Source organism: Bos indicus x Bos taurus, chromosome 21 (genome assembly GCF_003369695.1).
Source record: "Bos indicus x Bos taurus breed Angus x Brahman F1 hybrid chromosome 21, Bos_hybrid_MaternalHap_v2.0, whole genome shotgun sequence".
Lineage (NCBI taxonomy): Eukaryota > Metazoa > Chordata > Mammalia > Artiodactyla > Bovidae > Bos > Bos indicus x Bos taurus.
This window is the reverse complement of record NC_040096.1, coordinates 27,687,345-27,758,484: the sequence shown is the minus strand read 5'-3', so window position 1 is coordinate 27,758,484 and position 71,140 is coordinate 27,687,345. Positions and strand designations below refer to the sequence as shown.

General features: G+C 53.1%; 1 protein-coding gene across 1 annotated transcript; it reads right to left on the bottom strand.

The window, feature by feature from the left end:
• Positions 1 to 17,346: 17,346 nt before the first annotated feature.
• KLF13 (Kruppel like factor 13) lies at positions 17,347 to 60,417 on the bottom strand. The gene is made up of 2 exons (XM_027520696.1): positions 59,356 to 60,417; positions 17,347 to 23,114 (listed from the first exon to the last, which is right to left on the bottom strand). The coding sequence occupies exons 1-2, from the start codon at positions 59,954 to 59,956 to the stop codon at positions 22,825 to 22,827; spliced, it is 891 nt and encodes a 296-aa protein (XP_027376497.1). The 5' UTR covers positions 59,957 to 60,417; the 3' UTR covers positions 17,347 to 22,824.
• Positions 60,418 to 71,140: the final 10,723 nt, after the last annotated feature.

Below are 71,140 nucleotides of genomic sequence, written 5' to 3'. Positions count from 1 at the left end.
TTTCTAGATTCCACATATATGGGTTAAATATACACTATTTCTTTTTCTCTTTCTGACTTAACTTCCCTCCGTATGATAGTCTCTAGGTCCATCCACAGAAACTAAGTCACAAATCTCTATAAATGACCCAGTTTTGATCCTTTTTTATGGTTAAGTAATAGTCCATTGTATGTATGCACCACATCTTAAACTGGAAAATTCTGAAAGAGATGGGAATACCAGACCATCTGACCTGTCTCTTGAGAAACCTGTATGCAGGTCAGGAAGCAACAGTTAGAACTGGACATGGAAAAACAGACTGGTTCCAAATAGGAAAAGGAGTACATCAAGGCTGTATATTGTCACCCTGATTGTTTAACTTATGTGCAGAGTACATCATGAGAAACTCTGGGCTGAAAGAACCACAAGCTGGAATCAAGCTTGCTGGGAGAAATATCAATAACCTCAGATATGCAGATGACACCACCCTTATGGCAGAAAGTGAAGAGGAACTAAAAAGCTTCTTGATGAAAGTGAAAGAGGAGAGTGAAAAAGTTGGCTTAAAGCTCAACATTCAGAAAACTAAGATCATGGCATCTGGTCCCATCACTTCATGGCAAATAGATGGGGAAACAGTGGAAACAGTGACAGACTTTATTTTGGGGGGCTCCAAAATCACTGCAGATGGTGACTGCAGCCATGAAATTAAAAGACGCTTACTCCTTGGAAGGAAAGTTATGACCAACCTAGATAGCATATTCAAAAGCAGAGACATTACTTTGCCAACAAAGGTCCGTCTAGTCAAGGCTATGGTTTTTCCAGTGGTCATGTATGGATGTGAGAGTTGGACTGTGAAGAAGGCTGAGCGCCAAAGAATTGATGCTTTTGAACTGTGGTGTTGGAGAAGACTCTTGAGAGTCCCTTGGACTGCAAGGAGATCCAACCAGTCCATTCTAAAGGAGATCAGTCCTGGGTGTTCATTGAAGGACTGATGCTGAAGCTGAAACTCCAGTCCTTTGGCCACCTCATGCAAAGAGTTGACTCATTGGAAAAGACTTTGATGCTGGGAGGGATTGGGGGCATGAGGAGAAGGGGCGACAGAGGATGAGATGGCTGGATGGCATCATCGACTCGATGGACATGAGTTTGAGTGAACTCCAGGAGTTGGTGATGGACAGGGAAGCCTGGCATGCTGCGATTCGTGGGGTTGCAAAGAGTCGGACACAACTGAACGACTGAACTGAACTGAACTGAATCCTAAGACCAGATACATTTCTTCTTAGCCCATGGGCCTCATCACCCTCTGCCCTCCTCTCACCAGCCTCATCAACCTCTGCAGCTTGCCTTGCCCTTCTCTATTTGGAAACTCTGCCCAGGTATCTGCTAGGCTCCTTAGCTCACCTGGTCCAGGTCCTTATTTAAACATCACCTGTTGAGGGAGGCCTTCCTGATCAACCCCTTTATGGCTGTTGAGCACCCCCCACTCAGGTCCCCTTCTCTTCATTATTGTTTTCTTTTCATCCTAATCACCACCTCACATGCGGGCTTAGAGGTTTACTGCCCCTTCCCCAATTAAAATACAAACATGAAAGTGGAGGTGGGGGACTTTCCCAGTGGTCTAATGGTTAAGACTTTTTACCTTCCAAGGCAGGGGGTGGGGTTTCAATCCCTGGAGGGAGCTAAGATCCTACATGCCTTGTGACCAAAAAATTAAAAAAAACCCATAAAACAGAAGCAATACTGTAATGAATTCAATAAAACCTTTAAAAATGGTTCATATTTTTTTATATCTTAAAATTTAAAAAAAGTAATGGGAGCAATTAAAAAAAAAAAGTGAAGGTGGCCCTCACTCCAGCGATGCTGGGAGAGAATGACTGTGAAGACATCCCTTTCCCACTGAGAAACCCCAGGCAGAGGGAGGGGAGGGTGGCCTAGGAATAGGACCACCCCTGGTAAGTACTGAGAACCACTTGAGTGGCCTGTAGGTCCAGGCCACACTGATGATGCTCGGTGGTCTGAACCACCCTCTCCACGGTAGCACAGTAGAACAAAGGGATCATGAAAGCTGCGAAGGTCATTCAGGAAAAGGCCCCTTGAGAGAACCAGGCAAGGAGGTATGGGGCTCAGAGCCAGGCTCTCAGCTCCTCCCTGCCTGGTGTGCCAGGACAGGCCAGGCCTGAGGCCCAACGATTGCCTGGGCCACAGGACCCTCCCTTCCAGTGGCCAGCGCCCCTGGGGCATACAGCAGGCACACCCCGCACATGCACACAGGCGAGCCACTCTGACTCAGCCCACCCCTGTCTGGCACCCAGCCCATGGATGGCAGTTAGTCTTCAGCACCTTGGGCCAGGTCTGGGTATAAAGGCAGCAGGCCTGGGCCTGGACCCGGAGCAGCGAGTGTCCAGGACCTTCTGGGGCCAGCCCGGCACCTGCGTGGGCCCGTTTCTCTGATGGTTTGGCACATGGACTCTAGAAAATGCAGGGAGCAGATACCTAGCCTGGTGAGCTTTCCTTCTCAGAAGGGGCTGGGCTAAGGGACCCCTTCCATTTCCAAAGGGAGCCCTGCTCTGTCGGAGGGGGATTGGGTAAACCAGGCAGCGGGGGTGGGGGTGGGGGGTTTGGCGCCACCTCCTCCGGAAGGCTGGGAAGGGGAGCGAGCAGGGCTCTGCCCAGGACACACAAGATGCTCAGGGTAGGACTGGGGGTGGGGCTGTCTCCCTCAGCACCGTCTCCATGGAAACCTCTTTGCTGATGCAGGCCCGCCCAGTGGGGCGGATCAAAGAGCCCAGTGAGTGAGCATTTTGTAGGCATCTGGGCTGGCCCTGTGCTTCCCAGGCCTGGCTACAGGGCCCTTCTGCCCACGGGGGCATATGTGGCTGCCCTGGGCAGGCTTGGAGATGGGCGTCATGGTGAGGTCTCTACCTCCTGACTCGTGGCTTCTAAAACTTGGGCTTTCTGCTTGGTCTCTCCAGTGTCTGGAGACTTTGGGCCACTTACCTGACACTGTGACCCCAGGACAAAGGTGGCTCAGAGGGTCCTGGGTGGGCCCTGGGGATGTGAGCAGCCCCCAGAGGCACTGGCCACTTGCTGCACAGCCCAAGGGCACTGGCCACTTCCTCCAAGGCCATTCCTGCTGGCTGAAGGGCTGGCCCCCACACCGGGCAGCTCCCCACTATCCAGCCAACCTCCCCACCTGAGCAGACCAGAGCCAGAAGCTGGCTCCGCGTTAGGGGGGCGGTTTCTCCCCTCCGATTGTCATAGGTCCTCGCAGCCCGGTGCCCTGAAGCTTATTCCCTAGTGGAAATGGCCCTGCCCCTGGGGCTGGGTTCTCACACGAGTGGGGGCGGGAAGCCTGAAAAATAACATCATTACCGCCCCGCCCGAACCTGGCCTGGTTAGTGGTGGGACCTGTCCAGGCAAAGGCCTTAGTCGAGCGGTCTGGCAAATTACCGGGTAGCTGTCGGAGCGGAGCCCAAGCGCAGACGTGCGTGCAGCAGGCTCCTTATTAGGCTAATTACGGCTCTGCGGCCCCATACGGCATGAAACAAAGACAATCTCAGCGCTAGCCAGGATGGCAGATCTAAGGTGGTGTTAGCCTTGGGAGGAGTCTTGCCAAAGGCAGGAGGGAGACAGACGGAAGAGGGGGTGGGGACCCCAGGAAGGGTCTGCAGACCCCACACTGGTCCCCAAATTCTGCCCCCCCTTCCTCATCTGTCAAGTTCATCCCTCTGCGTGTATGAGGTGCCAAGAACCGGGTTTGGTCCCTAATAATGTTATTAAGAAAACTGGCTTCCAGCTGTACACAGATCAGTTCATTTAATCCTGGCAACGAACCCATAAAGATGAGGAGTCCGAGGCCTGGCGAGGTCGAGTGACTGCCTAGCTAGCTGTCAGAGCCGGGAACCCAGAAGCAGCGCCTGCCGGGAAGGGGAGCCAGGCCCAAGAATCTGCCAGAACCAGAACAGACAAGCCAGTGGGATGTGGGATGTGGCCTCAGAGCCTCCCCAGTGCCCCTCCCTGGAGGGCCGGGCCCCCAGGCTTCCGGCCTGCTGGACTTCTCAGCCCCGAAGCCAACGCGGCGTCCCGCGGGGAGCGGAGGCGCCGCGCCCCAGGCCTTGCTCATCGGATCCCCGTGGGCGCGGTCCAGCAGCAAGCTTGGCTCCTGTCTGGTAATTACGGTAATTAGGTAATTACGCCGGGCGTGGCCTGGGCCCAGAGCCAGGTGACCTACCTGTCAGCCAAGCACACCACTGCCCTAACCTGACCTCCAGGCCCTGGCCTCCCTCAACACCCTCCCCCACCCCCAGGCAACTTCTCAATTTCGACTCCGTGGGAAATGACCCCGGGCTGTCTGGGCGGCAGAGTCAAAGGCAAGACATGGACTGGAGGAAGGAGGAGGCCCAGTGGATTCACAAGGTAGGGGTGGGGGTTGGGGAGAGGATGACACTGGCCAAGTGAGCTCAGGAGCTTGTTTTCTCACCTGCCAAGCGATGCTTCCGACACGGTCCTTTATTCATACGTGCACTCGGTGAACTTGGGTGAATTAGTATTAGACACTTACTCCCACAGTATCAGCAAACTCTGGGAGATAGTGGAGGACAGGGAAGCCTGGCGTTCTGCAATCCATGGAGTTGCAAAGAGTCAGACTCGACTTGGCGATTGAGCAACAATAACAACAACTTATTCCTGTATCAGACGCTGCCCCAGGCACCCAGAAGCCATCTGCAGACAATCGGCAGGAGGCTGGGCTGCGCTTAGTCACTCCATCTTGTCTTTGAGGCCCCATGGACTGTAGCACACCAGGCTCCTCTGTCCATGGGGGGTTTCCAGGCAAGAATACTGGAGTGGGTTGCCATGCCCTCCTCCAGGGGATATTCCCAACCCAGAGATCACACCCAAGTCTCCTAGATTGTGGGAGGATTCTTTACTGTCTGAGCCTGAGGGAAGCCCAAGAATACTGGAGTGGGTAGCCTATCCCTTCTCCAGGGGATCTTCCCGACCCATGAACCGAACCAGGGTCTCCTGAATTGCAGGCGGATATTTTACCATCTGAGCTACCAGGGAAGCCCAGTGGGGGGAGGCAGGGAACATCAAAGAGAGAAAAGAGAAGGGCGATGGCAGTGAGGAGAGAAGGAAAAGTAGATGCAGGGGGCACCTTCAGACTGGATGAAAATGATCTAACCTTGTAGTGATGGTTGCATGTGTCTGGCAATATACTAAAATCCAGTGAACTGTGTACATCAAGTAGGTGAATTGTATGATATATAGATTATATCTCAATAAAGTTGTTATAGGAAAAAAAGTACGCCTAGAGAAATCTTGCTACCACTCGAATCCCCTCTGCCCACAGCCACATGACTTCTTTTTGCAAAAACTGATATACAAAAAAATTTTTAATATCCTCTACTTTCTTACACAAGTGGTAGTATCTTATAGGTACTATTTGACATTTTACCTTAAAAAACACACACACACACAAAACTTAGACCCTCTAATGCTGGCTGTTCCCATCTGTGCCCTGCTTTTTTTTTTTTTAATTGTTTATTTTTTTGGCCACACCGCAAGGCATATGGGATCTTAGTTCCCTGACCAGGGATTGAACCTTCACCCCTCTGCATTGGAAGGCAGCGTCTTAACCACTGGACCACTGGGCGAGTCCCTGTGCCCTGCTTTTTGATGAGTGCACATACTCCCTGGTGGGGGTGAACACCCAGGCTTGCCTGTGGTTTGATTCCCCAGGGAAGGTGCCCTGATCTGAGAGTGCACTCTCCCCACTGTGGCCATGGAACAGGCTTGCTCTCCTTTCAGCCACGCAGATGGTGTTTGACTGTCCAAAGACAACTCTATCTTCTCATCTGTAAACCGGCTATTGTGGGAATCAAGCTTGTTGGCACAGGTCAGGGGTGTAGAACAGTGTCTGGGACATAATGAACATGATTTGAGTGGGATTCCAGAGGGTAAAAGTAAAATGTTGGCTGCAAAGGAGCAAGAATCACAGTGGGACCAGACTTCCCATCAAAAGCACTGGGTGTAAGAAGATAGTAAGTATTTTGAACCCAGTTTTCCATAAAGGCAGACCTCGGAAAGACTGTTCAGACCCAACCACCACAGTAAGTACTGCAATAAAGCGAGTCACATGAATTTGGGGATTTCCCAGTGTATATAAAATTTATGTTATACTTTAGGAAGTGTGCAGTAGCATTGTCTAACATTGTATACACATGATTAAAAATTGTTTGTTGTTTAGTTGCTCAATTGTGTCCAACTCTGTGCAACCCTATGGACAGACTCTAGCCTGCCAGGATCCTCTGTCCATGGGATTTTCCTAGTAAGAATACTGCAGTGGGTTGACATTTCTTCTTCCATAATTAAAAATACGTTATTGCTAAAAAAAAAAATGCTGTCATCTGACAATGCAGCATTGCCACAGACCTTCAATTTGTGAAAATCAAAATATGTTTGAGACGCAATAAAACGAGGTCTGCTTGCTTACCAGACATGCATGCGGCAGAACGTCAGTATTGTCACACCTTCGAGGATTCAAAAACATACAAGCCTCCCACACATCCTTTATTGGACAGTTACTACAGGATGTTTTTCAGCAAAGTGATAAATAAAGCAGAAAAACATGGTATTTGGACTCCAAAATTACTGTTCTAGGGCAGGAAAGAAAGTCCCGGAGTTGACAGCTCAGCAAAGCCAGGTAGGGGCGAGAGTAGGGAAAGGGCTGGGGAGGAGGTCTTAAAACAGAGAAACTGAGAGGCTCAGGCCGAGGCACCTTATTAGTTTGCTAACAAGAAGGAAGAAAGGCATTAAACACTACAGACAGGGACTACCCTGGTGGTCCAGTGGTTAAGAATCTGCCTGCCAATGCAGGGGATACGGGTTTGATCCCTGGTTCAGGAAGATTCCACAAGCCACAGAGCAACTAAGCCTGTGCACCATAACTACTGAGCCCACGCTCTAGAGTCTGAGCTCTGCCACAAACAGTAGCTCTCACTCTCAGAGAGTGAGACTGCATGAACAACAAAGACCCAGCACAGCCAAAAATTAAGTAAATAAGTTAATTAAAAAAAAAAAAAACTACAGAGAAAAACAGGTATACTACAAAATTAAGTTCCAGATACAAGGCAAACTAAAATGAGATATGATTTTTAACTACTGTTGGTGCCTAAAATGTGCTCACCCAATTTGCCCTGGATGCTAAAAATATCTTCCTGGAATGGTCCAAGATGAGGATGACTGGAGGTTCACAGAGAAGACTCTGCCTTCATATCAGGAGGCCCATTAATCACAAAACCCGAGGACAGATAAGTGTTCCCCTGAGGCTTTAGGGAATAACCAAAAAGATATTTAAAAATAGAAATGATATAAAAGGCTTATCCCTGGAGTGGTGGAACTTTCCAGGGGAGGGTCAGGGGTGAGTGGGGAAGAGAGAAACATTTTATCACTACGTTTTGGGAGGGTATTCTTTGGTTGTTTAGGTGGCTTAGTGGTAAAGAATCTGCCTGCCAATGCAGGAGACACAGGAGATGTTAGATCTGATTGGTTGAGAAGATCCCTTGGAAAAGGGAATGGCAACCCACTCCAGCATTCTTGCCTGGGGGATCACATGGACAGAGGAACCTGAAGGGGTAGAGTCCATGGGCTCACAAAGTGTCAGACATGACAGCGTGCATGCACACGCGCGCGCGCACACACACGCACATTTGGTTGTTTAATCTTGTTCATATGTATTACTTTGATTAAAATTCATAACTGTTAAACAGGAAAGATATGATCACATGACTCCCAAAGTTCACCATGCCATGATCCACAGAGTAAATACAGTTTGCTGTTTTACTTTGTAAAGCATTTTCACTGACACTTTCACAATTAGTTTTACAGCCCATGTGTGAGGAATATGCATCCTGTATACCCTATTGTATACGAGAAGGGGAAAAAAGACCAGTTTCAAATATTTACCTAACGGCACAGTGCCAGAGGGGCTGGGGGTGGGGTGGGTGAAGAAGAATTATGATAAGTATAACAGCTCCCCTCATCCCCCAGGTGGATACTTCAAGGTACCAGAGCAGGTAACGGGACCCCTTCCTGACCTCAGGGCCGCATCCTCCATAGTTTCATATCAATGAATCTTTCTCTTGTTTCTGAGGATCCCAGTGCCTGCCTCCTCTTCTCACAGTTCTATTTTTATTTTTGGTCACTGCATATGGCTTGTGTCCCAGCCAGTGGCTGTGCTCTGAGTGCCAGACCCCCTGGTAGCACCCGTATTTCAGGAGCAGAGCTCATCCTGGAACAGGCACAGCCTGCTGACCTGCTGGAGTAGCCCAAATGACACACATGGGCCCCATCCGTGGGCAATGTAAAATTGTCCAACATTTCACACCTGAAGCAAATATGGAGAAGGAGACAGCCCCAGAGATCCCACCTCCTAAATAAATACTGTGTTGAAGGTACCTGTGAAAGCCCTTGGGCCCTTCTAAGCCACCTGAGCCTGCCCTCCCCATGTCCTCTGGACTCCAGGATATGGGTACCAATGTTGATGCTCAAGGAACATGGTCATGGCTTCAGGTGCTTTCCAGACTTAACAAGCTGGCCGCTACAGCAGTCTTACTGTTTGCAGCTCACCTTCTTTGTGCAGCAGTGTTTTTGGATATCGTAAGGTTAATGTCCTCGATTCTGCATTGGTCACTGCACAGTTGCGCAGACAGCCAGTGGACGTGTCCCTCCTTATGTGGATGCGTGAGGAGGCCTTTGGGTACGTCCAGGTTTTGCTCTCCTGGAAGGCACTGCTATGAAAGCTGGTGGACATCTCCTGGAGGTGGGGTAGGTGTCCCCAAGTTCGCTTGGGCAAGTTTTTAGCCTCACAAAACTGCTATTGAAATATTTTTAATTATGGTTTTAATTGGAGGATAATTGTGTTATAAGGCAATGGCACCCCACTCCAGTACTCTTGCCTGGAAAATCCCATGGATGGAGGAGCCTGGTAGGCTGTAGTCCATGGGGTCGCTAAGAGTTGGACATGACTGAGCGACTTCACTTTCACTTTTCACTTTCATGCATTGGAGAAGGAAATGGCAACCCACTCCAGTGTTCTTGCCTGGAGAATCCCAGGGACGGTGGAGCCTGATGGGCTGCCGTCTATGGGGTCCCACAGAGTCGGACACGACTGAAGCAACTTAGCAGCAGCAGCATCCTGTTAGTTTCTGCCATACATCAACACGAATCAGCCATCAGTATTTATATGTCTTACACTCCAAACATTATAAGTTCAGTTCAGTTCAGTCGCTCAGTCGTGTCCGACTCTTTGAGACCCCATGAATCGCAGCATGCCAGGCCTCCCTGTCCATCACTAACTCCTGGAGTCTACCCAAACCATGTCCATCGAGTCAGTAATGCCATCCAGCCATCTCATCCTCTGTCGTCCCCTTCTCCTCCTGCCCCCAATCCCTCCAAGCATCAAAGTTTTTCCAATGAGTCAACTTTTCACATAGGGGGCCAAAGTACTGGAGTTTCAGCTTCATCATCAGTCCTTCCAATGAACACCCAGGACTGATCTCCTTTAGAATGGACTGGTTGGATCTCCTTGCAGTCCAAGGGACTCTCAAGAGTCTTCTCCAACACCACAGTTCAAAAGCATCAATTCTTCAGCGCACAGCTTTCTTCACAGTCCAACTCTCACATCCATACATGACCACTGGAAAAACCATAGCCTTGACTAGACGGACCTTTGTTGGCAAAGTAATGTCTCTGCTTTTGAATATGCTATCTAGGTTGGTCATAACTTTCCTTCCAAGGAGTAAGCGTCTTTTAATTTCATGGCTGCAGTCACCATCTGCAGTGATTTTGGAGCCCCCCAAAATAAAGTCTGTCACTGTTTCCACTGTTTCCCCATCTATTTGCCATGAAGTGATGGGACCAGATGCCATGATCTTAGTTTTCTGAATGTTGAGCTTTAAGCCAACTTTTTCACTCTCCTCTTTCACTTTCATCAAGAAGCTTTTTAGTTCCTCTTCACTTTCTGCCATAAGGGTGGTGTCATCTGCATATCTGAGGTTATTGATATTTCTCCCGGCAAGCTTGATTCCAGCTTGTGGTTCTTTCAGCCCAGAGTTTCTCATGATGTACTCTGCACATAAGTTAAATAAGCAGGGTGACAATATACAGCCTTGATGTACTCTTTTTCCTATTTGGAACCAGTCTGTTTTTCCATGTCCAGTTCTAACTGTTGCTTCCTGACCTGCATACAGGTTTCTCAAGAGACAGGTCAGATGGTCTGGTATTCCCATCTCTTTCAGAATTTTCCACAGTTTCTTGTGATCCACACAGTCAAAGGCTTTGGCATAGTCAATAAAGCAGAAATAGATGTTTTTCTGGAACTCTCCTGCTTTTCGATGATCCAGCGGATGTTGGCAATTTGATCTCTGGTTCCTCTGCCTTTTCTAAAACCAGCTTGAACATCAGGAAGTTCACGGTTCATGTACTGCTGAAACCTGGCTTGGAGAATTTTGAGCATTACTTTACTAGCGTGTGAGATGAGTGCAGTTGTGCGGTAGTTTGAGCATTCTTTGGCATTGCCTTTCTTTGGGATTGGAATGAAAACTGACCTTTTCCAGTCCTGTGGCCACTGGTGAGTTTTCCAAATGTGCTGGCATATTGAGTGCAGCACTTTCACAGCATCATCTTTCAGGATTTGAAATAGCTCAACTGGAATTCCATCACCTCCACTAGCTTTGTTCATAGTAATGCTTTCTAAGGCCCACTTGACTTCACATTCCAGGATGTCTGGCTCCAGGTGAGTGATCACACCATCGTGATTATCTGGGTCGTGAAGATCTTTTTTGTACAAGTTCTTCTGTGTATTCTTGCCAACTCTTCTTAATATCTTCTGCTTCTGTTAGGTCCATACCATTTCTATCCTTTATTGAGCCAATCTTTGCATGAAATGTTCCCTTGGTATCTCTAATTTTCTGACAGAATGTGGTCCACTGGAGAAGGGGATGGCAAACCACTTCAGTATTCTTGCCTTGAGAACCCCATGAACAGTATGAAAAGGCAAAAAGATAGGACATGGAAAGATGAACTCCCCAGGTCAGTAGCCCAATATACTACTGGAGATCAGTGGAGAAATAACTCCAGAAAGAATGAAGGGATGGAGCCAAAGCAAAAACAATACCCAGTTGTGGATGTGACTGGTGATAGAAGCAAGGTCCAATGCTGTAAAGAGCAATATTGCATAGGAACCTAGAATGTTAAGAACCTGGAATGTTAGGTCCATGAATCAAGGCAAATTGGAAGTGGTCAAACGAGATGGCAAGAGTGAACGTCAACATTCTAGGAATCAGCGAACTAAGATGGACTGGAATGGGTGAATTTAACTCAATGACCATTATATCTACTCCTGTGGGCAGGAATCCCTTAGAAGAAATGGAGTAGCCATCATGGTCAACAAAAGAGTCCGAAATGCAGTACTTGGATGCAATCTCAAAAACAACAGAATGATCTCTGTTCGTTTCCAAGGCAAACCATTCAATATTAGGGTAATCCAAGCCTATGCCCCAACCAGTAATGCTGAAGAAGCTGAAGTTGAACGGTTCTATGAAGACCTACAAGACCTTTTAGAACTAACACCTAAAAAAGATGTCCTTTTCATTATAGGGGACTGGAATGCAAAAGTAGGTAGTCAGGAAACACCTGGAGTAACAGGCAAATTTGGCCTTGGAACACAGAATGAAGCAGGGCAAAGGCTAATAGAGTTTTACCAAGAGAACGCATTGGTCATAGCAAACACCCTCTTCCAACAACACAAGAGAAGACTCTATACATGGACATCACCAGATGGTCAACACCGAAATCAGATTGATTATATTCTTTGCAGCCAAAGATGGAGAAGCTCTATACAGTCAGCAAAAATAAGACCAGGAGCTGACTGTGGCTCAGATCATGAACTCCTTATTGCCAAATTCAGACTTGAATTGAAGAAAGTAGGGAAAACCACTAGACCATTCAGGTATGACCTAAATCAAATCCCTTATGATTATACAGTGGAAGTGAGAAATAGATTCAAGGGACTAGATCTGATAGACAGAGTGCCTGATGAACTATGGACTGAGGTTCGTGACATTGTATAGGAGACAGGGATTAAGACCATCCCCATGGAAAAGAAATGCAAAAAAGCAAAATGGCTGTCTGAGGAGGCCTTACAAATAGCTGTGAAAAGAAGAGAAAGGAAAAGCAAAGGAGAAAAGGAAAGATATTTCCATCTGAATGCAGAATTCCAAAGAATAGCAAGGAGCAATTAAAAAGCCTTCCTCAGCGATCAATGCAAAGAAATAGAGGAAAACAACAGAATCAGACAGACTAGAGATCCCTCCAAACATTATACCTGAGTAGTTTTGAAATTTAGAGAATTAGCCAAAATAAGTAAGCAAAAGTAACCTATGCTTTCCACTACTTAAAGATAGCAAATGCTTGAGCTTTTTCTTTTACCAGTATTTTTTTCTGTGATTATAAATATGTAATCACAATTACATAGCTATGGAGAACATTTTTAAAAAGTAAAATGTGGGGACCTCCCTGGTGGTCCAGTAGCTAAGACTCTACTTTCCCTGCTGGGGTCGAGGTTCAGTCCCTCGTTGGGGAACTAAGATCCCACAAGCTACATGGCGTGGCCAAAAAGAAAAATGTGATTATAGTTTGCATGTTACTTTATAACCTGCCTTTTCACTTAATAATATAGTGGATATGGAACATACTGGATGTTACATGGTTTGTTTAACTACTCCCTATTCCTATTTATGCTATTTAAAACATTTTGGTAATGTTAACACATAACTTTAACTTTTTTATTATTTAACATTTGCTGCATTCACAGGAGTATGTGTAGTAGAGGGGACTTTCCTGGCAGTCCAGTAGTTAAGAATCTGCCCACCAATGCAGGGGATATCGGTTTGATCCCTAGTCTGGGAAGATCCCACACGTCTTGGAGCAACTAAACTTGTGCACCACGACTACTGAGCCTGTGCTCTAGAGCCCGTCCTCCACAACAAGAGAAGAGAAGCCACGGCAATGAGAAGCCTGAGCGCCACAGCTAGAGAGTAGCTCCTGCTCACCACAACTAGAGAAAGCCCATGTAGCAATGAAGATTTATCACAGCCAAAAAAAAAAAAAAGGAATATATATATATATAGTGGAAGTTTCGACCCCCTACCCCAGCGAGATCTCATCTCTGACACTTGCTGTGTGCGCCTCCCTACCCCGTGTCCCCCGCCACAGAGGATTTGGGGTATGCGCTTCCACTGCAGTCAAAGTGGAACACTAGCAGCTGTGTTCCCGAATGGAAAGTTCACAGAAGAAATCCCCCAGACCGTGGCTGGGAGACAGCGGCGGAGTCCTGGATGAGCTACCCTCCCAGCTCTGGGTCCAGGTAGTTAACCCTCTGGAATGTGCTTACGGTTGCAAAGAGCAGGAGATGAATGGCCAGCATAAAAAATCTACAAATAATAAATGCTGGAGGCTGTGTGGAGGAAAGGGAACCCTCCTACACTGTTGGTGGGAATGTAAATTGGTATAGCCACTATGTAGAGAAGTATGGAGGCTCCTCAAAAAACTAGAAATAGAGCCCATATGTCCCAGGAATCCCACTCGTGGGTATATAACTGGAGAAAACCATAATTCAAAAAGATACACATACCCCAGAGTTTATTGCAGCACTGTCTACAATAGCCCAGGACATGGAAGCAACCTAAATGTCCATCAACAGAGGAATGGATAAAGAAGATGTGGTACATATGCAATGGACTATTACTCAGCCATAAAAAATAATTAAATAATGCCATTGCAGCATCATGGATGGACCTAGAGATTCTCATCAAATGTTAAGTAAGTCAGACAGAGAAAGACAAATATATGCTATCATTTGTATGTAGAATCTTAAAACGTAGATCAAATGAACTTATTTATAAAATAGAAATAGAGTCACAGATGTAAAAAACAAACATGGTTATCAAAGCGGGGAGGGATAAATTAGGAGCTGGGATTGACATATATACAGTACTATACATAAGATGCGGCTTCCCAGGTGGTTCAGCAGGTAAAGAATATGCCTACCAATGCAGAAGATGCAGGACACTCGGGTTTGATCCCTGGGTCGGGAAGATCCCCTGGAATAGGAAATGACAACCCACTCCACTATTCTTGTCTGGAGAATTCCATGGACAGAAGAGCCTGGAGGGCTACAGTCCATGGGGTTGCAGAGTCGGACATGACTGAGGACCCACACATTATATATAAAACAGATAACCAACAAGGACACACTGCATAGCACAGGGAACTATACTCAATACTCTGTAATGACCTATATGGAAAAGAATCTAAAAAACAGTGGATATATTTATAACTGAATCACTTTGCTGTATAGCAGAAACTAACAACGTTGTAAAATAACTATACACCAATAAAAAATTAATAAAAAGGAAAAAAAGGAAGAGCAGGAGACAGAGAGGGGAGTAGCTTATATTCATCAGGGCCAGAGTTTGATACTCATTTTCCCAGAGCAATAATGAATCACCAAGCAGAAGCCCTTGTGTGTCTGGTGTGTGTGCTGATGACTCTTCCTGGGAGGTCCAAGGAGAAGCCTATTGACTGTGTAAACTATATTGATAATTATTGCTGGTACTCACGCAGGACTCCTGTGGAATTCAAGATAGCTCGTTGCCCTGTTGTATTAATAGGTGCTGGGAATGGAAGACACCCTGACGGGGGCAGGGGTAGAGGACTCACCCAAGGGGCCACTCACTCCTGTGGAGCTGGGTTCCTAAATGAGGGTTACCACGATGTGAAACTACAATGGTCCCCATGCTTCTCGGTCAACACCTGCTGTTCCGGGGGCCGCTACTGCAGGATCTCCAATCCTGGCTGTCACCAGGTCAATATGCTTTCCTCCTGGAAGGCCCGAGGAGTGGTGCTAATGGCAGAAAGTTCCCCAGAGGACAGAAGAGGCTTGACTGGAGGGCTGCTTGAGCCACCCATGTGCCTGGAATAAATTGCACAGTCTAGCCTGCACCTCAAGGCCTGCTGCCTTGAGCCCAACTCAGCAAAGGCCAGTCCACATCCCATCAGGATTGCCAAGGGCACGAGGAGATAGTTTTGGATTTTCTCTGAAACACACTGTGTCCTAATTTTGCCTCCCGACCAGCCTCCCCTGCAGAATGCAGATCCCTACCAGGCAGTCCTGGCATGCTCTGCCTGTGCTGGGAACCCCTCCCCCTGACAGTGGGCCACTGGCAGGCCAGTGCCAGAAGATGGGAAATGCTTGGCCAGCCTCTGTCCTCCCAGTCAACACTCCCTCCACCAGACACACCCCCGCCTCCACCCACTCAAAGACAGCTCTCTGGTCAACCCCTGCACCAGAGATCTGCTGCAGGCCAGGCTGGCCAGGCCGTGTCCTCCCAGTATTTGGTTGGGTAAGATGGGTCTGTCCCAGTCCGGAGTGCACATGCTGGTGGCTCAGCTGTGGTCACATTCTCGCTGACATTCTGTTGGCCTGCTGGTGCTAGAACTCTCACTCTGGTAACCAAGCCATTGCCCAGTGCACACCTATGTGCACACTTACCCCACACCCTCAGCACTGCACCTGACTGCCTTCAGTTTGATCTTTTCACCTGATAAAAATGCAGAGGAAGCGGGACCCAGTGCTGAGGTCCCATTTGTACAGCCCCTCCCTCCATGGTTGATGTGCTGTGTTTGTGGACACAGGCTAGTACGTTTGCTTTTCAAGCAATTGGGAAAACCTATTGGTTTTATTTCCGCCCCCTTCTTCACCACTGGAGACCTCTTGGGGGTCTCCGGGGATCCCAGGTTCCTGAGATGGGGGCTATCTGAATGCCAGGCCCTGCTTGGAAAGGACCGATGTCACAATCTATGGCTGCTTTTTTCCCATTGATATTTTTGAAGCTTTCAGGCTTTTAGCACACAATTATTTATGGAAGTGGCTCCATCTTGCTTGCTGCTGTCTGGGGAGTTGTGAGCAACCAGGAACTATCTCTGTAAGGCACAACAACCACAGTCGTCTAGGGAACATGTTCCCTCCCACCGAGACTGGGCTCCAGAAAGAAAGACTTTTGTTTGAAAACGGTGTGCATGTTTTCCTGACAGTTCAGTGTATGCAGGGGGCTTCCCTCCCCACCCCTACTCCTCCTCTATGACACAGAAAACAAGCTCTCATCAGGAAATGCCTGGCGAGTGTGGATGGAGCTTTAGGAAAAGGCATCTTTGGTCACCTGCAAGGCCTTCCTTTGTTATTGCTAGTTTACGTTTGTTCACGGTTTGCATGTAGCCTATGGAGAACAAGAGGTGATCACGGAAAAACCCCAGTTCTGGGTCTGCACCTGGTGGGCTGTGACCGTGGGTTGGAAGCACAACTGCAGTCCAGGACCCTCCCCCACCCCTGCCTGGCGTGGACCAGCCTTGCTGCAGGGAGCAGCTGGGCAGTTCATGACTGCAGATTCAAGTGGGCTCTGGCATCAACTGGACATCAGGGCTTCCCTGATAGCTCAGTTAGTAAAGAACTCACCTACAATGCAGGAGACCCTGGTTCAATTCCTGGGTCAGGAAGATCCCCTGGAGAAGGGATAGGCTACCCTCTCCAGTATACTGGCATGGAGAATTCCATGGGGTTGCCAAGTCGGACACGACTAAGCGACTTTCACTGGCATCAACAGACATCACCCTGCACCCCATATTCCGGAATCCCTGTCCCTGTCCCCATGGTCCTAGGCTGGCCCCCTCGGTGTACTTCAGGGTCGGCTTCCAGGCTGACCTACGGGCCGAGCTGGCTGCATACAGAGCATTTTCTGGAACAAGCACTGCACCCTGCATGGGAACCTGCCTTCTCAGAGCTCCTGGGGACTGGATTGGTGAGGCTGAGCTTTCTGGGGTGTGGGGAAGCTGATGAGCCAAAGGCACCAGGGTAGTGGGCCACCATGTTGTTCAGTCACTGTCATGTCTGACCGTGACGCCATGGATTGCAGCACACCAGGCTTCCCTGTCTTTGACCACCTCCCAGAGTTTGCTCAAATTAATGTCCATTGAGTTGGTGATGCCATCCAACCATCTCATCCTCTGTTGCCCCCTTCTCCTCTTGGCTTCAATCCTTCCCAGCGTTAGAGTCTTTCCCAATGAGTCAGCTCTTGGCATCAGGTAGCCAAACTACTTGTCCCCTGCAAAGCCTTCTCCCCCTCCCCCATGTAAGGCCTGCCAGTTCTGAGCTGTCTACCCCTTGGGCCAGTTATATCCAACTTCTTAAACTGGGCCATTTTGGTTCCCTCCCCTTCCAGGGCCTTGCCCATCAGAGAAACAGTTCTGGCAAATAATGAATCATAAATTTTATTTCAAAATGTAAACGTCACTAAACATGCATACACGTGAAAACAATAAAATTTACAGTTTCGTTAATTTTTTTTTCTTTTTGCATAGGACATCATTACAATATAGAATCTATGCCTTACAAAATACATACAAAGTTTTATCCGAGCAAGCCAAGGCCAGATTGGGAACTGTACAACTGTAATACTTCACTGTAGTGATCTGGGAAAGACGAGACGTGGCCTTCGGAAGCATGGTGTGGTGCTGGTTAAAAAAAACAAAACAAAACCAAAAGTTCCTACAGAAAAGTGTGCTCGATGGAAATGGTCTTGGACCCTTGGAGTCTACCATGGGGTTTGGCAAACAATCCCAGAGAAGCTCCATCAATGGCTTTGGGACGAGGAGGGGTCGTCTGTTAAGTCTAGGGTTGCTGAGACCCCTAGTGCACCCAGCACACAGAGATTCCCGGGTGGATTCCTGGCCTGTGGGAGCCATAAAGGCTCTACCCCCAACAATGCACAGCTGCTCAGCTACCCTCTAGCCCTCAGGGTCCTCGGTGCTTGGCACAGGGACTCTCCAAGGTAAGCCTCCTGCCCACACGCCCAGAGACAGGCACCCTGACCCAGGAATGGATCCTGGGAGGTGGCCCCCTGCTCCAGGGATGGCAAGCTGGCCTGGGACAGGTGCTCCTGGGCTGAGTAGGGGAGACAGCCTTCACCCAGACCTCTGGTTGCCTGGCAGGTATTTGGCTTGGTTTCCAAACAAATATGTGCAGCAGCCTGTCATCATATCACCAGGAAGACATCCTGGAGCCCTGGGAGAAGGCTGCTCATGCACCCCTCCCCAACCCCCCATGTCTCCTGTGTCCCCCACAGGGAATGCAAGGTGTTCAGGGTAGGGGAAGCAACTTGCTCTCATCCGTCCTTCTTTAAATAAAAGTAGTAAGGTTTTAAAGCTGCATGAGAAGGGGAGAGGCTGGGCGGGGCCAGGGGGCACTGCAAGTCCCATATGGCAAGAAGAGTTCAGTAGAAACCAAGTACAGCCCTGGGCTCCTGCCTCCCACCACATCCAACTCTTCTAACTGATGAGACAGAGTAGTGGGCAGGAGGAAGGGCTTCTCCCTGAACGGTGTTCAGGCATTTATCAGTAGTAAGCTGGACGGTGCGTCTGAGTTCTGCTACAAAATTCTCTGGAATGTGTCTGGGACAAACCTTTGAAGCTCAAGTCTTGGAGTCAGGAAAATCAGTTACAGGACCTGGCTTTCCCCAGGGCAATCCTGAATTCAAGAAAAGTCTCGGCCCACACCCTTGGTTTTAGCTTTGGAAGATATACGGTCACCAGAATTGAATGTGGGATCTTTGGACAGCAAAGGTGTGGGTGACCTGCAGAGCATTTCTTACTGGTTGCAGTGTGACCAACCCATCAATCTTCAAACCCTTCATCACTGAGTCTTTGAATGACTTTGTAAAAGGGTTAAGAAAATTAAAAAAAAAAAAAAAAAAAGTGACAGCTGTTAGAAGTAAAAAAAAATCAGGTAGCCTTGTAAACACAGCCGAAACCAGGAGCTGAGCATCAAGGGGACGCTATTGCTCAGGTCATGCTTCCCTGCTGGGTGGTCCTTCGCTCGCTGAACTCAAGGAGCAAGTCCCTTGGGGCGCTCTGACCTGGCAGCCACCTTAGCCCTGCTTCTGGCAAGAAAAGCGGCCGGATCTTCTGGGGACAGTGGGCTGGGGGGCAGGAGACTTGCATGGAGACCCCACTTCTGCCGCACTTCACTTGGACCCCAGAAAGCCACCAGCCCTGTCCGTATGTCCCAACAAATAGGCTAGGGGCCACTGATGGCCCGCTGTCTGTCCCTGCCTCTAAGTTGCCTCCCACCCCGCCCTAAGCTGTGACCAAGAGCATGGGGAGGTCTGGGGACTCCAGTGCTGCTGCTGAAGTGTGCACCTGGAGGCCGCACCCTGGCGAATCCTGCACCTGCCCGGATGCCTAGCCTCAGACTAAAGGGGTCGCCCTGCACCTCAAGTGCGGTGCATGGGCTGCAGCAGGGTGCAAGGCAGGCACCTGCAGGATCACATTCCCATTAAGGGCACCACTGCCCATCCCCACACAGCACCCCATGGCCCACTGTGGAAGGGGCTCATCTTTCCTCATGGCTACAGAACAGGGTAGGCGTTTGGGGTGCTGACAACCCTAATATGGCTGACGCTGAGGGCTTCCTTGTTTGGGACAAGGGCCAAACACCAGCCCCTAGGTTGAGCCCAGGGTCGCTTGTAGGCCTTCTTGGAGGGGAACCTCGGCAACCTTCATTTTGAGATCTCTGCCCCCTTGGCCTACAAGAACTAGAGTCAGCACGCAAAGGTTGGAGTTTTCACTACTGTTTCTAGTTGTCACACTGAAGCCAGCAAGCATGGCCATAAACCAGAAAAATGAAAGACCCTGAAACAGACCTGGGCCGGGAAGACATTCTACTTCTTAGAAAAAAAATGCAGGCTGTTCAGCAGTGTCCTCCACCCACCCCCACCACCGTGCAACCACTTCCCACGGGGGTCTGAGGGAGGGAGGCCCTGCACTCCCTCCTTCCACATGTGATGATGAGATGCTAGCAAAAGCCCATTCGAACCTAGCCTGAGATGCATGGATTTTCCCCACCCTTCAAGTGAGATGAATTTTAGCCTCAGATGAGCCAGGATGGCCTGCTGGCTGGAGCTCTAGGCCAAGAGCTCCAGGTGCCAGCCAGTTCTCTCCAGATGCCCAAAGGCAGAGAAGCAGCAGCCCGTGTCCTGAGCCAGGCCCACTTCGGAAGGTCCGCACCCTGCCATTAGACCAAAACTGCTTTGGGAACGAGGACACACTCATCTGCCAAAAATAGCCCGCGCCTGCATATTTCTGTTTTAAGGCAATGTTACCCTTCCATCTAGCAGACGGAACAGCCCTGGGTCACTTAGAGGAAAAATTAAATTAAGTGCTCTCTTTGGGAACAGCAAACGCCCGCTTTCCCTCCCTCCCCCACCCCCCTCCCCCCTCCAAAACAAACCAGCTCTTCTTTTATTCCAAGATGACTGGGTTTAGAGTCCTTTCCCCTCTTCCTATGTGCAGAGAGACATGGGCTCTGAAACCCTCTTTCCTCGGCAATGCCACAGCCAGGTCGCGAGGAGACACCAAGCTCCCGCAGGGCATGTGGCCCCCCTCCCTGACTTTGGGGACCGCGTGTGGGCAGTGAGCGCACCAAAGGACTTTGGAATAAAATTCCTGAACCTGGAATGTGAGTTCCTGAGACATGAAATGTATTCGGAGTGTGGCTTTCTCAGCCCCACACAGAAACGGCTTTGGGAGGGAACTCCAAGGGCCCTGCCGGCCTCACTTGGGGACTGGGCGTGAAAAGCTCTCACCCCCGGTGCTCAGGGCACTGCTCTGTCCAGGTGTCCAGCACATTCTGTTCTCTGTCCTGGACCAAATGCGAGCAGGGCTATCACCCAGCCCCAACAGAGGCCAGGGTGAGGCCTCACCCCCATGCCACTTCTGCCTGGTTCCCAAGCACAGCAAGAACGATACACCTGCCCACCTCGTACCTGCCATGCTCTTAGAAGCCCCCATCACACCACTGGCTGACCCCACCTGACACAGCAGAGTTAGAAATGGGCACCTGGAGCGCAGAGGAGGGCAGTTGCTAACGACATGGGGGCACCCATGTGCTCTGGAGCCGCCCAGGGCCCATGAGCACCAGCTGGGGCTGGGTCTCCGGGGCTCCTCCGTGCTGTACCCCTCATTGTGATCGGGTGGGGGCAGAAGCAAGATGGCCACAACCAAGGCACTCTGGGCTCAGGGAAGCCCTGCTACGGCCCTCTGAGGTCCCAAGGGTCATTCCTCCTCATCGAAATGAGCAGAGGTCTCTGCAAGATACCCCAAGTCCTTCCCAAACCCACACCCCTGCCCCAACACACACACATACACACACACACACATACACACACTGTCCTGGGGACTTGTATTTACAGGCCCTGACTCCCTGGAGGAAGGCCAGGGAGGTGCCTGGGCGGGGGCTGCCCCAGCCCTCCACAGGGGAGCATGCTGGAGCCTGCCTGACCCACCTGCCTGGGTCGGGGCTCCCGGAGAGATGTCCCCAGCTCTCTGCTCGGGAAGGCTGGCAATGGGGACCCTACACCCCAGTGCCCCAAGGCTGGGGGTGGGCTGGGGCCTCCCAAGTGGGAGGGGGAGACCAGGGAGGGAGGAGTCCAGGGGACACAGCTCATGGAGAAGGTGAGTGTTCGCTGAGTCTCAGCTGGGGACATGGTGGGTCTGAAAAAAAAGCACTTCCCACAACTTCTGTCCGGTGCTCCCCGGGGAGGAAAGAGAATGTATGTTCTCTGACTGCATTTCCCATAGCATCCGCCTTGCTACCCCCCAAAGTTCCAAGTCACAATGTTCCGGTCTCTTGCTACCGAACAGTCTCCGTGGAGTGCTACGCAAGGCCACCACAGGCCACACGCACAGAGCCCTGCTTTACCCACCGTGTCAAACAAAGGCGTCTCACGAGCAGGGTCAGTCGGGGAAAATGTAGGAACTGGATGCACCGGTGACACCTTTGGACATCCTTGTAGGAGGCCAGTCAGAGGACGTGGTATAATAGTGGAAGGTCCTGGCGCCTTCTGCGGGGATACAGCATTGCACAGCCGTGTAGACATCAGACGGTGCATCGGTCTGCCCAACCCAGGATTGCATCTCTGCTTCCAGCGCTTGAGAGGGACCTGGGCAGGGTCCCCGAGGAGGACTGCTCCCCTTGCCCATCACGGCTTGAGGTGTCCCTCGGAGCCCTCTGCATTCTTAGCCCACTGCCGCTGGGGCAAGCCTGAGGCTGGGCAGGCGGCAGGAAAAGGGAGCCGTGGGCCCTGCTCAAGGGTCTGCCCTGAAAGCACAAGGCTGGTGACCACCGCTCCATCTGCCGCCCTCGGGGAGCTCCACCTGCACTGCTCCGCCCCCAGTGTGTGCCCAAACCTTAAAGGAAACTCCAGAGTGGAAATCTATGTACAGAATAAGGCGGCAGGAAGGGGGTGTCCTCACTGACCTCTTGGAACATGTCCATCCCTGAGAAAGGGGGGGGGGGGCGGGGGGTGGCGGGCTCAACACCGCTGAATCTCACCTGCGTGGGTATGTCTCTTGTGCAATTGTGGATGGTGTTTTTTGGAATTTTTTTGGAATTTTTTTCATTGTTGTTTTTTTTGTTTTTTTTGTTTTTTTTTTTTACAAATTTGACACCTGAGGTGAAGAAAATTGGTTTTTTTGTTGTTGTTGTTGTCGTCGTCGACTTCATAAAGTTCTCTCTTTTTTTTTCCCTCTCTTATTACAAAATGAAAAGACACGGAATCACGAGAAGTGAGAGCATCTGCTCATGGCTGTGGTAAGGAGGCGGGGCCTCAGGGCGTGGCATGGCCTGGGTGGGGGCGTGGCTTGCCACGGGCCCCGCCCCACGCGCAGGCGCGCTCAGGGCGAGCTGGCCGGGCTGATGGTGGGGCTGCTGGCGTCCGAGCGGCTGTAGTCGCTAAGCGAGCCGGTTCGCGAACCCCCACCGCGCCGCTGCAGCATCCCCGGGTGGAAGTTGGCGTGGCGGCGCGCGTGCTTGGTCAGGTGGTCGCTGCGCATGAAGCGCTTGTCGCAGATAGGGCAGCTGAACTTCTTTTCCCCCGTGTGTGTGCGGTAGTGCCGTGCCAGCTCGTCCGAGCGCGCGAACTTCTTGTTGCAGTCCTGCCAGCTGCATGCGAAGGGGCGCTCTCCTGCGGGTGAGAGGGCTTAGGGTCAGTCTCAGCGCACACCCTAGGCTGCCCCGCCCTCCCTGCGCCTCTTCCTTGGCGCCCCATCTCCGCCAACCTCCGTGTGGGCGCCAGCACCCTCCTGTCCCGTCCCATCTGCTTCCATCCGACCCCTCCCGGGAGTAAATGACAGGATCCCAGGTGCTGCGGCCCCCTCAAGTGCGTGCCATCCAGCAGCCTGTGTTGGGTCAGCTGTGCCTGAGCAGCGGGAAGCATAGGCTGGTCCCTGGGCTCTAAGAATGGGAGCTGGGATCGGGGAAGGCGAGCTCGCAAGCCTGCAAGTCTGGCCATATCACCCTGACCCCACAGATCACCCTCACCCCACAGAAGTCCTAACCCCAGAGCCTCAAATCCTGCAGGATCTGCAGACAGTTTGCCGACCCCAACACCCAGCCATTCAGACCCTCTGCAATCTCCTCATCTGTATTATGAACAGGTCAGGACAGACAATTTTCTGGGACTAAGAGTCTGTTTATGGGCTTCCCAGGAAGCGACTTAGCAGCAGCAGCAGCAGCAGGCGGTACAGTGGTAAAAAGAGTCTGCCTGCCAATCCAAGAGATGCAGGTTAGATCCCTGGGTCAGGAAGATCCCTTGAAGGAGGAAATGACAACCCACTCCAGTATTCTTGCCTGGAACATTCCATGGACAGAGGAGCCTGGTGGGCACAGTCCATGAAGTTGCAGAGTCGGACATGGCTGAGCACGCAGACACTGGCCAAGAGACTGACTGCAGCTCCAACTAGAGTCTGCTGCTGTTCCTCTCTGAGAAGTTCCAACCTGGCTAACAGTCAGCAGAGGAGACTGGGGGTGACACCCAAGAGAGGAAGGTGAGGACAGCTTAGAGCAAGAGGCAGGTCAGCCTTCACCGAGGCAAACTCTGAACCACACACAAAAAAGGCATTAGTTGCACGGGGAGAACCAGCAGGGAGTTCCTGCACCCTAGAGGGCAGCCTCTGGCACTGGGGGTGGCCACAGAGTACCCCTTCCTGCTGCATTTCTCCCCCTCCCTCCCAGACTCTGGCCCTCAAGCTGAGAGCTGGTCTTTGAAGCCTGTCCATCAGGGCCCAACAGAGGAAATTGACACTGCCCACCCCCAATGAGGCCATCAACCTTAAATACAAACAGACACCCAAAGGTGGCCAGGCAGCCAAGGAAAACCAGTGGCATTAAAGGGCAAGGCCAAGAGCAACAAAACCACTCACTCCAGAGGAAAAAGAGTGAAGCCAGGAAACAGAAGAGAATATTAACCTAAAAATTCTGACTAGCATTCTCAAGATATTTCAGACAAAATTTTATGCGTAAACAGGATACCATAAAAAGGAAGTTCAGAGTACAGAGAATAAGTGTTTAAAAATTGAGAGTATTGTTGCCCAAACAAAAATTCCATAGAAAAACTAGAAACATACTCAAGGAACTATCCCAGGAAAATAGAAAAAACAAACAGAAACAGCTCTAGAAAATATGGGAATGTTGCGGTGTTCTCTGTCTCCTAGCAGTGCTGAAGCTAAGAGCTCTGTATGGCTCTGTATGCTCTCCTTACTGACTTTGTTTTGGATAGAAGGGTGTGTGGGCAGGGGGGTTCATAATCAAGCAGGCAAGCAAACCACTTCCCATCTGATAGTTACAAACAGCAGGAGGTCACAGTTCAGAGTCACAGGGAATTGATCCTGTGGGTGCAACATCTAACAGAAGACACTGCTGAGTAAAAGAACAGAAAAGAATGGAGGAGAGGAAATTACCAAAGAAACAATGGAATAGAATCTGTCGGCTGATGCGAAGAGCCAGCTCACTGGAAAAGACCCTGATGCTGGGAAAGACTGAGGGTAGGAGGAAAACGGGGCAACAGAGGATGAGATGGTTGGATGGCATCATCAACTCAACGGACATGAGTTTGAGCAAATTCCGGGAGATGGTGAAGGACAGGGAAGCCTACTGTGCTCCAGTTCATGGGGTTGTAGAGTCGGACACTAATGAGCAACTGAACAACCACAGCAATGTTACAGTAAAAAAAGGAGACAGGAAACTAACATGGAAAGGGTTAGCATAGAGGTGGGCGGAGTAGTGAATAAAGGCTCCTGCCAAGAGTATCTGCAATGTTAGAACACTAGAAGAGACCACAGAACTCACTTGAGAGAAAGGGGAGAAGCAGGTCATCTGAGAGGGAAAGAGGCTGGGACAGACAGCAGCCGTCTTATAAGCCACACTAGATGACAGAGCAACAGATGCTCCCAAGAGTACCTCTCACACACTAGCAAAAATAAGAAGAAAAGGAGAAGCCAGGGAAGTGAGTGAACAATGAAGGGTCATCTTGGGACAGGAGTGAGGGAAGAGACCTGATGGGGCACTGGAGCTGTGGGCCAGGAATCACACAGGGAGGTTTACAAGAAAGGGAGTTCCACACACCAGCGAGTATAGTCAAGAGGCTGAATGCATATAGTCAGGATGCAGTGAAAGCACATAGTATTCTTTGCTTAAAAGAAAAAAGAGGCAATTAGAAACCGCAGGAAAAACAGAAGGCATACAAGAAAATTGTCTAAATTAGAAGTAAACTAAAATGCCAAATGAGGGGACTTCCCTGGTAGTCTAGTGGTTAAAACTCAGTGCTTCCACTACAGGGGACGCAGGTTCGATCCCTGGTCAGGGAACTAAAATCCCACATGACACATGGCAAAAACATTTTTAACTTAAAAAAAAAAAAAAAAAAAAAGTTCAAACTCCATTCTAGCAGAATGACACCACACAGTTGTTATAAAGTACTTGGAAAGGCCCAGCACAGGATATGGTGGTGTCCTTCACATGACCAGTGCTGAACCTCAAGGTGAGACTCGGCCCCTCTCTCCACTATGTACTGACTTAAGGCCTCAGACAAGTGCCTCACTGCCTGCCATGGGGGTAAAGAGTGGCCCCACCAAAGATATATCCAAGTCGTTACCCCTGGAAGATGGCAATGTGACCTTATTTGGGAAAAATGTCTTTCCAGATACGATAAGGTACAGATTATGGGATGAGATCACAAAGACTAGAAAAAAAGGAAAAGGACTCCAGAGAATGATGGGCCCATAAGCCAAGGGACTCGGTATCTGGGGTGGCCACCAGACACGGGGAGAGAACTGACACTGCCTACACCTTGATTTCAGACTGCTGCCCTCCACAGTGAAGAGAGCACACTTCTGTTGTGAGTGTTCAAGCCACCCAGCTTGTGGTAACTGGTTACAACAGCCACAGGAAATGAACACAGTGCCCCATCTTCATAGTGAGGTGGTGATTCTACAGGACTGCACTCAAGCAGCCCTTGGCACTGGGCCTGGTACATGCCCAGTGATGACTCCTGAGATGCTATTGTCACTTTTATCTTTTATTCTTATCAACTAGTCTTCTCAGATTTGGGCCTGCTTGGAGGAGCCAGGGGTGGGGGGCACAAAACCAACCCAAAGTCACACTCAACCTTGCTTTCTAATAAGCCCCTGTGTCCTCGTTGAGAGCTTGTCCTTTTCAGGGTCCTTCTGCTTGCAACTCTGGGAGGCTCCTTAGGTGGATATAATTAGAGAGGGTTGCATGATCCCAGGACAGCAGGGAGGGGCGACATTCAACAGGACAGAGTGCTGGTGCCTGGCAGCCTGGTGGCAGCAGGTGGGAGGGTCCAGCATCACCACTCAGCCAGCCAGCAGCCCTCAGCCTGCCCAGGCATCAGCAGCACGATGGAGTACAAACATAATGCCTGGCCCTGGGGATGTGGGTGTGATGCCCGCAGACAGAGCTTTCCCTGCTCCCTTCTCTATTCCTCTAGCAGCCTGTTCCCAGCGGACAATAAGCCGGTCCATAGACAGACGGATAAACCATTCAGAAGTTATGATTCATGCTGGCATCAAGCGGCACTGGGTCTGGCTCAGCTGGCCTCTGAGTGGTGACATTCAAGCAGCACCCAGGAGGTGGACCAGAAGCATGGGGCAAAGGCAGCATGGACGGGAGTCCTCCCCAACAGCGCTGCTCACCCTTTTAGGAAGGGTGAGAGGGAGCTTCCCTCCCAGGGAGGGAGCTTTTGTTCACCTGGGTTATGTCCATCGAGATTTATCACAGAAATTAAAACAAAATATTTAAACTCAAGCACACATTCCAGTAGCCGTCAGAGGGGTGATGTCACCATACATCACACAGCCTCTGGGATATTCCACTATATTCTTTTGAGAGAATAAAGAACAAATAATGTTACTGTTATGAAAATAGTTCTGACCTTACAGCTCCCCGGAAGGGTCTGCAGTACCTGCAGGTGTCTCTGGGCCTCACTTTGAAAACCTCTGGAGGGTGGGGCTCTGGAGACTGGCCCCAGGTGGCATGGTGGCTGAGCTGAGTGTGTGTGTGTGTGTGTGCGGGGTGTACCCAGAGTCGGGCGGGAGGCCAGCAGGCCCAGGTCGGGCAGGGGGTCCACCCATGCTCTAAGTAAAGCCGAGAAGAAACCAAGCTCAAGTTCTGCACCTGCCTCTTCCTAGGATGTAATCAGGACACAGGAGCGGTACCACAAGCTACCACCGGAGGGCGCTCGGCCCAGCGCAGAAAGGACTCAGACCCCAGACCCCTGAAGGGAGTCCAGGTCTCCTGCAGCCTCCCTGCCCACCACCCCCAACTTCAGAAGCCAGGAGGGAGGCAGGTGTGTGGGCCGAGGGGGCCATAGGACAGGATGAAGAGAGACTTTGTGAAGAGAGGCAGGGTGACAGCAAAGGGACTGGATGCTCGGGGAGGAGAGAGGTAAACTGGAGGAGGGTCAGGGTCACAGTGACGGGCCTTGGAGATCCACGGACTGGGGTAGGGGCCTGCCACGCTGGAGGGGTGGGTACCCGCCAGTGAATGCTAGGCCCCAAGGAGCTAGGACTGAGGGACAAGGGTAACCGTGGAGGTAGGTTGAGGATCTGTGGGTGCTGATCCTTGGGGATGTAGTGTGGGGACGAGGTGGGGGGCCGGGCCTGGCGGTGTGCAGTTGCGGGGAACGCAGTCCCGCAGGGAGTGGGTCGTGGGGGTGGGGTAGGGGCACGCAGGGCGGGGGTTACATAAATGTTCCCTGGCGCCCTGAGAGGCAGCCGAAAGCGGTTGCCTCATCTTATCAGGGAACAGGGCGTCCCACACTCTTGCCCAAGCCGCAGGCCTGGGCGGGGACAGCGTGTTCTTTCTGAGAAGCCACAAGAGGCCGGGCGGGAGCCCAGGGCTCTCCTCGCCCAACCCCCGCAACGGCGCCCCGCCCCGGGGCCCGTCTTGCGCAGGTGCAGCCGCGCTCACTAGTGCGCAGGCTCCGCTCGCTCCGACCGGTCCAGAGACCGCCTCCCGTTTGCCCTCCGTCAAGGGCGTGTGCGCCCCGTGACCTCACTCGGCTCATCCAGCCTCGGCCAAACTTGCCAGCCTCCACACGGTGAGGGAGGTGCTGGTTCCAAGAGCAACTGCGTCGTGGTTCTTTTCTGTGTGTGAGCCCCTGGTGGGCAGTCGAGGCAGTGGTGGTGCCAGGACCAGCGCCGCGCCTGCAGACCAGGGCCCCTTCTGGGCAGTGAGTGCTGGGCTCTACCGGCCTCAGCTTCGGGAAACCTGGGGAAGGGAGATGGGAGGAGAAGTCTGACCCGGGGCCCCGGGACAGAGAAGCAGGTGGTCCAGGGGTGCCCAGATCCACAAGAGCACACCTCGGTGAGCACACCACGGCATCTGTGCGGGTATGTGGAGGATGATGGGGGAGGGGCAAGGCTGGTCCAGTTAGAGGGGAGGCACGGACAGAGGCCTCCATAGAGAAACAGCTGCTCCCAGGCTCCAGTTACTGGCTGCCAGCAAGCGGCCTGCCATTCATCAATAGATCGCTCCAATCTGTGGTCTCCGGCATGTGTCCGCTTCCAGTTCCTAACCTCAAAACGGCCACGTTCTTCACTCCTGGGAGGCCTGCTTTCCCTCCCACTCCGGGCATCTCGGCAGATGGCTGACCACCGGGGCCGATCAATTGCCAGCCTCCGAAGAAAGCCAGACCGGCAGCCTCAGGGTCAATAGAAAGGCCTGTTCTCTGAGGGGGAAGCTGACTTCTATTTCTTTAGGAGACCATTCGGCTCCTCTGCTGGTGACTTACAAACCCTGTGTCCTGGGGAGTCCAGGCTGGAAGCTCTTACCCACCACTGTACAGGTGAGGGAGGTGAGGCCCAGGAGAGAGAACTGCCACCAGGTGGGATCCCCCTTGCCCTGGGACTCAGCGGGCAGAAGCAGTGATTTCTGCCTGGAAGCCAACCCTGCAGAGGTCAGCGCCTGCCCCTCTCCCGCACCTGCATTCCTGCTCATTTGTCTTGGCTGCATCTCACAGTAACTGTGAAGGTTTAGTGTGAGAACACATGTGTGTTCTGAGGAGATAGGCGGTTATCACAGGCAGAGCTCCTGGGAGCGTCCCTGGCTAGACAACCAGCCAGTGCTCATTTCTGCCAAAACTGCCTGGCCCTGCCTGGGGTGCTGCTCTCCTTCAGCAATGCTCTGGTGCATGCATGTGTCTCATCACACGCTCCTGTGCACTCTTGCACATGCCAGGGCTGGCAGGACATGAAGGGAGGTGGTACCTGGCTGGAGACTGCTACATACAGCCTGGGGGCTCGAGTTAAACAAGCAAATCTGCCTTCTGCAGACCCGTGTGTCTCCACGTTTGTACAGTGGGTGCAGGTGTATTTTAAAAAAATATGTATTTGGCTGTGTTGGGTCTTAGCTGCAGCTTGAAGGCTTGGCATGTGGGATCTTAGTTCCCTGACCAGGAATCGAACCTGTGTCCCCTGCATTGGACAGTGGATTCTTAACCACTAGACTCCCAAGGAACTTCCAATGCAGGTGTATTTTTAAAGTAGGCATTCTGGGTTGTTGCTTTGCCTTGCTTTGTTTTGGAATAGGATAACATGGTCCTAAAATTCATGTAGAAAAATAAATAGAAATGGCAAAAAAAAAAAAACTCTGAAAAATAATATTGAAGTGGGGGCAATGACCACCAGATCTACCATGCCGTTCGTTGCACAGGCTGCTGACTGGCAGTACAGCACAGCAGAAATGCCTGGACCAGATTCTAGGACCATGGAAATTATGGAGCAGAAAATGACATCTAAGGCAGGGTTCAAGGGATAGGGTCCAAAAACATCTTACTCAGGACAACTAAGTAACAATTGCCTCTTAAGGGTCAAAGATTTAAATGGGAAAAGTAAAACCACAGATGTTTTAGGGGAAAACATGAGAGAACATTCCTTTTATATGCTAGAAATTCTTTTCTATGAATCAAAATTTAGATGCCATAAATGAAAAGACTGATAAATTTGACTACAAAAGTATAAAATACATCTCCATAAACAAAGTCACAAGGAAAGGCAAAAAATAAGTAACAAACTGAGAAAAATGTATCTGCAGCTCTTGTTACAAAGGACTAATTTCCAATACTGGAAGAGATGACAGAAATTAAAAGGGAAAAAAAAATAACACGCAATAGAAAAATGGGCGAGGGCACTAACTGACAGTTCATAAACAGGAGGTACAATGACTCTTGAACATCCAAAAAGATGCTCAATACTGCCCATCAGGAGACAGATACAAGCAAAACCCCACAGACACTCCCCTTCTTACCTATCAAGGTGCTGAGATGGTGCGAGCTGGCACACCCACTCTTTATTGATAGAAGTACATACTGCCACCAGCTCTGCAGAGGACAGCCTGGCAATGACTACTCAAATGACAGACCTGTGTATCCTTTGAACTCACAATGCAACTTGGGGGAGCTATCCTGCAGACTACACCCGCACACCTACAAAATGGGATGTGAGCTTGCTCTCGCAGTGTGGCGAACGCCTCAAAACAACTCCTGCTCTTCTAGGCTTTGTTGCATACACTTAACAGACCCTCACGCCACAGACGCCTATGAAGAAGGAGCTGAACGGGTTCTTTCTGAACTGAGATGGAAAGATCTCTGGGGGATGGCACTGAGTGAGAAAAGCGAGCTCCCAAGCAGGACACTCAGTCTGGAGGCCAAGTTTCACGTGCGTGCAGGTCTGCCTGGATCTCAGATGATCTGGGTGGGCACCTGAGGACGCAGGACTAGCAGTCTGTGGGTGCAGAGAGCTGGGCGCCTGGAGGGCAAGGACTCAGAAAACTTTCCTTGGAAAGGGACTTAAATGCCCTGGATTTTGAAACATATAGTGTCTTTACCTAAAATTAAAAACAGAAATCCGTAGCAAACTCGGAAATGGCAGCCACAAATTCTGCCTTTCTACAAGTTCCTAGGGCAGGACTGGGACTCCACCCAGACTCCACAGCCCTGCTCACACTGCAGACAACTGGAGGGAGGACTCTCTCTGATAAACAGTGTGACAGACCTGGTATGGCTTAAAAGACAGCAGAGATGCATTCCAACAGCAGCAGACCCGGGGTTGTAATCATGCCTGGAGGCCCCCCAGGTTCCCGCCATAAAAGTCGCTCTGTCCACTCTCCCACAACTGACCATTTAGCACCAGCCTGGGTGGATGGGGCAGACACTGGTTGCCACCCATCCTCCTCTTGCAACCCAGGAGAGTTCATCCTACTGCCAGGATGAAAACGCCAAGTTCAAGGCAGGAGAATGGGAGTCCTTTGCCAGGGCCAGGAAAGAGGGAGGGACTGGGTGTCCTGTGCAGGCTCCTGGGAAAGGTTTTCCTCCTGGACCAAAAAAGAAAGGATGAGGGCAGGGTGTGTGCAGCATGGGGGAGCAGGAATGACATGGAAAAGCCTCTGAGGTGGGGGAGACCTTGGGGTGACAATAGTCACCAGTAGCTGCACAGAAGTCCTCGGAGACTACCACGGGGACCAGACTGCTTCTTGATACAGATGAGCCCTCGGCCAACCTGGGGCCCCACACTACCCCCGCCCCAAAAAAGCCAGCTCTGCATGGTTAGCAGGGCCACCAGGGCCCCAGGGAGAGGGCCTGGCCCAGGGGGTGGGGCACACCACTCCCTGCTCTCAGGCAGAAGCTATGCAAGCACTCTGGCCCTACTTCCTCTTCCTGTGTCCCCTCCCCCAGCCCTCAGGTTCCTCCCCCTGTGCCTCCTGGGTGGGCCTCGCAGGCAGGGAACCAGTCCCTAAGGTGCATGGGCGTGGGTGCGCCATTCAGGACTGCACCCACCCCAAGAGGCAGGTGGGGGGTCAGGATGAACCATCTGTAAGATGGGGCCTGAGGTCAAAAGTCAGAATGGCCTCACCCGGCTCACAGGAGGGGATGGCATGTCAGGACTGCCTCCCTCCCCACCATGGACCACGCTCGGTTATGGCCAGCCGCCCATGCTGACCTTGGCCACTAACATCCGGGGTGACAGCAGGAGAGGAACCCTGGAAGCCACCGCCCATCATCCAGACAGCCTGGGGAGCCACACCTGCCCCAGTGTGACCACCTTTCCCACAGAGCCACAAGGCCCCCCTTCGATTCCTCAGGGTAGGGCCAGCAGACCCCCAACCCCGGGCAAGGGCATCCCTGTAGGCAGCCACCATGTGGAAGGAGCCAGGCAGCTCTCTTCCCTGAGGGGCTGGCCTGTCTGTCTGCAAGGCCTGAGCACCCAGAGGCTGCACCCTCAAAACCTGAGCCTGGGCTATGCCTCCAGGCCTGGTGCCTACAGCCAGGCTATTCCAGGGACAAGAAGTAGGCCGTTTCCCTTAGAGAAAAAAAGTCACGAGGCTCGAACAAAACAGAGCCAAACGGTAGACTTTGCAGAGCTGACATCATAAAACAAGTAAATCAGAATAAAAACAAGTAAGGCATTTTACTATCATCTGAAAATGCTTTTGGTTTTTGAGCGAGCAGATGCAAAAAAAAAAAAAAAAAAAATCCTGTCACTGACCTACTTCTGCTACAACAGTTGGGAGACTCAGGGGACCTACTCGAGATGCTCAGGAAGGAGCCCAGGTCACCAGACTCGCCAGTGTCTGGCCAGCCTCGGTCACATGGGGTAGTTACACCCGATTCTGTTTGCTGGAGCAGACGCCATAGCAGGAATTCAGGGGCATTGCCCTGCTGCGAGCCTGGGTGCTAGTCAGCACATCAGGCTGCACACACGGAGGGGGAGGCCACCCATCGCCCGCTCCCCCGACTCTCCTGGCCTTCTCCCTCCCTGAAGATATACATGCTGTCTGGGGAGAAGTGCCCTCCTGGGAGCCTTCCAGGTCCGGGGACAAAGGCTGGCCCTTCTCCGCACACCCTGCCTGGCCCTCTGCCTTTCTCTGGCCCAGCCTGGAGCAGGTTTCCAAGGGACCTGGGCCAGGAAGGAGAGCAGAAGCCACTCTGCAGCCCCCACTCATGGCAGTGTCCCCAGAAGCTTGGGCTGGGGTGCCCCCATCCTCTATGGCTTGGTAAGGGACTGATGCTGAGGATGGCCAGTGAAAGCTGCCCCAAGGTGGCACTCCTTGGAGTCACCTCCCAAGGTCACCACAGCCAGGATTCATGTGTTAGGTGGGGCAGGTGGGTGTGAAGCCAGCCCAGCTCTCTCTCTGATGCTCTCACAAACCAGACAGGGGTCCACTTCACAATTCTGTCCCCACCAGCTAACCAGGAACACAGACCTCTGAGTAGTCAGCCCCACTGTCCCGTGCGTGGGGGAGATGTACGTGCCCCAGAGCTGTCACTGCGTGGAGGACCCACAGCTATCTGGGATGACCTCATCCTGCCATCACTATGGTTTTCAGCTGCACTGCTTTCTACAGTCAGAACGCAACACAATGGTGATGAACACACACATTTACACTTATCTACACGTGTGTGTGCGCTCAGCCGCCCAGTCATGTCTGACTCTTTGCCACTCTATGGACTGTAGCCAGCCAGGCTCCTCTGTCCATGAAATTCTCCAGGCTAGAATACTGGAGTGAGTTGCCATTTCCTCCTCCAGGGGATCTTCTGACCCAGGGATCCAACCCAGGTCTTCTGCATTTCCTGTACTGCAGGCAGATTCTTAACCCACTGAACCATGGGAGATCAACAAACTTAACAGGTATTTCAGACTTGGGCCTATATCCGTGGAAGCCAGCACCCAGGCCTCTGCTGAGGGAGCTCACCGACACGCATGGGTGCACATGCCTGTGAAGGTCAGAAGGACTACACACCAGGCATTTCAGAAAGGTCTTTTTCCTGCTTTTGCTAAGGGTTACAAAACACATTTGAAAATTTCTGTACCCAAGGTCCCCTTTCTAACAGCGAGAATAAAATACCAATGGTTTCTGCCAGCAGGCGGCCAGCAGCCACCCAGACAAGGGCTTGAGTCCATCTCTGTGTGTCACACACACACACTCGACTCACATCCCCGTACGTTTCCTGAAGGGGCAGGTGGGGTGAGGTGTGTCACCTCCCCCGCTCCCTCAATGCTTCCAGACCCCAGACTGCTCTACACAGGGGATCTCCTCCAGGGGACTTAATGCCATGAGCAGCTCATGTGAGCTGAACCCCAAGAATAGATGATTCCATCTCTTTCCTCTCTGTTCTGGTGGTCATGTCACTAACTGCCTCCAAAGGGAACCCACTAGTGTCTTCCCTGAGCTGAGGGGAGCAGCTCCGTCAAGGCCCAGCCCTCTCCCTGCCGTCTCAGAAGGAGAATCCTCCTGCCTTAGGAGCAGTGTGCCGTCAACAGCCTGTCTGGGAGTCTGTGATTGGTGGCACCCCGACCCGGACAGCCCAGGATTCACATTTCAGTCAGTTTCATTGGAGATCTTCTCAAACACCCCAGAAAAGTGAGGACACGCGTTTAGGATCCACAAGTAAAGACCCAGCTTTACTCACTTGATAAAAATATTCTTCATGTAAGGCTAATCAAAAGTAAAGTGGGACTGGGGCCTCCCTGGTAGTCCAGTGGTTAAGAGTCTGCCTGCCAATACAGGGGACACGTGTTCAATCCCGGGTCCAGGAAGATCCCACATGCTGTGGCGCAACTAAGCCCGTGAGTCACTACTACTGAGCCCGTGTGCCTAGAGCCTGTGCTCCACAACAAAAGAAGCCTCCGCTTGCCGCAACTAGAGAAAACCCACTTGCAGCAATGAAGACCCAGTGCACACCCTGAAAGTAAATAAAAAGTAAGTACAGGGAACTCATATCCAAAATATACAAAGAATTTTAAAATCTCAACAATAAGCGAACACTTGATTGCATAATAATACCGATGAGAGACCCAAACTCAACTATCAAAGACGCACAAATGGCAAATGCTATGTGAAAAGTGCTCAGTATCATTTGTCATCAAGGAAACCAAAGTAAAACAAGAGGGTGGCACCCTACACAAGTGTGTGTGTGTGTTCAGTTGTGTCCTACTCTTTGTAACTCCCATGGACTGTAGCCCTCCAGGCTCCTCTGTCCATGGCAATTCTCCAGGCAAGAATACTGGAGTAGGTTGCCATGCCCTTCTCCAGGGGATCTTCCCACATCTCTTATGTCTCCTGCATTGGCAGGTAGGTTCTTTACCACTAGCCTCACCTGGGAAGCCCATACACAAATGAGAGCAGCTAAAATCCAAAAAAACTGACCCTGGTGGTGGAGCAGCTGAAACTTGTTTGCTGCTAGTGACAATGCAACGTGGGATGGTCATTTTACAAGATGGCTGGGAAGTTTCTTAAGAAGTTAAACACAGACTCACTAGACAAAGCAGCAGTCCCACTCCTAGGCATTCATCAAGGGACTTCACCATCAGCCAACACTGGCAGTCAGCACTTTCTGTGGGTGAGGGGTTTAACATGAGCTGCGTCCTCACAGTGGAGCACAATTCAGTCACAAAACAGAAGGAACTACTGGTTAGGTGGATGCATCTGAAATGCATCTTGCTACGAAGAAGAAGCTAGACCCCTAAGTCTATACATTGTATGATTACTCATATGACATTCCGCCAAAGGCAAAACTGTAAGGACAGAAAATGCACCAGAGGTTGGAGGGCTGTGGTCGACCACAGAGCGGAATTTTTAGGGTGATGGAACTCTTCTGCCTGGTACTGGGAGGGTGGCTACAGACTCTCTGCTTTGCCAAAACCTATAGACTGGACTTCAACAAGAATGTACCGTAATGTTTGTAAATGTTTAGCCTGGAGAGAAGGCTGGAGATCCCAGGATGGGGGCTGGCTGGGACAATAGACACCAGCCATATTACAAACACATGACATGGTGTCTGGGTGGGTGGGGAGACAGGGACAAGGAAGGAGCCCACACTTCAACAGAGCTCCAGCCTCTTAGAGGAGAATCCAGGGCAGACCATCCCAAAATGCTTCACATGTGCTCCAGGGCTGAACAAACAGGTAGATGCAAGGCAAGGGGAGGGAGCCTGGGTCTTGCTTTCAGAGAGGCAACAGCCTCTGGACCAGGGGAGGCAGTGAGTCCTTCCTTGGGGGTAGGGGAGGGACGCCGCCAAATCTGAGATGGTGTGAACTCATGCTCAGTCCTGTGTTCACACAGAGAGCTAAGTGAGTGAAGACTGTGGGCAAGGACACATCCTGGCTCTGTCCACCAGGACAAAAGCAAAAAGCAGTGACACCCCCAGGAATGAGGAACACCCGTGGCACCTAGATCTTGGTCTCTAAATACCACTTTACAACAAACATAAATGGGGATCCTTGGAGACATGGCTCACTCTGGGACTGGAGTGGTAAACATACAAGATGAGCCAGAAGCAGCTTGTAATGCCAGACAGTGAAGAAGTGGACAGAAGTCAGCATGACAGGGGCAAGGGACCCAGAAGCCAACCTGACCTAGCCCTGGCCAAGGCTGGAATGTTTGAGTAACAAAGTACATACCAGCTGTTGCTCTCCTACCAATATAAAGTGATTAGAAGAACCCTAGGAAACAGCAGCCCACTCTGGTATTCTTGCCTGGGAAATCCCATGGACAGAGTCTGAGCCTGATGGGCTACAGTCCATGGGGTTGCAAAGAGTCAGACACGAGTGACTGAGCACAGAAGAGCACTTCTCCTCTATGGTGTTTTTCCCCCAAAGCCATAAACCCAGTCTCACTCCAAGAAAAACATCAGACAAATGCAAACTGAGGGACATTCTATACAATCCCTGGCCACCACCCCTCACAATGGTCAAGGTCAAGGGGAACAAGGAAAGTCTAGGAACCTGTCCCAGTAGAGAGAAGCCCAAGAGAGCTGACTACTATAGTAGTCAGTGAATTTCGGAAAACTCTGCAGTCACATTGTGGGATCATGAGAGCAGTGAGCACGTGGCTTCTTTCTAACTTTTTATTCTGTGTTAGACTATGGCTGATTAACAACGTTATGATAGTTTCAGGTGGACAGCAAAGGGACTCAGCCATACATATACAAGTATCCATTCTCACCCAAACTCCCCTCTCATCCAGGCTACCTGGCTTATTTCTGAGAAGTCAGTCAGTACTTCTTAGATAGTGCAAAGGGCTAATACAGCCCCACTTGTTGGGGAAAAAAGTAAATGCTGGTGAAAGTGAGAGATTTCCAAGGTTCCTCAGATGTGTTAGGAGGACTGGCTCACACAGTGGCTACCTTTGCCAGCCAGACACTTCCCTGCTGAATGCTTGCCCATTCCAAGGATGAATGTGCAGGAACTGCCCAGTGGTGACTGTGGCAGAAACAGCCAAGTGTCCATTATCCCAGCACCTGCTATCTGGATCTTCTTTTCTCTAGATGACATGACTTTAGCTTCTGCAGCCACAATGCACCAGGGGAAAATGCTTCCTGCCCAACTCCCTTGCAGCTACAGTGGGCTTTGGGAATTGATTCTGCCCAATTTATTTTAGTTGTTCAGTCACTAAGTCATGTCCAACTCTTTGCGACCCCATCCACTACAGCAGGCCAGGCTTCCCTGTCCTTCACTATCTCCCTGAGTTTGCTCAAACTCATGTCCATTGAGTTAGTCATGCCATCCAACCATCTCATTGTCTGTCACCCCCTTCTCCTCCTGCCTTCAATCTTTCCCAGCATCAGGGTCTTTTCCAGTGATTTGGCTCTTCGCATCAGGAGGCCAAAGTATTGGAGCTTCAGCTTCAGCATCAGTCCTTTCAATGAATATTCAGGGCTGATTTCTGGTGACTGAGTTCTAGATAAACCACTGGGTGCATTTTCATGATAGAGGGGGCAATATGCACTCTGCCTTTCATACTTGCCTGGACCACGTCCTCCCTACATGGACCGAGTCCTCCCCACCCACAATGTGGGTTCCAACACTGCAGGACCACCAGGGTCACACCATCACCGGCCTCAGGGGCAGCACTCTCCTGAATGGCTGCCTCCTTGTGTACCCTGAGAAGACTTCTGGCTGGGGCTCTAGCTGTCCTTCCTGGATAACATCTCTGGACAAGAGTAAAAGAAGGGCCCTAGCTGACCGGTTGGACATTGTGGCCCAAGGCAGCAGTGGCGCCTGTGAGGGGAAGGGGTTGTCCTACCCAGTGGTGTGGCAGGTACACCCCCAGGCAGCTCCCAGCCTCTGGGCAGAATCACCACTGGCCACCAGACACGTAAGAAGAGCCTCTGACATGGGTGGGCAGGCAGGCCAGAGGAAAAAGGCAGTCTGGGGGATGCAGAGGTGAGGAGAAGCAACTCCCAGAGCTGTCACTGGTGCTCAGAGGTAAGATACGACATGTGTGAAGCAAAAACAGGATGCTCCTTAAAGAGAAGAGACCCAGAAACTGAGTCTGAAAGCAAAGACACACAATACGGGGATATGGCAGAGATTAAAATCCAATCTCAGAGTTGTCAGAGAACATGGAGACAGCACCACAGACAAAGAGCAAAAGATGAGAAAATGGATGATAAGAGGGCAAAGGTAAGAAAATTAAAGGATCCAGGTACGGAGCCCAGAGAGCCGGAGGACACAGGGGGTTGTCACCCAGGGTGGGCAAGAGCGAGGCCAAGTTCAGGAACACAGCCTATTGAGGGGGTGAACCAGGTGAGAACCAGAAAACCACCCTCCCCACCCCCATAGAGACCCCTGACAGAAACCACACCCACAGTTCCAAGGACAGGGGAGCGTGTCAGGTGCCAGGAGTTGAGTGGCCGCGGATTTGCCAGCAACCACAGCAAAGGCCCAAGACTGCAAAGCAAGGCCCCTTGAACCCCAAGCTGACTAGGAGACCCAGGACCAGACATCCAGCCCAGAGGACTCAGGCACGAGGCCAGGAGCAAAACACTGCAGATACACGAGTCTCCAGAAAGAGCCTCCTGCGCCTTTTTAGGCTCCACTGAGGAGCAGAGGCTCCAAGAAACAGGGCCTAGATGGCGGCAGGTCCCAGGACAGCAGCACCACCAGTCCAGGGCCTCAAGGAGCTGGAGAGGAGTGCCCTAGAGGACAGGCTGCATGTCCCACCCTGTGGGGAGAGCCACGTGGCCGGGGGCGAGGGGATGAGGCAGTAATAGCAGTGCTGAGAAAACCAGGCAGAAGGGCAACTTTAGTTCTCAGGAAAAGAAACGTGAGCAACACCTAGGATGCCTGCAGCATCTCTTAGTCCTGAGCACCTCTGAAGGTGAGTGGGATAACACCCCAAACTGAGACTGGGAAGGGGGGCAAGGGGGTCACCACCAAAGAGGCCACACGGCTGCCTCTGGACGGGTCACAGCCAGAACGTGGATGCGGGCCTCGGGTCCTGCCCGCCCCCCACCCTGAGTGACTCTGATAATACTGGAGGGACAGGTCCAGCATTCTTGGCAGCCCAGCCTTTCCTCGGAGAGTTGGTGTGCTAGCCTCATCACCCGTCTGCAAAAGCCATGGAGGGCACCAGGTGGGTGGATGTGGTGCCTGCCCCACCCCACCATAGAATATCCCCATCAGCCTGCATCACCCCACGAGCTCTCTGCTGTTTCAGTCATTGCTCCTGATTTCTGTAAAACTCTATGTCCAGAGCAGCTCTGACAGTGTGCTTGTCTTGGAGCTGCTTGCTCCCCTCATGCAGCTCTGTCAGTGGGTGCGGGGTTAGGGGCTCTCCACTCCCCAGCTCCGTGGTCACCAGAGGATGGGGGGCTTTGGGCTTCTGTGTCTTTATTCCACCTTACTGAGCGCTACTCTAGGCCAAGACACGCCAGACTCTGGTCTCCAAATCGGGGCCCTGACATGTTAGGGGCGCCTGGAGACCCTGCAGATAATCAAGGGCTGAAGGCTCTGCTCTCTCCTCCAGCAGGCCTGGCTCAGAGGCCAACCTGCTCACTGAACCTTGTCCCTCCTCCAGTGCCTGAGGCCCACTTGCCGCACCCTAGGCTTGGGCTTTGGTTAGCGGCTCCAGGTCCGCCCTACGGAGGCCAGGGTGGCGCCCTGTAAGCTGGGCGGAAGCCCTGGCGCTGGGGCGGGGGTTGAGCCTTCCCTGCCAAGCGCCACATGGGCCCCTGGATTGTGTGAGTCCCCTCAGCCCGGAAGTGGGCAGTGCTATGGAGTTGCTGTCTCCAGGGGTCCAAGAGCCAGGTCGGGCCATGGGGGAGGGGGACTTCCCAGAAAGAGCCTGGTTTCTGTTTAAAAGGAGAAACAGACTCAGAAGAGTCCTCCTCCTCTTCCTCACATCCAAGCCCTGTGGGTACAGGATCCCCACCAAGAGGATCTGGGGGTTCTGCTGCAGGCCCCGGCCACCCCTGCTTGCGGCCAGATGGCTGTGGGAACTCTGGCCGCAGACACCGCCCCCCTTCCAGGCACTATTCTTGGTGTGTGTCTCCCTTTGGGGGTAGGATGAGGGTGGAAATGATCAGAAGCTAAAATTAGCAAATGGCAAACAATTGAGGCCAGGGAACTGAGGTCGGCTGAGGATAACAGTTTGTTTTCTGTGGCCCTGAGGTGGTTTGAGCAATAAAGGGAATTGAAAATGAAAATAAATCTGGACGCCACCCAAGCCCTGCTGGGACCAGCCAGACAGGGGGCACCCGGGGGTGGGCGGCTAGATGGCAGGTCCCATCCTGGCCCCTCCTGGGGCTCCCCTCCTCCCGCCCACGGGGACTTCCTGCTGCTTCTGCCCTGCGAGCTGGCCTTCTCTCCCACAGCCGCAGGGATGGCCTCCCTGGCACTAGCCTGGCTGACTTCTGCTCCAGGGAGGGCTGGTATAAACTCCCGTGACTGTGCCCTGAAACCAGGCCTACGAGCCCCTGCCCTGGTTCCATAGGGAGTGCCGGTGACACACCAGGAAACCAGGCCCAAGGGTCTGTGACATGCTGGGTCACACGGTTGGGTGGGCAGAGGCCCTGAGCACACAGGCATGGCTGGGAGGTGGGTGCTGTGACTCCTGACTGCCCTGAGAGGGGCTGGCTGCACAGTGACTGCAGACAGACAAGGGAGGGGGCCCGGTCTTGTTGCCGCTTGGCGGTCAGGGAGCTCTGCTCCCCTAGAGGTCACACCCAGTGCTCCCGGGAAGGTGGAAGCAAAGCCCCTTTTTGCTCCTAAGGGTGCTCGGCTTGGCCTGGAACACACAGGCCATGGGGTGGCTGTGGCCCCAAGGATGGGGCGCCCATTCCCAAGTCAGAGCGGCTGCAGGAGGCCCTTCCCCGGGGCCAGCCCAGGGCCATGAGCTTGAGGCACCACAAGTGACTCCACCACCACACGTGTGCACATTTCAGTCCTCGAAGCCACCACAGGGCGAGCGCTGGCCCACACCTAGCCAAGCTGGCCTAGACCCAGCACTGACCTCAGTGCCATTTACATGTCCAGAAACTCTGACCAGGGGTCGGCTGGTCGCCACCTGGGCCACCAGGTCCATGTGTACAGAGCATGGAGCCCGGGTAATTTGAAGAGTGGAACTGGAGTCCAGGTGGAGGGTCTGCTGTGGAGACCAGTGTTGAGAAGAGATGGAGAGCTGTGGGTGAGGCCTGAGCCAATGATGAACACAGCTTCCATGGCCGCTTCCCAGAGCCAGGAGATCTCAGCATCCAAGGTCTCACGCCCTCTAGCCCTGAGGGCCCAGAGGTATAGCAGAGCAGTCTGAGAGGCCCGGGGTAAGGGGTAAAGAGCAAGTCTGGGGCCTTCCCTACCAGCCAGCTCAGCTCACCGCAAAGCCCTTGGACATCTAACAGCACCCTTCTTCCTGCCAGGGTGCTGGGCTGGGTGCTCTCATGCATCACTGAGTGTCACTCATTCTTCCTTTCTAGAAGGCAATCTGCCCCTAAGTGCGCATTCCTGTGCTTGCTCCCAGGATGATAACAAGGATGAGCCCACCATGAGTGACAGTCAGTCACAGGCTTTCCAGGAAAGCAAGTCACTGGAGATATCACAGCCCCTGACCCAGGGCCTAGTAAGAACACCAGGGATGAACAGACGAGGATGTGCAGGGCAACCATGAGAAGCCAGGTCCAGGGGCCTGCTGGCACTTTGGAGACGTGACCACCACAGAATGTCACAGTGGGAAAGGGCCAAACGTAAAATGACTGTGTGGGATGATCCCACATTTCATGTTAAAATAGATACAGGCAGACGTGTTAACACAGTGTCTCGTGGGAGGTGGGATTAAAGTTACTGCTTTTCCTCTTTTTCTTTTAATGCTTTTCCATTTCCCAAATCCTCTTTCATGAACATACTTGGCTTTTATAATCAGAAATAAAAACAAGTGCAATGTGCTAAAATCATAGTTTCCAGTAAAGCTACTTCTTACAAGAAACAGGAACACATCTGAGCCGGTCCCAGAGCACTACCAGCAAGTCATAAATGGGTGGAGCACACATTCTCCAACTGTCGATGGGACCCGACTCAGAAGCTGCCCTTGGGTCCACGGATGGTGGATCTGGGTCATCTGAAAAGACACAGCTTTCCGGGAGATGCTATGGAGTTCTCCACTTGGCTGTCTACCATCCCCAGTTTTAGGTCTCAGAAGAGACCTAAAGGTGAGGACAGAGCCAGACAACTGCTCTGAAGAGGTAAAATTGGGTATCACATAATCTCTTTTGAGTTTTTCCAAATTTTCCAAAATTGTTTGCAGTTAATATATCATTTTTAATAAAAACGTGTGTCTGTACATGCATGCCACATATGGCCCTCCTCTTCTCAGAGAGCACCAGGCTGGGCTGACACAGGCAGACCTTGGGCTCTGCTGTCACTTGAGCACAAAGCCAAGTCAGAGGTGATAGAAGAAGCTGCCGGCTGCTCCCGTGTATGTCCACCGTGTCCTTGTCTCTTTTCTAGACTGGACCCTTCCATGGGTAGCCTGACATCCCACCACGTCCTGTGCATTTTCCACTTTCCTCCATCAGCAGAAAACCTAGGGTTTGGGTCCTGTCTTCAGAAATAGACAAGGGGCACCCAGAAAGAGCAGAAAGAAGCTGCCAGAGCCTTCCCTCCTCCTGTGCATTCTTTCAAAGATACCCTTGGAGGGGAGGGGTATACATGTAGCCCTGGGGCCCTGCCCTGGGGGACATGAAGGACATCGGTGACACCCACTTTTCCTTTCTTCTTCCCTGGCCTCCAGAGTCACCCAGCCCTTCCCTCAGGGCCTCCATCCACTCTGCTGAAGACCCCCACAAGACTCCACCTTCCCACCACCCCTTCTTGGCTCCTGGATGCCCACACCCTAAGCCTGGCTCTCATCCCCAAGGCAACGCCCCTCCGGCCCAGACTTGCCTCTGGACTACCCCCCAGAGACGGGGCAGTGCCTCTCTGCTCCCACAACCCCACAGTCCAAACTCAATCCCCCTGCCCCCGCCTTACTGGAGACTGGTTCACGGCTTTGGAAAGACCCGCCTTTCCCCTCTCCCCACCCACAAGCGCCAGGAAGTGCACTTCCCAAACCGCAGTCAGCCCATCAAGGTCTAGGCACAGGGGCCAGTGCCTGTGACCTTGGCCTCCCAGGTGTTTCAGGGTGGGCCACAGGAGCCTTCTCCTCAGGAGCCTTGGAGCCACCAGTGGAGCTCCAGGGGGTGCCTGGGATGCTGGGGAAGGGGGACACCAAACCCCAGCTCCATGCCTCCCTGGCCGGTTTCTCAGCCTCCAAGTTATCATACCTACTGAGCACGGTGCCTGTCACAATGCCCCAGGTCAGTGGTGTCCATGACGGGAGGCACCAACCCATCCCCGCCCGGGGTCTCAGTGTGGCCTCGTGGCGGTGACACCCCCAGCCAGGCAGGTGCTGCCCAGCAGGGACATCAACCCAGCTCAGCTTCCCCACTTTCCAGACTCCATCCGCTCCTCCTCATCCCCAGTGCCTCCTTTCACCCCCAAGGGTCCCGTCACCACACACCTCCCACCACATACCTGCACAGGGCCCCACAGTTGGGGAGGGAGGAAGTTGGGGGGGTGCAGGCTTCCCTCACCAGTGGGAGCCAGGGCCTTCGTGGCACTCAGGACAGCAAAAAACCCCTGCCCTGGCACCGTCTTGTCGGGCACACCCCACACATGTGGCTTTACACTCGGGTCCGTGTGTGCCACTGGCCAGGCCAGCCCCTAGCTTCAGCCCTGTTGCCTTGACCTTGGCTACAGTGTGGCTGGGACCCCACTGCCCGAGGACGTGGGACCTCACATGACTCCTGGCCGGCCCACCCTGCCCCTCGGTGTGGTTGGGTTCTCAGCGCTGCCTCCTCCAGACCCATCACCCTAGCCAAGTCTGTGAAGGCCTGGGAGGACACAGATCCCCAGCCCAGAAGCATCTTCCCAAGACCACAGGCCCCAGTCCCCAGGCTGGCCCTAAGGATCGGTGCACCCCACTCATGGCCTCGAGCATTGGAGCCTGTCATCTGGTGCCCACCGTGTGGGGGCAGGAGCCTGCCCAGCCTTGGGGAGGCTGGCACTGTCCTCCAGGGGCACAGAGTGCTCCTGGCCGCAGCGCCCTCACCACCCCGACCCCTGCCCTGCCAGCCGTCCTTCAGGCTCTTTTCTGTCCTGGAATCCACTGAGATATTGTTGACAGAAAGGTTCTACTGCTTTTAGGGAAGAAAAATCCATAAACCTCTGAACCAGAATTCATTCTCCACATTCTTAGGACAGATCCTGTGATGACCAGGTTTGGCCCCAGGGAGGGGTGGAAGGACAGCCCAGGCCTCCCTGAGTTCTCCCTGCCGACCTCTGGAAACAGGCCCCCCAGCCTAGGCCCCCGAGTGCGGGGTGACTCCCCACAAGCTAGGCCTACGTCGGTGGGGCAGGGGTAGGCCACCCCAACAGCCGAGCACCTGGCTGTTGCCAGTTCCCAGCACCCCGGCACCCTTGGCTGGACTCAGGGACACGTTTTGACCCTGGCCTGATAACAGGGGTGAGGGCGGTGATGAAGACACTCAGGAGACCATTCTGCTGACCCCCCAGCCCTGCCGCAGGTGTGAGAGGGGGAACCAGAGGTCAGCACAGACTGGTCCTGTATGCAGAGGAGGGAGGGAGTGAGGCCAGCCTCCGGACAGAAGTGATAGGCTCCAAGCATAGTGGGTGGGGGCCACTATGTCATCCAAGGGATGGATGACTCCAGACTCCAGGGAGATGGAGAAGCAGACACCTCCCCCCTCCCCAAGTGATTCAGGAACTGGGACCAGGAGACAGCAGGCCCGGCCTGGGAGCCAAGGCGCCCTCTGGCCACCTAACCCAGGGTTTGCAAGACTCCATCCTCCATGGGGTTCACAGGGCCACCATCTGAGCCTGCAAACCAGAGTGTGTCCCAGGACCCGGCTGGCCAGCTCCAGAAGTTCTGGACTGTGTGAGCAGTAAACAGTTCCCAGTCATTTCCTGTGCTGAGAAATCGTACCCTAACACAAGAAACCTGGTTGGCATCACTGTGGCCCAGGGTGCTGGTGACACAAGGAGCTTCCCGCTGTGGGCCCCGCAGAAGGCTGGACCCCACTTGGCCTCCTCACCATCTCCAAGCAGGTGAGCATCCCGAGGGCGGAGGCAGGGGCGGAGCCGCGCAGGTACAGGGCTGCTGGAGGCATTTGGCTCGGGGACCTCACACATTGACAGCCTGGTCACTCAGCGTCGTCCTCTGTCCAGCAACCCCGTGGAACTGCCCCTGCCCCACCTGGAATCCCACAAATGTCCTCTGAAACAACCAGATGCCAGAGAGAGGAAGGACGGCCACACAGGTGCCCAGGTGTCACTCAGCACAGAGGTGCTCCTTCCACGTGGCCCCTCAGACTGCACAGGAAGCACCTTGATGCCAAATGCACTGATGCGAGGGTGAGAGCCTCGAGGAGAAGGACAGAACTGTGGTTCCGCAGCTGACGAGCTGGCCTCAACAAGGCTCCCACACTTCCCTCTAGGACACAACTCTCGAATCTGCAAACAGAGAACTGCAGCCCCAAAAGAGAGAGAAGAAAGTGGAGAAAATCCCCGGATGGCCTGGAGTCCATGAGAACAGTCACCCTGGAAAACACCCTGGGTGCTGCTCAGACCCAGGGCTCAGGAAGCCCATGGTCCTGAGGGGGCTCCCCTGGCCATGGGGACAGAGCCCTTCACCTGAAGGGGCCACGGCCACTGCCAAAGAGACCTCTGTCCTTCCAACTGAAGAGGCTGCGGTTTACAAAGGGGCCCCCCCAGAGGTGAGCCTCTCTCCCAACATGGCTGGCTTCTGGAAGCCCCACCCAGAGGGCCCATCCATCCAGGTGGAGTGCCCTGGCAGGACTGGCACTGCTGCTCATCACCATGAGATGGTCAAGACCAGGGATACCCAGCGGTGGGGAGGTGGAGGATGCCACCCTTGCTCCTACCCCTGGCCCAGGCATGTTCAGAGCTGCTCTGGGGACAGGGACCTGGGCTTCTACCTCAAGGCTCCAGTTCGGCAGCTCCTGTTTTACAGTTTGTGGTCAGGATTGAGTGCCTGGTAACCAGTAACCAGTGAGGCTCACCTGCGAGGGTGCCACTCCCCAGCCTGAGCACAGACTCTGGGCAGCACATCTCCATAGCAACAGGATCTCCACTGCCTTTCTGTGGCCCAGAATGGATGGAGGGGCCCTTGACAGACCAGAGCTGAGCTTGGGACACAGCTCACCCACACGATGAGCTCCGGGGTGGTTCTGTGAGGTCCTGATGCACGAGCTGGAACCTACTTCAAAAAGTCATTCTAAGTCATCTGTTTCTCCCCAAAAGAGAAGTCAGCAAAAATGTCTGTTAATTCAGGTGCCCAAGAGCAATGCAGCAGCGGGGGGAATCTTGCTCTCATGGGGTAGACACACACACACACACTTATAGACACACGCACTCATGGACACATACACACTTGTAGACACACACACACACTAGTAGACACTCGTAGACACACGCACTCGTACACATACTTGCAGACACACACACTCACAGACACACACCCCCCCCACCCACACACCATGTGCCTTGTGCACGCTCTCAGGGGTCAGTGGTCAGCACGGCCCAACCTGCTGCCCAGTTGAGAATGTGAAGCAGGCTCCATCTGTTGTCTCTCCCGGGCCAACACCGTACCGCACTTTGCGTCTGTTAAAATGACAGCACACAATCAGACAAAAAGCCCTTCCTCTGATGAAAACAAAGCATTGAGAGGCTCTTGACCGAGGTTACTAAGACACAGCGCATGTGCAAGCTTCTGTGGGGCCGGGACCAGAGATACAGCAACAACATGGCTCCAAGTCCACAGCCCAGATGGTCAGGACTTACAGATGGCAGGACCCCCAACACACTGTCCCTGCAACCCCAACAGCCGCCTCCTCAGGGAGCTGCTTCTCATGCAGGAAAGCCAGGGGTGGGGGGGCCCATGAGGCAGCCCTGTCTTGTGCTGAGGGAAGGGAGCCAAGAGGCCTGCATACCCACTATAAAGACTGGCCCTGGACACAGGCCTGGCCCGACTCTGTAGACGGCCACGTGGGTCTGCTCTATGCGTGATAAAACCAACAAGGTCAGCTTCCTTGCAGACTCACCTGGCACCTTCTCAGTGGGGGCGGATGGAGCAGGGCAGTGCCAGGTAAAGGGAGAGGCCTGTAGGAAAGCCTGTCACTGAGTGTCACCCAGCGAGGTGCCCCCTCCTGGCTAGAGCCTCTCGAGCCCAGGGATACCCAGCCCAGCCACCTCTGAGAGCAGCAAGGTTTAAGAGCAAACACCAAAGTACACCTTGTATCAAGGTGTACACGAGCTTCTATCTTGGCCTCCCAGGAAGAGTCTGGGGGGTGGGGGGAAAGGTACTGTTTGGGCTTAGACAGACTTCTGGATGCATGTTATGGGGCTCTGAACACCCTAAGATGAGAGAGGTATCTCCCCAAATCTCTCCAGGGAGCTTCATCAACCTCAAAGTCAACACAGTCCTTGGGTGGTGCTGAAGTAAGCACTCGCGGGCCAGGACCCTGCCATCACAACCCCCGCCCCTTCCCCGGCCATGCCAGGGCCTCTCCACAGTTTAAAACAAAAAGCTTATGAATCATGGGAGGAAACATGCCTCCTATAAAAGGAATATAAATGTTTATTAAGAAATTCTAGGAACCAGGTCAGGCATCTTGGTATCTTAGTCACTCCAGCTAATTAAAGGGAAAAAAAAATCAAAATAGAAGCTCATCCCAGAAACTTGAGACAATGAGAGCTTCTCTCACCACAAGCACTCTGAGCCCTGGCTCAGCCGGTTGCCAAGGCAACCCAGTGTTTACCTCTCCCTGCGCTGTGTAGGAGGATGCTGACCATTGACTGGGAACAGCTAGACTGCCACCTTCAACACCTCACAGGAAAGGCCGCCTGGGTGTCCCCAGGGGCCCAGAAGACTGAGGAGGAAGCTACAGCCCCACCCCAGCCCTCTACCACTCTCCCAGGCTGAGCCAGGCCACAGCACAAAGGAAGGGCTTCTCCAGCATCCTGGGCCTGCTCCTCCTGCACCCACCTGCCTCTGCCCAGGACTGGAACCCTTGAGGACAGCTTGGCAGTGTGCATAGATCCCAGGTTGGGGGAGAGGAAGGGAAGGAGGAGGTGAAGGAAAGGGAGGAGAGAAAGGAGGAGGAAACATGAGGACCAGGCTGGACTTGCTGCTTAGCTCAGGTCAGCCACAACCAGACCCCCATACCAGGCTATCGGCCTAGATCAGGGCAGAACAGCCCAGAACACGTGACCTACTGGCACCCAGGGAGTCACACCCTCCAGCATGGCTCCAGGATCCCTGCTGGCCCTGCAGCCACTCTGGACACACTGTGCCCTCCCCAGGCTCCTTCAGGGTGACGCTGGGTGTGACGACACACCTGTTGCAGCCAGAGCCACCTGGCCAGAGGCCTCCTGACAGGCCTCCTTCCAAAGAAACAACTGCCCTGAGCTTTGGCGGGAGGCTGACCACATTCACACACATAAGCATGCACAGCACATGCACACGTGCATGTCAGTGTCTATCTCCCAAGGCCCCGTGCAGAACTGAACACATGATGAGAGGAGCTGAACATGGAAGAAGTTAAAACAACTGGGTCACAAGTTAGGGAGACAATTAAGGGAAGGGAGATCAATACTGACGTTTCTCAAAGGCTCAAGTGAGTGAACTGAAGGCTGATGCCACCTGTCCAAAGCAGGATGTGAGCAGGTAACACCCAGTCCAGTGTTCAGGAAGGAGAGCCTATCAAAGAAATCAACCCTGAATATTCATTGGAAGGACTGATGCTGAAAAGCTGAAGTTCCAATACTTCGGCCACCTGATGTGAAGAGTCAACCCTGATGCTGGGAAAGACTGAAGGCAGAAGGAGAAGGGAACGAGAGGATGAGATGGCTGGATGGAATCATCGATTCAATGAACATGAGTTTAAGCAAACTCTGGGAGATGGTGAAGGACAGGGAAGCCTGGCATGCTGCAGTCCATGGGGGGTCGCAGAGAGTAAAACACAGCTTAGCAACTGAACAACAACAAAGAAGACGAGGCTGAATTTCCAGCAAACCCCAGAGGCCTGATGGTAACTCAGGGCAACCACCTCGATCACCAACACAACAGCTATCACCAACACAACAGCACCACGCCTGTGCAGTGAATGCTCAGGCCCCACCCGGAAGAGGGCTCAGAGAAAACACTGAATGATATTTCATGATCATAAAAGATGGCATCCTGCAAAGTCCTTCAGACTATCCCAGGGAATACCCTGGTGCCTTAGGCCAAACAACAAGGCAATGTTATTATTTTTTATATTTTAGCTGCTCCGTGAGGCTTGTGGGATCTTAGTTCCCTGATCTGGGATTGAACCTGCAACCCCTGCAGTGGAAGTGCACAGCCATAACCACTGGGATGTCAGGGAATTCCAAAGGCCACAGGATTTGCAGGCAAGCGGCCCAAAGGGGTTCTCTAGAAAAGACAAGGAAACCTGAGTAACGGCCCTGAGCACCCAGGGCTGCAGGAGCGGGAGTCTCGAGAGGTCCTCCTGACCCTGCACTCCCTGTCCTCGGGGACAAAAATGACAACTGATGAACAAACATGGGGAAGTCCTTCCAGAATGGGAACTGGGCGAGACCTCAGTGATGGATGGAGATCTGCCTGAGCCCCGCTTGCCTGCCCCACAGTGCTCACTCCCAGTGGGAGAGGATCACCCACGACCAGTGGGCAAACCAGAGTGGCCCGAAGGGGGAAGGAGGACAAAGGGCAGAAGTCAGGGAAGCAGGCAGGGCCCCTAAGTGGCCAGACTGCCTATCACTCACCATACAGCTTAGATTAGTATCAGTGGCAACTGTGTAATGAATCCACACTTACTATCTCTCCCCCTAGTGAAAACCTGTAAGGTTCGTTACTCTAAGATGCTAACCCCCCAGCTCCCAGACCCTCCCCCCATCTCAGACGAACAGCTCAGCTGGCCAAAGGCCCAGGCAAAACACCACTGTCCGCCAAGGACATGCCTGGGCCTCCCAGGCCCTGGTCGGCCCCTTCTGGCGGCTGAGTGCTGAGGTTTGTGTGTACCTTTTATGGTTCCTCTCTGTTTCCCAACACTTTCTTGCAAAAACCTCCACTCTTGATCTGCCATTAACTTTAGCTTCTTCCTCTAGCCCCCAGACACTTTATCTTTTTTATTTAGTGAAAGTGTGTTAGTTGCTCAGTTGTGTCCGACTCTGAGATCCCATGAACTGTAGCCCACCAGGCTCATCTGTCTATGGTATTTCCCAGGCAAGAATACTAGAGTGGGCTGCCATTTCCTTCTCCATTTTTAAAGTGAGTGTTAATATACTAAAAGAGTTAAAAACAAATGAGCTCAGAAAAGGAATGTACAGGGGAAGGAAGTTCCTGTCCTGCTCCCATCGGAGGAGGATGACCTCCAACTTAACCCAAGGGTATAAGGAGCCCCGTCCTGGGCCCCAGACCCCCTGCCAGGCTGCCTAGCTGTCACCCTGCTGGGGCCCCAGGTGGGAGCCAGGAAGCCCCCCAGCTCCTAAGCCCCCTCCCTCTCCCACACCTGTGCTTCTTTCCAGCTGGCCGCGTCTGCAGGACATGGGCCTTGCCAGAAGCTCCTTCCGAGACAGGACCCAGCACAGGCCAAGCCTCATACCCCCCAGTGAGTGACCGCCAATTTGGGCCCCAAACTATTTCTTGCAAAGCGCTTTCTCTGGCTCCAGGAGGCAGGCCTGTGCTCAGGGACCATAGGCCACCCACCTGTGCGGGACAGGCTACGGCACAGGGACACTTAATCCAAGCCTCAAGTCTCAGCACTTTTCCAAACAGGTCACCTTGGGACAGACTGGCCGATGGCCACGGAGGGCGGCCAAGTTCCTGGTTAGCAAGTGTTTTTGCGTGATGAACTTGAGAAAAGGAGAACAATCAACAGATCACTCCCACCCCCACTCCCTCTGCATACAGTAAAAACCTGGAGTGTGGCTCCCCAATCCATGCTGCAGGTTCAGAATGATGTCATGCAGATGCCACACTGGGCCAGGCTGCCCTCACTGTACACACAAGGCCCATGGTGAACAGGGAGGACACCCACCCCATCCACCGCACTGGGCCAGGCCGCCCCCTCCACTGCACACACAAGGCCCACGGTGAATGGGGAGGATGCCCTGCCCCACCTGACTCAGTGGGGACAGGGAGCAGGTGGAGGACACGGGACAGCCAGGCCACCAGAGGACCAAGGAGTGCTGTCTCCCCTCCAGGGCCCACTCACCCCCTGCAGAGCCTCCTTGCTGGAAAAAGGCTGGGGGTGGGTGTGGGCCCCGACGTGTAAAACAGACAACCGGGACCAGAAGTCATGGGTTCCATAGAAACAGGTTCCATGGAAACACGCTGCAGGCTGGGATACTCAGGCCAGCTACAAGGGACAGAATACCTTGTAAATGGCAGAACTTGGGGTTGGGTGAGGGGTTCTCCTGTCCTACACTAAGTGCCTCATGTTAGATCACTGCCCTCAGAGTAAAAACTCAAGAGGTACAGCCTCCATTGTCTTGGCCCAGGGCAGGGACCGAGTCCTCTGAGCCCAGTGCTCAGCTCCAGGCGACTCTGTCCTCTCCACCCGCTTCCAGTCACACAGGAGCAGGTGCTCCTGACTTAACTAACAAGTTTATTCCCATCTTGACAGGACACTGACTTCCAACTTGGGGCTGTAAAAGGAACGGAAAGCAGGCTCAGGAGTGTGGACTTAGATCCAGATTTGGGTTTTTTCTGGAAAGTATGTCAAGACCTACTAGGACATTAAGGGTGCCATGGGCTGCAGGACCCGCCCACCCAGGTCTGGGAGACGGGTCACTTTGGGCACAGAGCCGGGTGTGGGTGTGCTGACCGTGAAGAACACACCCATGACCACCTCCTAAACCGTGACAAAGACCATCCAGAAACATCTGATTCAACCTAACATTAGGGGACTCTCGAGCTGTCCTCTGACTTTAAAAAAGACTTCCAACAACACACCTGAAAAACCAGCACTGGTCCAGGCAAGGAGGCTGGGGGATGCACAGAAGCCAGGCAGGTGGACCGGGCAGCAGGGGCTGAGTGCAGGTGAGCAGACGGCACCCCAGCATGGCACCTGGCTCCACGCACGACCAGCGGGACCCTCTGACAAGCCACGGTCTCAGAGTGGTACTTATTGTTGAGAGCAGGACATTCCTGTAGAGTGGGGCAGCTTGGCAAACACCCCTTCATTTGCAATACAGCACCGCATGTCCCCCTCTGGGGCACCAGCACTACCTGTGCTATAGTTTTTACCAAAGATGGTTTACATGGTATCTGATCATGAGAAAAACGATGAAACAAGTGCAGATGGAGGGATTTTTCTGCAAGGCAACTGGCCTGGGTCCTAAAATGCCAATGAACCAAAGACCCAATGATGCGGAGAGGTGGTGTGCTTTCAGACTGAGGGATGCTGAAGAATGAGGACAACCAAATGTAATGTGTGATTAACCACATCCTGGCTCTTGTGTGGGCCACCTGGGGAGGGGTTGGTTATCAGGGAAACTGAATATGGACTGTATGTTACATAGTAAATAGTATTTTGAGAGGCAAAGAAGGTAGAAAATATAATATTTAGAGAGAGGAGGCGGGAAGGAGGGAAGAAAGACTTTTTTTAAACTGGGAGAGAATATTAACTACCGACTAGGAGAATATATGGAGAAGGCAATGGCACCACACTCCAGTACTCTTGCCTGGAAAATCCCATGGACGGAGGAGCCTGGTAGGCTGCAGTCCATGGGGTCGCCAAGAGTCGGGCAGGACTGAGCGACTTCATTTTCACTTTTCGCTTTCATGCATTGGAGAAGTAAATGGCAACCCACTCAAGTGTTCTTGCCTGGAGAATCCCAGGGACGGGGGAGCCTAGTGGGCTTCTATCTGTGGGGTCGCACAGAGTCGGACATGACTGAAGCGACTTAGCAGTAGCAGCAGCAGGAGAATATATGAAAGTACACTGTACCATCACTTAATGTTTCAGAAGTAATAAGGACTTGTGGGGGAAGCAGTGTGCAAGGGGCACATGGGCTTCTGACACCCTGAGGCCCTGCTCACCCGCCATCCCCAGGTTCACATGGGCGCAGCCGTCACACACGCAGACATACTCTGGAGCAGGGCTGCCTGGCATAGGTCCCAGCTCCACCCTCACCTGCTCTGCAACCTCCGGCATATTTCTTAACCAGTCTGAGCCTGGCTGTCCTTTAAAAAGCAATAGCGATGGCAATGCCTGTTCCATAGGGTCCTATTGCAAATGGAAGGCCTGGCCCCTGGTGAGCAGTGTAGATATGCTGGACACAACCTGAGAGCTGAGTGTGTCATTCTACAGGTTTTTTATTTTGAAAACTCTTTTCACTGCCTTCTTTCAGCCCAAACCAGACACACCTTAACTATGCCCTGAAAGCTCCAGACCTCTGTTGGGAAGATCAGGTGTCACGGGGCACAGACCCTTGGGATGGCATGGCTTCTGCAGACACCCCGGGTCTGTCTGCTCTAGTGCTGTGGGGTTTGTGGGGTTTCTCAAGTTATGCATTTAAACACATTACTACTACATGTGAATAAGCCTTTGGTTTCCTTTCTCCCAGGCTTTTAGCCACCAGCAGTGCATCTCAGCCTTGCCCTTCTGATGCACTACATCCAGGAGTTAGACAACCACCGGCATTCGAAGTCATGTTGGGGCAGACAGGCCCTGAGAGCCAGGGGTCCCCACGAGCCCCCTTCAATGAGTGGACTTGGCAGCAGCAACTGCTCTGAAGGGGGGACTCCCCTAACCCTGTTGGTTCCAGAGGCCACACACAGACAGGGCCTCTGATTAAGTAAAACCTGGTTCTACCAGCCAATCACATGGAAGCGGATATGTGTGTGGGGGAGGGGGTGGGGAGGGTTCCAGTCTGCTTTTAGGCAGGGAAGTGGGGAGCAAATAGCTCACATGACACTCCCCCACCAGTGCAGGCTGTGCTGGGCGGCCCACGGGGCATACCTCACTGCAGCGGGGGCTGAGCACCAGCGGGTAAGCCATGTCAGGATAGCAGGACGGCTGGTCGTGAGGCATGGCTAACACAGCTTTGTTGAGGTTGCTTCAAAAAATGTTCTCGATGTGATGCTTTCACATGTACAAAAGGAGAACTGGAAGAAGTTTTGTTTTTTAGAAAAAAAGAAAGGGCAGCCAGCAATATAGCAGGACCCTTAGCCCTGGGGTCTTTTGGTCTGTTTCCTTTCAAAACATAACCTGTCCTTTAAGTCAACAGAGTAGTTCCACCACACACGCGCCACCTATGCTGTCACTAATACCGCTAAGTCTTGATCCCCCACAAATGCCAGGTGGACACAAAGACACACACTAGAGTCCCCTGCTACATGGTTTCCAACAGCAAACAGATGAGAAAAGCAGCACAGCTGTGCCTGCAGCAAGAGGCTGGGTGACTGACAGTACCGCCACATAGCTGCACACTGGAGTATGAGGCAGCCAGGAAAAAGAATGAAGCTGCCTCCCTAAGCAAACACACAGGACAAAAGCCTTGACTGGATGTGTTCTGTGGATCCTACATGTGTGTTTTCAAATCACCTACTCCGTGGATAAACATGCATGTGTATATACACAAAAATGCATTAAAAGAGTCTGGAAAGAAATGTATCTATAACAAGAGTAACAGTGGCTAGCTGGGGGAGGGGAGGGCTCATGAATTCTGCCTGTACACTTCTGCATTGTTTGAAGAGTTTCACAACCAGGCCGACTGGCAGGCTAGGACTGTGGGGGAGCAGGGGCGGGAGATACTGGCCTGGCTGTGGCCCAGACAAAGTGCTGGCCCTCTGCCAGAGTGGCTTGCTCTGGGTGAAGGAGATCCTGGCAGCCACCCTCCACGCTGACAGGCTGCCTTCCCAACACAGCTGCCTGGGGAGCACCTGCCAGGGGTCTAGGCAGGCAGTGTGCTTGGAATACCACGTTCTAACGCCAGAGCTCAAGTCAGGGGAGAGTTAGGAATAAATCCTGGCCCCTGTTACGGCCCTGGGGATCAAATCCCTTGTTCAGGGGGTCAAGATAAATTTTAAACAAACCCTGCCCCAAGTGATTACAGGAAATGGCTGAGACAATGCAACCTTCTCTACTTTCCATCCCACACAGGCCAGGTGAGCAGGAGCAACTAACTCTGGGACTGCAGGAGGCGGGGCTGGATCCACCTTTCTAGCCAGGCCCCCCAGACCTGCTGAGATGGCCCAGCCCAGGGTGCAAGGAGAGGTTCTGGCTGCTGGCGCTGGAGGGCGAATAGGGTATAAAGGTTATCTGAAAACAATTGTTTGTGAGAACCCACAGGGAAGAATGGATCCAGGATGTGTCTGCCAAGAAAGCCTGGGCCCACTCTGCCTGAGCTCCACCAAGCCCAGCAGGCAGGAACCCTTCCATGTGGGACTTTGCCAGGTAGAGGGGCTTAGGGGTGTCCTCAGAGGGATCCAGTGCTTCCCTTCTCCAAGTCCTTGAATTTTCAAATCAAAGCCCTTCAGACTCCAAGAAAATCTGCTCCTGGTTTAGGGAGTCCCCAGAGTGAGGTTAAGCAAACTTCCCAGGTCTGGGCTGGGAAGTTATGATCAACAGTAAGGGGATTCAGTTGCAAAGATGATCGTGTGTTTTGTTCTAGCATGCGCATGCTCTAACACCAGTTACCTAAAGGTGACAGCAGGTCATCAGTCCTGAGGATGACCAGTGGGGAATGTAACAGGGGACCACACTGCCACACAGCTAACTGCGGCTCTTTCCATGCAGCTGGTCAGGGTGGTGGTGGGAAATCGAAGTCAAAGCTGACCTTAGGACCTCCCAAAGGATTTTCACATAAGCACACCCGTTTCCTGCAGACCTTCCAGGTGGTCAAGGAGGCATGGGAATCAGTCCCTAGGCAAAGCAAGCTTCCAACTGCCTCCTTGGCTAAAGTCATATTGGTATTCACGCCCCCCACCACACAATCACTATTGTTAGGGCGTCCCTAACAGTTTGAAAGGCCTAGCATAACCTGAGTCACTGCCTGCAGAGACCCTCCCCACCAGAACACTCTGGGAGCCCACAAACCAGGGTCTGCCTCCTGGGTCTTCGCAAATCGCCTCTGAGTCAGCCCCTGCAGCCAGCTTGCCTAGCCTCTCCCTTCTGTGGGCTGCCCCTATGCCCTCTATGATCACCAGTTACTTATGCTCTGCACACCTGGGCTCAGGCTTCCTGAAGGTGCCCTGGGCCACAGGTAGGTCCTTAGTTCATAAGCAGATGCATCTGGAGGGATTCCTTAAATTGCAGTCAGCATCTGGGACCTAGGAACCTACATTTCTAAAGGCCCCAGGGGACCCTGTGCACTCCTGACTTGGAGATCTGCTCTGGAGGCAGATTCGAGTTTCTGCACACCTGGAAGGCGGGGCCGGCTCCCTGCTCTAAGAATGAACAGACTAGCACACTGCAGGCCAAAGAATGGATTCATCCTGTTCTGGCTTCCAGGCACCCCGGAGAGGCTGGCTTCCGCCCCACTGCGAAGGCGCGGGTTCCCAGCGCCCCTGCCCTAAACATCTAGCCATCTTGCCCCGTGCCGCGTAGGGCACAGGCAGCCTGGCTCAGGGGCCTGAGGTAATCCGGAAGGCAGCCCCAGCCGGAGGCCCGGGCGAGCCCCGCCCCGGGGCCGATCCCTCCGAAATTCGCGAATCTGGCTACCGGGTGCTGCCGGGTTGGGAAAGAAAGAGAAGTCGCTCAGTCGTATCCGACTGTTTGCGACCCCATAGACTGTAGCTGACCAGGCTCCTCCGTCCATGGGATTTTCCAGACAAGAATACTGGAGTGGGTTGCCATTTCCTTCTCCAGGGGATCTTCCCGATCCAGGGATCGAACCCGGGTCTCCCGCACTGCAGGCAGACTCTTTACCGGGTTGGGAGGCCACAGTAACACAGGATTCAGAAAGCTTTTCCCAATACAGTCCCCTGCTCGGTACTGGCCTGGCTCTCAACCGAGTGCTCAATTCCAGCCACAAACCAAACGCGGCCCCGCTACTAGGGGACGGGGTCCACCTGGCTCAGAATCCAGCGTGGCCCCTCCCCCACGACCACACCCACTCTTGCAACAACGTCCCCACCCCGGAGTCCACACAGCCCGAATTCTGACTCAGCCTAGAAATGGCCCCACCTTCACCCGCGACCCCACCACCTGCCAAGCGGTTTGAGCGGTCATAGCGCGGGACCAGAAATGCGGGGCCGGCGTGGGGGGTGCAGTTCATGAGATACGCGGTTCTTAACACCTGCAGACCGTGGGGCGGTTCATTTGCAAATTTATCGGGAGAAAAAGCTTTTCAGCTCTAGATCCTTGAAAACTGCGGCTTTTAAATTAGTCATTTAATCAGCTTGTGAACTGTTTGACAAATGAGACGCCTCAACTTTTGAAACAAGGTTAATCGTATGATAGTTTTGAACCGGTTCCCAAAGTGGAAGACTTGTGTCCAGAAGAGTTCGCGTGGGCTCAGAGGAAATACACAATTCTTTAAACCAAACTGGGAGAGAAAGCATGCCATCCATTGAAAGGTTGTTTCCACTTTTGTGTTTAAAGACAGAAAACCACTACAGAGGAATCTAAGACAAAGTCCTGGGCCCGCGAGAGGAAAATGCTGCCCTAGGGTGGGGGCGGGCGGCGGTCCGGGGCTCCTAGAATGTCGGCTCCAGCCACCCGCCCCCGTGCAGGTGCTGCCCGCCCGCATCCGGCCCCCGCAGGTGAGAGCGAGGCCGCGAGGAAGGCGGCACAGATCCGCGGCCAGAAGGCAGTGCGCTCCTTTCGGGAGACAGCGCCGCGGCCCCAAGGAGCCCCTCGGGTCTGGCGCGCCCCCGCCGGCCGGATGGGCGGGGCTCCCACAAAGAGCCCCGGACGAGGACCCGGGACCGCCCCCCGCGTCGGCAGCCTCTGGCTCCGGTTTCGACAAATTAAACCTTAGAGCGCTGGAAAAATTACAGGAAGAGGAGAGCGAAGAATGTGCCGAGTGGCTGGAGAAAGCCCTGTCCCCGCGTGAACTTCGCCCGCCGCGCGCCCGAGCCGGGCCCGCCCCTGCTGAGCGCGCGCCCGACCGACGGGGGAGGGGCCAGGAGAGGACACCCGCTCCCCGCGGCTCCCGGGCGTCCGGGCCGCCAATCTCCCCGGGTGCCACCAGTGACCCCCATCCAGCTCGCCCGCACCTGCCCGCGCGCCCCCGGGCCTGGGCGGGGTACCCGCCCCCGGGCCAGATGACGACACTCGCCCCCGCGGCCCCGCCCGAGCGCGCCGGAGGAGGGGGCGTGCCCGGCGGGGGCGCGGTCGCCGGGCGGGTGCCGGCTCCCAGCGCACGGACCCGCCTCGCGCGGCGCGCAGGGTTGCCCGCAGCCCGGAGCCACGAGGAAAGAGGCGAGGCCCCGACTGTTCCCGGCCTGATCGCCCTCGCACCCAGCTGGTGGCTCCGGGGGCGTGGCCGGGCCACTAGTACTGCCCCCGGGTCGCTTGCTCGGGGCTCCCGGGCCGCCCCACTGACCTGTGTGAGTTCTCAGGTGCGCCTTGAGGTGCGAGGATTTCCCGTAAACTTTCTCGCAGCCCGCGTAGTGGCACTTGTGCTTTCTCTGCGGGGACTCGAGGTCGGTGCGACTTCGGCCCCGCCGGCCCCTTTGTCTGAAGCCGGGCTCGCCGCTCCCCGCGGGCCCCGGCTCTCGCTCGGGCTCCAGCCCCGCCTCGGGTTCGGGCTCGGGCTCGGGCTCGGGCTCGCTCCACGCCGGGCTGAGGGGCGCGGCCGCCGCGCCACTGGCGCCGGGGGAGGCGGGCTCGGGGGCGGGTGGCGGCGCGGGCGGCAGGCGGCAGGGGGTCCTCGCCTTCCGGGCCGCGGCGCCTTCTCTGCGCTCCGCCGGGGCGGGCGCCGGCGCTTGCTGGTTAAGGTCCGCTAGGATCCGCGCCACCACGAAGAGCGAGGCACTGTCCTTGCCGTCGCGGCGTTCTTCGACGCGGGGCAGCGTGGCGGCGACAGTGGCCGCGCCCTCGGGTCCGGGCTCCGGCCCCTCCCGCGGCCCGTGCACGACCGCGCGGTTCGACATGGACACGAGGCACTCGGCGGCGAAGTGGTCCACATAGGCGGCGGCTGCCATGCTGCGGGATCCAGCCGGCGGACAGGCGGCACTGCTGGTTGCTGCGAGTCGTCAGCGGCGCATCCGCACCCACGGCCTCCGGAGAGCGGGCGGGGGGCGGGGGCGAGGCGCGCCCTCTCCGCGGGCTGGGCTAGGCGCGCAGCCGCCTCTGCCGTCACCCGCGCGGCTCCGCGTCTGCTAGGCGCCCGCCCGGCTGGGCTCCGAAGAGTGAACGCATGGGGGGCGCGGGCGAGTGGGATCCCCGCGCAACGTCAGGGGCGGCCTATCCTAAGGATGCCGAGCGGCGACGTTAGGGACAACCGCGCCAAGTCGCGGCCGCAGCCTCGCCGCGCATTGTGGCAGGCGGGACAGCAGCCGTGCGCGCCGCGGCTCGGTGTGGGCGGCCCGGCCCCGGGGGTGGGCGGGGCCGGGGCCACATCTGGACCCGACGTCAGCCCCCAGCCACATCCTGGCGGCGCAGGTTACAGGCGGCGGTGGCGGCGGCGGGGAGCCGCGCACGCGGAGGGGGCGGGGATCCCGGAGCGCGCACCGGCGGGATGGAGCGGTCGCGCGCCCGCCTCTGGGGAAGGGGCGTGGCTGAGGACAAGGACTGGCGCCATTGGTTCGCGGGTACACGGCCCGGCCAATCCTCACAGTGAGAGACTCCCACTCGGCCTAGGGGCCTGCGCGTGCCAATGGGCGTGCCCCCTTGGCGGCGGGAGGAGGGGCGGAAATTAGAGCTGTGAGCCGGGCACGCTGACGCACCACGTCCGAGGGCGGCAGGCCGGGGCGTGGCCGCGCGGTCGCTCCCCCACCCCTCAGCGGCTGGGACCTCGCGGGGTATTTTCCTGCTGGAGCTTTTGTACGGTGACAGCTTTGAACCCCGGCGCGGAGGCGAGCGCTCAGGAGGGCGCCCCTTTGTCCCTCCCGCCCCGCCTCTGCCGTGCGCCGGGTGGGCGCACCCTGCGGGGCTCGCCTCCGCTTCTCCCTTTCCCCTCCCGAGTGAGGTGCCCAGCGAGGAGGCGTGTCCGCTCCGGCCAGCTCGGAACAACCCCGCCGCACCCCGCCGAAGCTGGGTTCCTGGGCGGCCGCGCCCCGAGACTCGGGCCGCTCGCCCGCTGCAAGCTCCTCCCCTGCCGAGCCCGGTGCTTGGCGCGGCCCAGCAGGGAGCGGGGTCTCGGGTGGGGCAGGGGATGCACTGACGGGAGGCACCCGGAGCTCTCGATCGTCCCGGGCAGCCGGGAACTGGGCCCGGCCCCACTGCCCTTGAGCCTGGGTCAACCGGAGGCGGACTGGCACCAGGCTGGTGGTTAGCCTGGCAGCGTGGGTGACGTGCCCACCGCGTCCCATGCTCGCAGGAGTGAACTACGTGCCGGGGCGCTGGCGCCGCTGCTCATGGAACGCGGGGCCCCTTCCTCTGGCTCCCCTCCCCAGGCCCGCTGCCAACTTCTCCCGGCTGCCCCTCTCCCTCCCGGCGGGGGAGGCTTCCGACGCCACCGACTGCGCGGGCCCCGCCCACCCGCTGCCGGGCCTCGCCGAGGAAACGCTCCCTGCCCTGCCCCGCCCACTTGCCCTTGGCTCTCCCCGGCGCCCTCACTCTCGCTGTCTCGAGACCACCCCACCGCCCTTCTCCAGGCCTAGGCCATCAGCCTAGAGGTTAGAGGCTGAAGCCGAGCGCAGCAAGCCCCTGGCCCGGAGAGACCGGCCGGGGTCTGCAGCCCTTAATGGACATTCAAACGTGTTAGCTGCCCGGGCGGGGAGAGTGGAAGGAGGGCAGCCCAGGCACTGGATCCCTCGAACCAGAGAAGAGGGGTGGTTGGGACAGTGTCGTCCTGCGCACAAAATTAAGAGCAGCCATTTCACACCAAATTATCTTGAGGCCTGGGTAGAAAAAACTTCCCAGGTCACCAAGGACAAACGCATTTTGGGTTGCATGTTGTGGTGACCTGTAAACTGGTGTGGACGTCTGGGTGCCCTGGGAACCCTGGGAACCGTGACTAAAACCCTAAAGTTCCAGCAGCTCACTGGTGGGCGACCCCTGGGAAGACCACACAGTGCGCTCTGCAGGGGTGGGGCTCTGTACTGGCCTATTGGGTCAGACTCCTCCTCTAAGAGGGTCTCCTACTGGCAGGAAATAATCTCTCTTCTCCCAGCCAACTTGTGTTGATGACATTTAAGAGATTTGTGTTCTGACCAAATAATGATTCAGAATGTTCCTGCAGTCTCACCACGTCACAATCAGTCACTTCATTTAGGATGGGGCTGGCCGGGTGCTGACTTACCAGCCATCCACCCCACTCCCCACTCCCTCCAGCAAGCAGGATTCTGCTCAATCTCCAAGGTACCACTAGCTCCATGACCCCCCCTTGACACACTCCAGCCTGGGCACACCCTGGCAGGCCTCTTAGGAGTAGGCACCCTTCTAGGCGTTGGGCTACAAGTGACCATCCTCTGTTCTGGGTGACGGACATAGGCCGGGGTCAAGGGTCCTCCTCAGGTACACACACCCCACCCCCATCCACAGCCCAGAACAGTCCCAGGTCTCTGCATGGATGCAGCCTCCCTGAGTGTTTGGGCTGCACTCTCAGAGCATCCTGGGGGGCAAAACTCACACCCTAGGCCTGCTTCTCAGGCCTTTAACGGTTGTTCATAGAAGGGGGTTCTGGGGCCCAGCAACCCTCATCCCAGCCCCACATGGGAGTGTCTTCCAGATACATATATTCTCTTCCTCAGGGGAAAATCTCACCATAACCGCTGGCCTGTGTTATTTTTGCTTCATAAGATTTTGACAGATATGGCTTCTGTATGTCTGAGGGTGGGTGGGGATCAAGTGTCAGATGGAAGGAATGGAATAAACAAAAACAGGAGCTGCCGGAGACCGAGGTTCAATCTCTGGGTGGGAAGATCCCCTGGAGGAGGAAATGGCAACCCACTCCAGTATTCTTGCCTGGAAAATCTCATGGCCAGAGGAGCCTGGTGGGGTATATGGTCCATGGGGTCGCAAAGAGTCATACACGACTGAGCACACAATTCAGGAAAGATCAGCCCAGAGCAAGTGAATGGGGATGTGTCTGGAGAGTGGAGAGGCTGGGCTGGAAAGGGGGCTGAGGTTTCCACTGGAGATGGCAGATGGATGGTGTGTGTTGACTCTGACTTGTGGAACCTCCTTTCACAGCAGTGTTTACCTGTTGTTAGAAAGAAACTGGCAAGAATAGGGCAAGCAAGGGAACAAGTAACTGCAACACAGTTGTTGAAGCTAGAATACTATACAGACCTGAGACAATGAAGTCTTGAAATGGTAGCAGGGTGGAATAGGGTGTGGGGAGCCAAGAAAAAAAACTCTGGAGTCCCCAAAAGGTCCACCAATGGATGGCACTAGGCACCTCTGGATGGGGGTTTGAATGGGGGCTAAGATAGTAATTGGCTGAAAGTCTGCGGGAGTTGGTTATGGACAGGGAGGCCTGCTGTGATGCAGTTCATGGGGTCGCAATGAGTCGGACACGACTGAGTGACTGAACTGAACTGAATTGCTTAAGAAGCACCCAGACTGTCTCAGCAGATCTATGCTGCCTTCCCCATCCTGACCAAAGATGGGATGTCTGTCATCTAAAGAAGGTTAAAGGGTACTTCCCTGGTGGTACAGCAGTTAAAACTCTGTGCTTCCAATACTGGGGTCATGGGTTCAATCCCTGTTAAGGGAACTAAGATTCCACATGCAGCTCAGCATGGTCAAATTAAAATAATAATAATAATATAAATAAGGTAAATGGAAGCATCTTGGGATGAGAGATACCATGCACAGGGCAGAGGTGCCATAATAGGAACAGAGGAGTTAAATGAACCTGTAGATATTAGATGCTGAGACCATGTTCCAGCTTCCCTTCTGGGTTTTCAGAACGCGGGCAGCCAAGAGGCTAGAAGGGTCTTTCCTGGGGCATTAAAGCAGGCCAAGGGGAACACCTTAGTTTCCTTACATATGCAGCTGCCCAGTGGAACCACCCACCAGACCACACTCCAGGGAAGGCTGCACTTCCCGAACCCCCACAGATACAGAACCTCTAGTCCAGCTTTCACAGGTGGCCAGAGCTGATCAAACATCTCAGGAAATCCTGTGTCATGAAATCTAAAGCCCCAATAGATTTTTTAACAGCAACTTGGAGGAAACAGAGACTGTGCAGAGAGAAGTACACAGCAATGTAACCATCAATCGAAGTCATGTCGTCAGAGTAACTAAAGAAACTACAGCAACCCATGAAGGGAGGCCATGTATAAAGAAATTTTTGGTGAGCAAACAAAAAGTGTTCATGGAAATTTGAAGTAGTGGAAATAAAGGGCTTCCCAGGTGGCTCAGTGATAAAGAATCTGCCTGCCAGTGCAGGAGACACAGGTTTGATCCCTGGATCAGGAAGATTCCCTGGAGGAAGAAATGGCAACCCACTCCAATATTCTTGGCTGGAGAATCCTATGGACAGAGGAGTCTGGTGGGCTACAGTCTGTGAAGTCTCAAAAGAGTCAGACATGACTTAGCAACTGCATATGTAAAATTTAAAAAACAATACTGCCAGGAGGGATTGGAAGATAAAGTTGAAGAAATCTCTGTGAAAGCAAAACAAAAAGAAACCTCCAAAATGGGAAACAGGAAAGAAGAAACAAAGGCGGGCCATCCAGAAAGTCCATTAATGAAATAATAGGAACCCTAAAAGAGCGATCAGAGAAACACAGGGGTGGAGGTGGAAGGGAAGAAATCATCAATGAATTCATCCTTTAAAAAATCTCCCCAGCTCAAGAGCATGTGTTGAAAAACCCACAAGAAGCTCAACAGGGAAAAAACAGTTCTTCCCAAAGGCATATCACTGTTGAAGTGCAGAATAATGGGGACAGAAGTGTCCTGACATTAGAAGCAGGTCACAGATAGATGGTCAGGAGTCAGAAGGTGAGGGGCAAAGCCTTGGGGATCTAAAGGAAAATTATTCTCCAGTCATCACCCAGCAAAAGTGTAAATCAAGTACTTTGAGATGAATGAGGTCTCAAAATTTTATTTCACCAAAATAAAGAAGCCAACTGAGAAAGAGGGAGGCGTGTGATACAGCAAAGAGGCATTCAACACAGAAGGAAAGGGAGGAGCATAGAAGCACCAGGCCAGGCTGGAGCAGGGCAGAAGCTCCACGGATACTTCTTCAGGAGATGAAGTAGACAAGATCCATGTACCTGTCAGGAGAAGCTGGGCCATGCTGCAGGAAAGACTGCCTGTAAATCTCAAGTGTTAATTTCTGGCAATGCTACACTTCCTTTGTGAGTTGCCTGGGGACACCCAAGTTGATGGAGCAGCCTCTGTCTAGAACATGATGGTTGCCATGGCAGAGGGACCCAGAGTGTCCCTCATGCCTTCTTTTCCATACACAAAATACACTGTCCCCCTCCCCTGGTGGGAAACCTTATCAATCCTGACCTAGAGATCAGAGACAGGCAGGAAGACAGAGATTCAAGCATCGACTGGAGATCCATTACCTCTGTAGGCTGCTGCACCCCACCCCCAGCCCCAATACACAACCCCAATGTGCAGTGATGGGAAGGGACAGAATACACAACAAACAGACCAATTCAGAAAGGGGAGGAGGGGGCAACCCCAGCAGATGGTGTTCACAGTGATTCTGAACACTGCTGGGCAAATTTTGCCCTTCATCCTGGAGTGAGTGTGTGAACAATCCAGCCCCGCTCCCTGGGAGGCCAGGTCACCGTGGGGTGCTCCTCCACTTTGAGGGGATCCCCCTCCACCATCATTCTCTTTGGCTGCCCTGGGAGTGGGGGGCGGTGATGGTGGGCAATGGGAATCTGCCTCCCTTAGAGGGCTGAGCACTTTCCCCATAGTGCTTCCAGCCTGAAGGAGGTTAGAAATGAAGGGTTATCTTAAGTTCCAGACACAAACTCTATTAATGCTTGGATATGGTTTCTTTGGTCCTACTAGTTCCTCAAAAATCTAGTTAATAGACATTGAATATGCTGATAACCTTGATCTTGGACTTGCAGCCTCCAGAACTATGAGAAATAAATATTTGTTGTTTATAAGACACCAGATATTGTGTTTCAGCACCCCAACTGGCCTAAGATATCCACAAAATCCATCCCCTCTATCTACAGCAGTGAGCAACCATACTTTCCACAGACCTGTGCAGTGAGGTGTGACCAGGTGACTAAGTCCCCAGGGTGGGACTGTGAGCAGAGGAACTGCAGGCTTTTAGAGAGTGGATCTTTCCTCCTGTATCTTCTTCTTTTCCCTCTGCCCAGTGGATGCTTATGTCAACAAAGCCCTAGGGGATGGGGGATGATGGAGTCACAAAATAGAGCAGCCTGGAACCCAGAAATCTAGCCAAGGGTGCTCACAGATGGTCACTGTGTTTGAGCCATAATCATCCAGGGCCTACCTATTACTGCAACTTAGCCCACCTTCATGAATACAAAAGTGGGAGGAGGTGACCGAAGGGGAACAATAGAACATGGTTTATAGAGAGAAGCTTGGTGGCAGATGGAGTGAGGTCTGTGCTTTGTTCTATAGCATTCTCCTCTGGGGCTGGCTTCCTGGTGGCAGCCAGGCTGTGGGGTGACAACTCTGGGCATCATCCTTCCTCTTTCCCAGGGAGTCACTGATGGCTTGCCGTGCTAGTAGGGGAACAAACCATTCTCTGCTGTATGACATGGGGGTGGAGCAGAAAACTGTCTTCATGTCCAGTCTCCCAGTGGTGCTGAAGGGCAGAATAACCCACTGGGGCCTGAACAATGAGAGCTATCCTCACATCTGGTACAGGTTTACACAGGGGAGAGATGAAATGGGAAATGCTTCTGAGACTCCACTATCCAAAGACTTAAGAGATATCTACAGGGTCAGCAACAATGTGTGAGGAAGGCATGTTAAAATGATGGATGGTCTCTTCCAGGCTTCCTGGAGCAGATGGCTTCAACGCCTGAGCACAAGCGACATGGGACCTGCCCTACTCCACGATGATCTGGAAGGGTCTCTGGTCTCAGTGGGTATTGTCTGTTCTTTCTGGGACTGTCCACCCCCACCCTCAACACACACACACCCGAATAACCATTCATAACTTGTAATCCCCTCCCCCAGGAGAAGGAAATGGCAACCCACTCCAGTATTCTTGCCTAGAGAATCCCGTGGACAGAGGAGCCTGGTGGGCTTCTGTCCATAGTGTCGCACAGAGTCGGACACAACTGAAGCGACTTAACATGCATGCATGCATTGGAGAAGGAAATGGCAACCCACTCCAATATTCTTGCCTGCAGAATCCCAGGGACAGGGGAGCCTGGTGGGCTGCCGTCTATGGGGTCGCACAGAGTCAGACACGACTGAAGCGACTTAGCAGCAGCAGCAGCAATCCCCTCCCTGGTGGGTATACTGAGCCAAATGCTGTATTTAATCCTTTTGAGTTGATTCTGAGGTTCTTGCTCAGCACCCATCAAGGTCAGTAAGTCCCAGCCTCCGGGAAATGCTTCAGAGCTCCCCTGACATGTTGACTTATTGACTCGCTTGGAGAAGACACAAAAAAGGGGCCAGGCCTTCCCACCCTACAGGTAAGAAAATCAAGCCTCAGTCAGGTCCAGAGACTTCCCGGAGGCCACATCTAGCGAAAGGCAGAGCCCAGGTTCTCTGGCCTTGTCCTGGTGCCTGCATCCCCAGCCTCTGGGAAGCTAGCTAATTAATGTGAGAATTTATCAGATCAATTAAATTAGAGCCAGGTTAGTCCATTCTGGGTTCTCAGGGGAATCCTGTCTGAGTATTCCTGTTAACAGGGTTGGGCAGATTTGCAGTGAACAATGTAAGATAAAGACTTAATTCTTGGCTGTTTGCTTGTAGGTCTTAGGGAAGGACTGAAGGATAGTTGACAGGATACAGGGAAGCAGTATTTTTTTTGTTAGTGCAGAAGGGAGTTAGAAAGTGGGATGGGGTCATGCCCAGTCTCTTGAGTATGGGCACCAGGGTTGTGTGGTCACCTTTAATATCCATCCATCATTCACATCCTCACATGCATATCTAGTTTCCTGGATTGTGGGCTTCCTATGTAGGACAGTACATCGAGAGTAGTTGTTCAGTCTCTCAGTCATGTCTGACTCTTTTGCGACCCCATGGAATGTAGTCCCCCAGGCCCCTCTGCCTATGGGGTTCTTCAGGCAAGAATATCCGAGTGGGTTGCTATTTCCTTCTCTGAGGGATCTTCCCATACCAGGGATCGAACCCACATCTCCTGCATTGCCAGGCGGATTCTTTATCACTGAGCCATCAGGGAAGCCATACATTGAGAAAGTCCGTAGCTATTAGACCTGATTTTATAGTTAAACTGGTTGATTTAAAATATTGCAAATGTAGTATGGGCTGATTGTTTTTATTCGAGGGTCTTTGAACCAGAATTTTCTGGTTTGGGATTTGGATTTGGTCTTTAGTATGAAACTTCTTTCGTGTGTAAAGCAGAGAACTGCACAACCAGGGATATTGTTTCAGGTGACAAAAAAGAAATATTTTCCCCCAAGGAAAAGGAAAGAAGTTGAAAATGAATTAGTTTTTTGTTTTTTTTTAATGTATTGATTTTTATCTATTTGGCTGCACTGGATCTTAGTTGCAGCATGCAGGATCTAGTTCCCCTACCAGAGATTGAACCTGGGCCCTCTGCATCGGGAATGTAGAGTCTTAACCACTGGACCACCAGGGAAGTCCCATGAATTTGTTTTAATCACATTTCAGGTAGCTCGAGAGGAGCCAAGAGGTTGCCATCTCCAACCAGAAGTCCGTTTCTCTAAGAGCAGAAATAATTCCCACTGGGAACGGCTGACGGAGGCCCTTTGAGGGATCTGCGTCGGCTCTGGCAGGTCACTGGGAGACAGGCCCTCCAAAGATTCCTTTCCAAGGGGACACGGATGCCCAATGCTCTGGGCCAGCCACTGGACAATGCTATGTCATATGCAGTGCCTCAGGGCATGCAGCCCCTCCCAGACGAGTCCTCAGTGAATGGGGATGGGTTCTGCTGTGTCCTTGAAGTCTCACCTTAGAGACCTTTATCAGCCCACGCTTCATTATGAAGCAGTAACTCCTGGGGTGGGAGGACCCAACTCAGAGACTGCAGCCCAGACTGGTGGGTGGGTTGAGGGGGAGGGAGCCAGGCTCATCATCTGAACCATCCCAGTGATGCACATAGTTCTACCTACAGCAGCTTTACCCACGTCGCCTGTGGGAGCTCTCTTCAAGGGAGAAATTGTTGCAAGATCGTAAGGTGCTTTAGAATATTGTTGCAGTGTTGTCGCAGTTTTAAAAAATGGCCATGAACATTTTGACACTGGTGACTGCTTCAATCCATGGAGCCCAATGAAAGGGAGGTGGTGTGACTTCCCTGAGCTTCCATGTAAGATGTCCTACCACCTTGACCTGGAAGCCAGCATGTGAGTGTAGAAGGGGTTGAGCAGCCATAAGGCCCAAGCATCAGTGGTGCAGAAACAAACCATCTCTTCCGAGCCCTTTTGAAATTCCTGATCCATGGAATCAAGGGTTGTTGCTGTAGGCTGTTACATTCAGGGTTATTGTGGAGCAAAGTGTGTTAGTCGCTCAGTTGTGTTGGACTCTTTTCGACCCCACGGTCTGTCCATGAATTCTCCAGGCAAAAATTGTAGACTGGGTTGCCATTCCCTTCTCCAGAGGATCTTCCCAACCCAGGGATCAAACCCCATTCTCCTGCATTGCAGGCAGATTCTTTACCATCTGAGCCACCAGGGAAACTAAAATAAGTTAGGTGAAATAAACACGGTCCCTGTAAACCAAGAAATGTCTGACCTAGTGCTCATTCAAGGCAAAGGTTTTTGTTGTTCTTGTTGTTGTAAATTTTATAAAAATTTGATCCTGTAAGCAACATAATATTCCATAATGAGAAAAATCAAATTCATTGAAGTATTTCTCTATGTGTGGTGATCTGGTTACTTTTTTATTCTCAAGGTGAATTGCATTCTTTTTTTTAAATCGAGGTAGAGTTGATGTGCAATATTATATAAGTTACAAGTGGACAACATAGAGATTGACAATTTTTGAAGATACTCCATTTATAGTATTATAAAATGTTGGTTGTATTCTCTGTGTTGTACAGTAAAGAGAAAGGAAGGGAGGGAGGGAGGAAAGAAGGAAGGAAAAGGTTTTCTTTCCATCTTGGTGAGGGAAAAGCCAAGATAGTGGGCTTGGGTCTGAGGTCTGGACTCTATTTGTGAGCTGTGGGATTTTCAAGGGACTTGACCTCTTCTGTGTTTGACTTAGGGACTGACTTGAGACTCCCCTCATAGGTCAGGGAGAGACCCCAGTGGCGAGTTCCCTGCCTCAGACTCTCCTCTGACAAGCCAGGGAGAGGTGATTGTGTGGACCCCCATCCATGCCACACCTCTGGCACCTGACCCATTTGGGGGTCTTTGCAGCCCGACCTCCTCCTCCAGAAGGTGACCAGAACTATGACTGTCCCAAGCCTGGCCCCTCTGACACACACTAAAATTCCAGGCTTCAGGAGCATCCTTATTATAACACTATTAAATTTGAAAAATATTCAAAAGCTTAAAAAGCTTAAACGTTGCTAATAATCTCCATTCTCTCCATGAAAAGAATCACTTCTTCGCTCCTTTCTGCCATCTTTTCCAATGACAGACCAGTTTTCTCTACATACTCATTGTGACGGTCATTGATAATTGTTTACTGTCTTAGCTACTGCTGCATAACAAAATGCCTCGCAACTCAGTTGTTCGAGATAGCAATAAACATTTATTGTTGGGACTTCCTTGGTGGTTCAGTAGTTAAGACACCACGCTCCCAAAGCAGGGGTGTGTGCATGCATGCATGGTAAGTCGCTTTAGTCGTGTCCAACTCTTTGGGATCCTGTGGACTGTAGCCTGCCAGGCTCCTCTGTCCATGGGATTCTTCAAGCAAGAACACTGGAGTGTGTTGCCATGCCCTCCTCCAAGGGATCTTCTGGACCTAGGGATCAAACCTGCATCTCCTGTGGCTCCTGCATTTCAGGCAGATTCTTTACTGCTGAGCCACCAGGGAAGCCCCAGTGCAGGGGACCTGAGTTCAATCCCTGGTCAGGGAACTAGTTCCCATATGCCACAACTAATAACTGGCAGAGCAACCCCCACTCAAAAAAAAAAAAAAACAAAAACCTGGCACCCAGAAGTCAC

Excerpts from the sequence above, each read along its gene's own strand:
- KLF13 (XM_027520696.1), bottom strand. The coding sequence starts at position 59,956 with ATGGCAGCCGCCGCCTATGTGGACCACTTCGCCGCCGAGTGCCTCGTG. Across the intron at positions 23,115-59,355 it reads GCACCTGAGAACTCACACAG|GAGAGCGCCCCTTCGCATGC; the intron begins GTCAGTGGGGCG and ends TCTCACCCGCAG.